Source organism: Vipera ursinii (genome assembly GCF_947247035.1).
Source record: "Vipera ursinii genome assembly, chromosome: 3".
Taxonomy (NCBI): Eukaryota; Metazoa; Chordata; class Lepidosauria; order Squamata; family Viperidae; genus Vipera; species Vipera ursinii.
In genome coordinates, this window is record NC_139516.1 from 69,743,375 (window position 1) to 69,814,418 (window position 71,044).

General features: G+C 38.7%; 1 protein-coding gene across 1 annotated transcript; it reads right to left on the reverse strand.

Annotated features, from left to right (window-relative positions):
- Positions 1 to 355: 355 nt before the first annotated feature.
- SLC35D1 (solute carrier family 35 member D1) lies at positions 356 to 29,875 on the reverse strand (the record flags this gene model as incomplete). Its single annotated transcript, XM_083361128.1, has 12 exons — positions 356 to 6,249; positions 8,158 to 8,240; positions 8,848 to 8,926; positions 11,292 to 11,359; positions 19,575 to 19,667; positions 21,063 to 21,165; positions 22,092 to 22,160; positions 22,685 to 22,756; positions 26,895 to 26,962; positions 28,057 to 28,143; positions 28,234 to 28,267; positions 29,658 to 29,875. 12 exons carry the CDS (start codon positions 29,873 to 29,875, stop codon positions 6,141 to 6,143), a joined length of 1,083 nt encoding a protein of 360 aa, XP_083217254.1. The 3' UTR covers positions 356 to 6,140.
- Between the last annotated feature and the right edge of the window lie 41,169 nt (positions 29,876 to 71,044).

Genomic DNA, 71,044 nt, shown 5'->3' on the forward strand with positions numbered 1-71,044 from the left:
GCAAGGTTGGATAAATTGGCAGAAAACTAATTATTTTAGGTAGAATCTAGTACTTTCCACCCTCAAAAGTACTCTTTAATTTATTCCCAAGGGTTGTCACAGGTACCTACAAATCTAAACATTCAATAAGGATGGAATAATGGAATATTATTATTATTGTGATTAAGATACTTAGATATATCATTTTCAGATAGTCATATGATATAAATGTCAAAATTACCTACCCTGTGATGGTTAATAATTAAAAACATTAATACCATAATGTGAATGGGAGAACCAGTATAGTAATATTGACCAAAGAAACTTCATCTTGGTTAAGAGAAGAAATAATACTCAGATATAAGGGGAGGCGGGAATAGTTTTTATTCCTTTTTTCATTTCTGATTATAATTAGATGATGCAATCAAGACTCCTCCATTGTTCAAGCTTGTTGTCTTGAAATAAAATATGAGTTAGCTAAATATTTTTGCTGATGTGCAAAGAAACAGTAATATAGACCTGGAAAAGTTTAAATCATTAAAGTATTAAAATTTCCACATACATACGGAAATAGGGACATTATTTTTTAAAATAACTTATATCACCCTTGAGTCAATCCTGAGTTCATGGAGACATCTATAGTTTCCTTGGCAACAGAGTTTGGCCTTTTTAAATGCATTTATTCATTTGTTAAATATGTAGCCTCATTCTTCCCCCAGAAGTTTAAGGTAGTAAATTTATACTGAGTGATGTTTTATTGAAACGAGTCTTATGAGGTAGTTTGGACAGAATGATTGTTTAATAACACACTGAAGGTCAGCCTGAACAGATTTCTTTGGGCCAGCTCAATGACTGCATCGTAATTCCTAATATGTGACGAAGAGATGCTTTTATTCACATGTCCTAGCAATATTTTCTCAATATTAAAAAACATATCTATTTTTTTCAGGAGTAGAGATAAAGTCTTTGAAGTGGCAAATACCAACTTAGTATGGGGGATATATAGGTATCGGGAAGACAAAGTTTTCTCACATATTGTTCATCATATTTCAGTGCACCCAACTTGCCTCTCTCAGCCCAACTCACCGCACGGGGTTGTTGTGGAGAAAATGGGAGGAAGATGTGCTGAATATGTTTGCTACTTTGTTATTTGTAAAAAAAAATGCTAAATACAGATAATGACTGGTTTTACAAAGGAGGCAACTACTATTGAATTTGTCACACCATTAGAGTTCACTAAAAAGTGGTGTCAAAGCCTAAGATAATTAACAGTACATTTAAAGTATAGTATAACTACATCTATTGTCACTAAAATATTGAACTTTTATAAAAGCCAGAACAAAAAAATGTAAATGGAGACATTCTTGATTTATTTAAGCCAGTACAAAAATACATAGCACATAAAAGTTATACAATAAAAATGTTTATTCCTAATGCTGGATTGCTCTATATAGGAAAAATAGTAACAAGAAGTTTTAACAGTGTAGAAAATAAAACTATTAAGACTTGCTTACCTAGGCAGTATATATATATATATATTTTCTAAAACTTGGCACTAAAAATGTGTATATTACAAAAAAGCAAATCAACTGAGAACTATTTTATATGGCAGTAAATCTATCCAGTAGATTAACATTTTCTCTAACAGGTACCTGAGAGCAACTGCCTCAGTAGAGCAAGTTAACAAAAATACAATAATTTGACTGAATTATGAGAATTTCAGTCTAACAGCATCTCTTACTCTACATGTTTATTTGTATAAATTGTCCATAAGCATTTTATGAGAAATTTGGTGCACAGTATAATTAAGGTAACAGTAGACCAAGGTAGCTGTGGGCTAAGTGATCCATTTTTTAGCCTGTATTACCTAAATGCTACCATTATCTACTTAACAAGCCAGCATAAGTAGACAAGAAAATATATTCTACTGTAATAGATCCCTTTAATCTACTTTCAAAGTCAAGACAATTCATTCTTCTAAATAGCTGGCAGGTGCAAAATCTAGAGTTAATATTTTGATTAAAATATTGGTTCTTGATAACTGATTTACAGTTGGAGAAACTACACATCTCTTTATGTAGAACTGACTCTTCTGTGAACTCCAGAACCACCTACAATCATAGGGTTTAAATTCAGTGGCAAAGCAATAATAAATGAAGGAATAATCTTCCATGATTTAGAATTGAAAACAAAAAAAATGTAAAGGCAAAGGATGATTTAACACCTTAGGCAAAGAAAAAAAATCTGCACATCCAAATTCCACTATTTCCTTCCTCTCCCCTCCCAATTGTTGCTGGCTAAGGCATCATTTACCCAAAAGAAAAACATGGAGCCTGTGACATTTAAAAAGTTGCTGCTTCTTGCTTGAACCAATTTACTCTCTTAAACGGACAATATTCTAGTGACCAAAGGTTTCAAAGCTATTAGCTATTGCTAATGGCTGGGTTTCTCCTTATGGGGAGAACAGGGCTTTCAAATCACAGTAAATCTACTGTAAAACTATTGTTTTTGCACATGTAGTTCATACCTCAAAGCAGCAATAAATCTGCAACTTTACGAAAGAGTATTTCTGAGCCTGCAAAAGGCTCAAGACCATCACGTGGCTGTGAAGCTCCAGGATTCTCTTCTCTGTTTTTATGTTAGGCTAGACCAGAGGTAGGCAACCTTGGCTCCTTTATGACTTGTGGACTTCAACTCCCAGAATTCCTGAGCCAGCATGGCTCAGCTTGGAAACCTCTCCCTTTTCCCTCAGCATGGCTGGCTCAGGAATTCTGGGAGTTGGGGTCCAGAAGTCATAAAAGCCAAGGTTGCCTGCCTCTGGGCTAGACTATTCCAGAAAAAACTATTCGAGTTAGCCGCTCTGCATACTGCAAGTACGCACTCTGAAATTCTGTGTTTACTTTCAACAGTTTTAAGGTTAAAAGAATGTATTTTAAAGTGTGCCAAACAATCTGTGCGATCTTAGAGAGCAACTTACTGCTGCAATAGGATTTCTTGTTGGTGTTGTTGCAATGTCCAGCATAGTTCTTTGTCCCTCCTCTAACAGTCAAATATACAAAACAATAATTACATGCTAAATAATGTCTCCAGTACACATAATTTGGATTTTTGATGCCAGATCGTAAATAACTGCATATTTATATTTAACACAGAATATATAAAAAATTTACCTGCTTCACAGACTTCATTTTAGAGTTAAATTTAACTAGCAAAGCAATTAAGGGCATAACTGTATCTTACATGCAAGATCATGGAGATAGGGAAAAACAGGCAGGACAATCCAAGGCCGACTGAGTGGGGCAGGATAAAATTACTTCATTTTTGTTAGCGTCGTATGATAATTTTGGTACCCACACTTCCTCAGGCTTGACAATCCTGAACCAGGATTTGTCCTGACAACAGAACAATAAGGTAGAAAGGAAGAAATTCACTTACAACCTCAGCTTCTTGGATGAAAAATCTTTTACATTCTGATAATTTTAGGATTTAACTTTATTTCCTTTTAAAATACAGAAAAAATGTAATGCTTTAGAACTTTTTAATAATTAAAAGGTGTGTAAGTTTTATTAAAAGGCATAAGCTTTTATGAATTGTAGCTCACTTCATTGGATGCATGAAGTGGATAAACAGATGAAGCATTTGAAAAGAAAATGCAGCAAGTGGAGGAGAATGAGTAGTTATGCACATGCAGGTTACATGTGGGACAGTATCAATTAGTAATAGCAATGTATTAAAATCACTTGTGTTTGTTAAACCTTAGATAGTTGAAGATTTTTTATGTAAGATGATCCTGGTGTAGTTTTGTTTTAAAATTGCAAATATGAGCTACAATTCATGAAAGCTTGTGCCTTTTAATAAAGTCTTGTTAGTCAAAAAAAAAAGTCCTACCAACTACTATAGATTTTTGGCTGCCAAACTTAAGAGTTTTCCTTTACAATGTCTTTAATGTTTAAAAGAGATTATATTTTGCAGTCTCACTATGTACAAGGCCAGGAATTTGTGTGGTTCACTGAGTCAAATAAACTGAAGCTAGGTTTTCTTTAGAAAAAAGCAAACGATTTCATTCAGCAGAATATTTTGCTTTTAGCCATTTTTCAACATGGTCTGAATTTGAAAGATAGCTCCTTCAAATTCAGAATTTTCTGGATAAACACTATCTAGATATTACAGTTCTCATGTTTCAGCGTAAGTGGGTGAGAGGCATACAATAGGGCAACTGATAATAGAATATACTGTCATTTCTTTTAAAGACTTGTGTTAGAGACATTGTAAATCTGATTTGCTTTGCAACAATATGAAGACCTCAAACAGATAGAAAAGATTCATTTGCAAGTCTGGTGAGGCTCCTTTGAAAACAGCTTCTACCACATCAATATAAACACCCAGGACTTCACTTTCCTCAAAATGGAAGGGACCTGTTGAATGATTTAGCACAGGGCTTTTCAACCAGTGGTACGGGTACCACCTGTGGTACATTGGCACCTGGTAGGTGGTACGCAACCATCCTAGAAACGTAGCGGGGGAGGGGAATGAGCTGAACCAGTGGAAGCACCACACAAGCCTCAGTGAGAGATGGCGGGAGCTGCAGGGCAGTCAGGGCTCAGTGGAAGCACCAGGATCAGCGCCAGGCTCCAACTGGAGCTCGGCGCTGATCCTGGTGCTTCTGAGCCCAGAAGAAGCACCGATCAGCTGGAATGTTGCAGCATCTCCAGGGTCTTGTGATTTACATTCAGATGCTTGGCAACTGATTCATATTTATGCCGGTCAGGGTCATGTGAAGTGTCCAAAACCTGCTGCAACTACCCAGCAGACGGGGGGGAATAAAAACCAAACACCCCCCACCCACCCCCACTGCCAATCCTCAACAGAAATGCTCACAACAATGAAAACCTCAGACAGGAGGAAGAGCGCCGCCGGGGAGGGCAGGCAGGTGTCTTGCTCGGCTGTGGCTTGGGGGGCACTTTTTTCAGTGCCATTGTAACTTCGAACAGTCACTAAGCGAACTGTTGTAAGTCGAGGACTACCTGTACTTCACTTTTTTCCTTTTTTTTTTTTGGTCAAGTTTTTGACACCTTGCTAGGTGACTGGTGGTACTCAGATGTTGCCATATCCTAAAAGTAGTACAATGGGTGAAAAGGTTGAAGAGCCCTGATTTAGCATAATATGTGAACCCATTTCAAAAAGCATAAGAAAGAATAACTTCCAATAGCATGCTTTTCTATGTCCAATAAAAGTTTGCAAAAAAATTTTTTTCCAGAAATTTGCATTTAAAAACACTTAAATCACAGAAGGACAAACTCATTTATAACAGTCTTTTAAAAAAAGCTATAACCTTAAAAAACAAGTGATGAGATTTTTCTTTAAAAAAGCACACTGATTGCATAGAAAAAAGCTAAGTAAATAAAAGAAAACCTTTTACTTGGGGAAAAAAAATCCACATTTTAGCACTGTAGTTTGCTTTCCTCATTTCTTCAGGAGAAATCGCATTTAAAACCTTACTCTTTAGAACATTTATCTATTTCTTATCTGTAACAGGTACCCATAAAGTCTATAAAAGTTTAAAAATAATTCTGGCCAAGAGACCCAAACAATGTGTGACACACACTTAAAAGTGCTTCACTAGGTTAAGGAAAAAAATTGGGACATTGAGAAGTCCCAAATTTGTATGGGTAACATTTCTCTTGATTGTGAATACAAATCTACCTTCCCCAAAAACTGTAGCTCAGAATATCTTATCATCATCATTTATACACAGCTTCATGCAGCGAGATGTAGGAAATACATTTCATTCATACAGATTGCATGACCTCAAGGAAAAGGCAGTTAGAAGTTGGAGAGTTCAAGCCAAAGCCATGAGAGTTTGAACAATAGGCTTGTTTGATTTCAATGATGCATTTTCTTGCTGCGCCCAATCCTGACCAGCAACACTTCTGCTGCATTTGATATTATTAATTCTGTTTCACTACATATATAATTCTTTGCAGACTAAATGCAATCTATACATCGTAGGCGCAGTCCAGTATAAATAAATGATTCCAAAGGTGGCAATCTTCAGATTGTGCAAATACAAAGTAGCCATTTCTATTCAGACACTGCAGACTACACTGATTTGTCAACACATCTTGTTAAAAAGAGAGTCACTCTGGTACGTATGCCTTTTGTCATACAGAGCTTTTCCCTTTAATGTCCATCTTGATGCTAGTTTCAGATTGTTTACTTATTTGCTCTTCTGTAAAAGTGATGTAGGAATATACGAGGCTTCCAGCAATACTGCAAAACATTAGCATTTAGAATTAACAAAGAAAAAAACTTCTTCATGAAACATTAAATTGGTGGTCAGTACTGTCACAGCCATGGACACCCACAAGGCCCTCACTAAATTCTTTATGTCCCCCTGCTAGGTATCTTGTCTCTTCACCCACACACCATCCACAGTCCAGTTTGCATTTCTTCCTACAGAGAAACTGCACATATGTACCGTGTTTTATTTCAGCCCTAGTAACAAAGGTGGAATTATTTTAATTCCTCCTATATTGTGGATATAGTGAAGGATAGAAAGTTTTGAATGTGAGGACATGTTGTAAGTATGTGTGAGAGGTACGTTGGGAGATTACCTGTTTGCTCAAGGATCTGCTGCTGGATACCTGATAGCTGAAAATAGCTGGATTTTAAACCCAAAGGTCTCTACCTATATTAAATACTCTTACCTAAAATCACTGGCATCTTCAGGGGATCACATGACAACATGTATGACATGATAGGTCGTCCTCTACTTACAACCACAATTGAGCCAAAGAATTTTGTTGCTAAGTGAGACAGTTGCTAAGTGAGTTTTGCCCCATTTTACGACCTTTCTTGCCACATTTGTTAAGTGAATCCCTGTGATTGTTAAGTTAGTAACACAGCTGTACATCTGGCTTCGCCATTGACTGCTTGCCAGAAGGTGGCAAAAGGTGTTCACATTACCCCAAGACACTTAAGTTGTCATAAATATGGATCAGTTGCAAACATCTGAATTTTGATCACATGACCATGGGGATACTGCAACAGTCCTAAATGCCACAAAACGGTCATAAGTCACTTTTTTCAGTGCCATTATAACTTCCAACAGTCACTAAATAAACTGTTGTAAGTCGAGGACTACCTGTATATATTTTGGGTAGAAGCTGTGATGCAAGTAAATAATTGCGTCATTTGCCTGACGCATGTAATATTTTTTTACCCTTTCATAGCTCATTATGTGTACTTATGCCTTTGCTTTATTCCTACTAGTACTCTTATAGAAGTGGCTTTAAGGCCCTAGTGAATACTAGAAGGAAATGGTAACAGCCATCTATAAATAGCCAATGAAAAAAAAAATAAAAACTCCATATTTTAATACTTGTACTTGTGATTACTTAGAAAATACAATTTTATCAGAATTGTTGATTTAAAGTTAACCTTCCTAAATCCAGTCTTCCAATTTCTATTGTAATATATTTTAATTTCTTAGTCATGTTTTGATACAGAAATAAATTAGTAAATAGGCTGATCTTATAAGGCTTTTTTTCTAACCAACATAAGGCAAGACTGAGTAATTTAAACAATGTCAACAATAGTACTCAAATGAGTTATGTAATTGTTTTTCAATATTTATTAAATTTATTTGCCACCTATTGCACCATGAGTCTACATCCTTGAATTATATCATTATAAACAGATACCCTTCTTGAGGTAAGAAAAATCCACAGCAGAAAAAAGATTCCCATGTGAACAAACTTAAATCTCATATACCAATAAAAAACAGTTAACTACCAGTCCATATGATTAAATAATCCCAGAAGCCAAGCAAAGCCTACAACTGTCATTCAGACACAGTTCTCCAACATATTCTTTAGTATTATGCAGCACAGTAGTATATTGGAATTCATTTCATTTTTTGTTATGTAAATGTGATTTCTTTAATTTTCCCTATCTTTTCATCTGCAGCTCCCAAAATGTGTACCAATTTATGAAAAGTACCATAATATTAATCTTAACAGTTCCTTAAATGTAATATATTTCCAAGTTCTATAGAACTTATTTCCAGGCTATCTGCTACAGCCAAGCTACTATAAGCACCTTTTCATAAACTCCACAATTAACTTGCATAATTTGCCCATTTATTTCTTCAAAAGGTAGACACTTTATTCTACTTACCTAATATTTAATCCTACAAAATTTGTCCATGTGAAAATATAATCTCCTCCAAAGAACATTCCTATGTAAGTTATTAGTATATTCTGGAAGTAAAGAAATAAATGGAATTTAAGCTTTTAAACAGAGTGTTTAAGTAGACTTCTCAGAAAGAAGGATATTATGTTCATAAATTGCCATAATACTTTAAAATATTTATAAAAGAATGGGAAAAAAATCACAGATGCTGCTCCAGCATTAAAAAACAAATGCAATCTGATTACCTTAAAGATTAGATTTAAGCAATTAGAATTTCTGTAAGAAATTACATGAAATCCCACATCTTTACTACATCACCTCCATCTGTCAGGCTTAGCTTTTCCCATACATACTGCATAGAATGAAGGCTACTGCTAAGCTTGTAAGCCACCCTGAGTCTTCGGAGAAGGGCGGGATATAAATGGAATTAAAATAAAATAAATAAATAAATTTGTTAAACAAAAATTACCATTTCACATAAATAAAAGCCAATTCAGGTCACAATCTTTTCTATATCAGGCTAATACAATATTGTCCATGATTTTCTTTTCAACCCAAGAAGGAGAGAGAGAGAGAGAGAGAGAAGTATTGCTGAATTATGTCTATTTTTCCAAGAAAACTTGCAAGCTGGGAGAATACAATTATTTATTGGTTCTACAAATTTAAAGAGCTTACCTTAATACAACCAACGATTGTAGTTGTAAGGGCAGAGTTATACTGAGTGCAAAGTACTGTTGAATACATCAGAACAAACCTATGTAAGATACACAACATTTTGACAATCAATTTAATATAATTCAGACATGGACCGAAGACAGATGAGTAGTCAGTTTCAGGGAAACCAGAAACTTCCTAATTCCTGAAATTTTGGCAAGAATGTTTAACAATACTGGGTTAGTCTCTCTTTTGAGGTGCCGTAGAAACCCCAAAATCATTAGATGTGATTTGATGCAGGAGCAAAACTCCCAATTGTGATTATCTATACTTTTATTATGAAATAAGATCCAAACTGTTCCTAAACTTTTAACCACTCACTGTCCCCACCCTGCAACATATATCATTTCTGTCTCTCAGTGATGTCCCTGGAGAAAGTTGTGTTCCTGAAGGAGGGGAAAAAAAATATCCACTTTTGAATTTGAGGAAGCAAGTCATTTAGATTTGTAAAATAGGCATATTTAGTTCATGGAACACAAATTCATTGAGGAGGAGGAAGGAATTTTTCAGCTTTAACATCTCACTGTATATTTAGTCCAGAAGAATTATAATTAAAAACAATCCAGAATATATTCCAAAATATATTTTTGCTATTATAAAAGCGTTTTGGAGGTTAAAGCTACTGAAATGTGCTTAAGATACAGTATATCAACAACAACTGTTTTCTGATGCTGTACCTGTCTGCTGTATTTGATTATATCAGAAAACCTTATACAGTCATGGCCGAAATTGTTGGCACCCCAGAAATTTTTCCAGAAAATCAAGTATTTCTCACAGAAAAGTATTGCAGGAACACATGTTTTGCTATACACAGGTTTATTCCCTTTGTGTGTATTGGAACACAACAAAAAAGGGAGGAAAAAAAGCAAATTGGACATAATGTCAAACAAAACTCCAAAAATGGGCCATTGGCACCCTTTCAAAATTGTGGGTAAACAAGATTGTTTCAACCATGTGATGCTCCTTTAAACTCACCTGGGGCAAGTAACAGGTGTGGGCAATATAAAAATCACACCTGAAAGCAGATAAAAAGGAGAGAAGTTCACTTAGTCTTTGCATTGTGTGTCTGTGTGTGCCATGCTAAGCATGGACAACAGAAAGAGGAGAAGAGAACTGTCTGAGGACTTGAGAACCAAAATTGTGGACAAATATCAACAATCTCAAGGTTACAAGTCCATCTCCAGAGATCTAGATTTGCCTTTGTCCACAGTGCGCAACATTATCAAGAAGTTTGCAACCCATGGCACTGTAGTGAATCTCCCTGGTCGTGGACAGAAGAGAAAAATTGATGAAAGGTTGCAACGCAGGATAGTCCGGATGGTGGATAAGCAGCCCCAAACAAGTTCCAAAGGAATGCAAGCTGTCCTGCAGGCTCAGGGAGCATCAGTGTCAGTGCAAACTATCCGTCGACATTTAAATGAAATGAACCGCTATTGCAGGAGACCCAGGAGGACCCCACTGCTGACACAGAGACATAAAAAAGCAAGATTAGAGTTTGCCAAAATGTACTTGAGTAAGCCAAAATCCTTCTGGGAAAACGTCTTGTGGACAGATGAGACCAAGATAGAGCTTTTTGGTAAAGCACATCATTCTACTGTTTACCGAAACGAAATGAGGCCTACAAAGAAAAGAACACAGTACCTACAGTGAAATGTGGTGGAGGTTCAATGATGTTTTAGGGTTGTTTTGCTGCCTCTGGCACTGGGTGCCTTGAATGTGTGCAAGGCATCATAAAATCTGAGGATTACCAAAGGATTTTGGGTCACACTGTAGAGCCCAGTGTCAGAAAGCTGGGTTTGCGTCCGAGATCTTGGGTCTTCCAGCAGGACAATGACCCCAAAGATACATCAAAAAGCACCCAGAAATGAATGGCAAGAAAGCGCTGGAGAGTTCTGAATTGGCCAGTAATGAGTCCAGATCTGAATCCCATTGAACACCTGTGGAGATATGTTAAAATTGCTGTTGGGAAAAGGCGCCCTTCCAATAAGAGAGACCTGGAGCAGTTTGCAAAGGAAGAGTGGTCCAAAATTCCGGGTGAGAGGTGTAAGAAGCTTATTGATGGTTATAGGAAGCGACTGATTTCAGTTATTTTTTCCAAAGGGTGTGCAACCAAATATTAAGTTAAGGGTGCCAATAATTTTGCCCGGCCCATTTTTGGAGTTTTGTTTGACATTATGTCCAATTTGCTTTTTTTCCTCCCTTTTTTGTTGTGTTCCAATACACACAAAGGGAATAAACCTGTGTATAGCAAAACATGTGTTCCTGCAATACTTTTCTGTGAGAAATACTTGATTTTCTGGAAAAATTTCTGGGGTGCCAACAATTTCGGCCATGACTGTATATTAAAATTAAGTTACCAGAAAGGCTTTAATGCATTGGGGAAGCCAAAAATAAAATATTCTTACCCCATCACACAGGAGAGTGTAAATTGTGCAAGGAAAAGGGTATCTGCCCAACCTTTATATTCCATTGCCTGAAAACAAATTGTATATATATTAATAGAAAGACAAATACTCAGGAATATTTTTCATACTAGTTCATCCAAGTAAGATTTTAAAAAAAAGTGTCAGAATTCATAGACCAAAACCTAAATGCCTTTTGTATGGAATCTTATACAGTGAAAAATTGTTCATCTCAACAGGAACTAATATTTAAAAATAAAATCCAATCCTGTATTACTCTGTTAAGTAGAAGTACCAGATAAAAGAGACAATAGCAATTATAAATTACAGCAGATTTGTTTAATAATGTGTATTATAATACCATAAGGTCTGGCAAACATTTTGCCTAACATATAGTACTTTTTTTTTCAATCTTTTTTTTAATATTGTACCATTAGTGGTAGAGGACAGGAAGGCCTGGAGGAACATTGTCCATCAGGTTGCAATGGGTCAGACACGACTTCGCAACTAACAACAACACCCTTATTAAGCTTAAGGAAAAATATAAATAGATAAAATTTATTTACCGTACTTATTAAATTTTTATGTCATCCATCTCCCTATAAGGGGATTATTGGTGGTTAAAATGAAAAAAATAAATAAATCAAAATATGTTTTATCATAGTCCTTTTTAGAGTTTATCTAGCCGTCTCTATTATACAATATTCAAGTTTACTTTTTTTTTCGAGCTGCCTCTGTTTTGGAGCTCTATGTTGAACATGCCAAATCGCAGCAAAGATCAAAACAAATTATCCAAAGATCTGTGAATTTCAATGGTCTATAATGAAACTATGACAGGAGGTCCTACCCATAAATTAAAATGTCTTATGTCTTGTTTGCAAAAGATTTCCTTAGATGTTAGAAGTAATTTCTGGATAAGCTTTTGAGGAGTAGCTGGACTTTGAATAGTCTCTTTTGTTAAAAAAAAGTCATAGAACTACAAGCAGCGATGACTGAAAAGTGATGCTACAATCTGCAGCAAAAGCCAGTTCAGAGCGCTTGGGATTTTGCACAAAAGTGCAAAGGGAATGCATACCTTAGGATACACAAAGAAAGCTTTAATACAGAAAGAGGATTGTGTCTAAGGAATGCATGTCAATAAACTCATACAGTTCCACTCAATACACCTTGGCAAATTTTACTCACAAAACAAGATTATCTCCTCCTACTCGTGAATGCAAGTTCTGATTAGGAAAGTAAATACCTTTTTATTGATGTATATCTCCACAACAGGAAAGAAACTTTAATGCTTCTTCAAACAAGGGTCTTATTTCAAGTGAACAATTACTTTGAGTGTCTGTTGTGTCTTTTAAAATCTTCCCTTTCATATTCCATTGCAATACAACCTAATACCTTCCTATTGAAAGATAATGGAACAGAGCCTGGCTGGCAGAGACTTGTTTATGTCAACAATGTAGTATAATGCAGTGTTGTTGATTTACTTAAATTTATTTATGTATTAAATTTGCTTGCTGCCCATCTCGCTGCAAGGCAAAGCAACCCCGCACATATCTTACACTATCTGTGTAAGTAGCCCCCTCGGCCTTTCCTAAGGGTACATTTGGAGCAAATAGAAGAGCAGCGATGACCTTGGCCTCCCCAACCGGGCACTTCACCAATGCCCAAAATCTCAAGCCAGGTTTAATTGTAGGAAGGAGAGCCTAGAGCTCTGGCTAGTTGACCAATGGGAATAGGAGGAATGTTGCAAAGACGCGTAGATGTTGGCTAACGGTGTTAGCCACTGCAAAATGTTTCACTGCGTTTAGCTTTAAAATATTTTCCAATACGTCAGCGGACGGAGACTCATTCTCTTTTCCCACCCAGGTTTTTAATGTCACAAGCCACCTAGAGCCTTGGTGGAACAGTGGGCTAATGCCTCCTTAAGTAACACCAGCTGCCTGCAATTAGTGCAGGTTCGCATCCCACCAGGCTCAAGGTTGACTCAGCCTTCCATCCTTCCGAGGTAGGTAAAATGAGGACCCAGATTGTTGGGGGCAATAAGCTGACTTTGTAATAATGCCGCTTGGGGGGGGGCCGAAAGCCCTAATAAGCAGGCATATACATAGAATGAAGGCTATTGCTAAGCATATTGATTGTGCTTAGATTGTAAGCCGCCCTGAGTCTTCGGAGAAGGGCGGGATATAAATGGGATTAAAAAAAAAATCTTGGGCTAGTCAGGAGGAAGAAGGTATGTTGGGATATGTTTGCCGGCTTGAGTTATTTGTAAAAAAATAAAAAATAAATAGAAAAATAAAAAATGTGGGATGTAAATAAAATGACAGCAGTTTGGATTCCCTCCCTAAAATCCCGCTCCAAAAGACACTTTTCAAGTCACAATCAAGGTCACACTGTGTAAACTGCTTCTCACAAGCTTTTTCAAACCTAGCCTAAATCTAAATGCACAACCTAAATGTCTTGTACATAAAAGCTTTGTGTCTACTGATCTGCAATAGTTTTACTTACAAATAAAACAGTTCAGAAATGGAGTACAGATTCCTGCCTTTGCTCCCTTTATATTTGGGGGAAGAGGGATATTTTCTCCACTCGCTTTCTATGTGCAGCATTCATTCACAGAGAGCAGAATGGAGAACTGAATCCCACCCTAATGCATATTTAGGAAACTTCATGAAGTAACATGAAAAGCTCATTATAGAAGCAATTCTAACCCAAACATTTGCTTGCGGTGTAGGTTTCTATCGCAGAAAAGATGACCTTACAGTCTGAAAAGGCTTAATTTAATTAGCATTTTGCTTTGCCACGTCTACCATCATAAGAGGCAGGCAGAAGAAAAATTCAAAGTGCTTTAGAATGGAAAATTTATTCCACAAGTTCAAGTTTATTACAGTCAATGATCCAATATTTTACACAAATCCAGAATTATAAAGTATCAAAAAAAAATTAGGACCCACAGGAAAAGATAAAATAGATATGTAAAGTGTGTGAAGAGTTGAAGTGTAATTCCTAAGGTAGTGGAATGAGAATAAAATATTAAAAAGAAATAATAAAAACCTACCAATAAAATATATGTACTTGGGTATTAAGCACTACATTTATAAAAAAGACAAATCTTAGACTGTTAAGAAAAACTTTATTAAGCATAATTTCCCAGTGAGCTTTAGTAAAATCAAAAGAAACAATTGGGGGAGGAATAAGTGCTATAATGCTTTTACAATCTAAACATTCACACAGAAGAACACTGGAGAGAAAAGTAAATATAAATAATATAACATAATTTATTTGCATAGCTGCCTTCAAAATAAAAGCAATGCAGTTAAATTGCATGCATGACTTGCACTTATTTACATTTGATTTCTAATTTCCAATTGATCTTACGCAGGCCAACAGGAACAGCCAAAGGGCTGGATATGGCCCAAGGGCTATAAAATGCCCAAATCTGTTATAGCCCATGCTGATCATATTTGTGAATGAACAAAATCTTCTAGTAACCATTTGGAGAGAATGATGATCCTAAAATTTCACCAGCCTAAAAAAAAGGGGGGGTTCCCACAAGAGAATTTTGTGTGCCTTCTATCTTCATCTTAGTTGACAATCACTTAATATGAGCCAGCAGTATGCTGCAGCTGCCAAAAAAGCCAACACAGTGCTAGGCTGCATTAACAGAGGGATAGAATCAAGATCACGTGAAGTGTTAATACCACTTTACAATGCCTTGGTAAGGGCACACTTGGAATACTGCATCCAGTTTTGGTCACCATGGTGTAAAAAAGATGTTGAGACTCTAGAAAGAGTACAGAGAAGAACAACAAAGATGATCAGGGGACTAGAGGCTAAAACATATAAAGAACGGTTGCTGGAATTGGGTATGTCTAGTTTAATGAAGAGAAGGACTAGGGGTGACCTGATAGCAATGTTCCAATATCTCAATGGTTGCCAGAAAGAAGAGGGAGCCAAGCTATTCTCCAGAGCACCTAAGGGCAAGACAAGAAGCAATGGATGGAAACTAGTCAAGGAGAGAAGCAACCTAGAACTAAGGAGAAACTTCCTGACAGTTAGAGCAATCAAACAGTGGAATAACCTGTTTCCAGAAGCTGTGAATGCCCCAACACTGGAAGTTTTAAAGAAGAGACTGGACAGCCATTTGTCTGAAATGGTATAGGATTTCCTGCCTGAGCAGGGGTTTGGACTAGATGACCTCCAAGGTCCCTTCCAACATCATCATCATCATCATCATCTTATTATTATTATTATTATTATTATTATTATTATTATTATTATTATTATTATTATTTATTATTATTATTTATTATTATTATTATTTCTTAGTATCAAAAGAAAAAGCCACAGAAAAACGTTTGACCCATAAGCACAGATGAGCTGGGAAATAGGATTTTTAAAAAGTATAACTGAAACATGCCTATCATCAGTTTTATAATCATAGCAATAATTAGATTTTATGCCACAAAATATTTTCAGTTCGCTGGAACCACTGATATAACTAATGTATCACATAATTTTTCATGGCTGATACATAGCCTGCTAATTTCACTGACAAATATTTTCCTTGTTAAAACTTCACCAACAAAAAATACAACAATCCACTCTTTTCACAGGTTATAATTTGCATTTACATGTCAGTGCATAATAAGCTAACACATGTCAGCTCTAAATATAATTTTATTATGAACAACCCTGTGATTTCCCAGGCCTCTGAATATGTACTTATTAAAACAAATTCTAGATTACAGCACAATGCTCACATTCTTCTTCTAATATACAAATCTCCCAACACAAACAGCAAGAATGTAAAAAAGTGGATCCTATGTGCAACATTTAAGTCACTGAAAACAAATTCACTATTTTTTCTTGAAAAACACATTCCAATGTTTTTATAATATCCTTTTTACCAGATAGTACCATCAACATCTTAATTTCCATTTTCAAATAAATGATTAATAATCAATGCTCATTTAAATCCTAAAAAGTCTTAGTCATGGAGTTATTAGGGCTCGTATGTCTGTTCTGCATCCTCTTCCTCACTCTTATCGCTTTTCCTCTTACCCTATCACTAGCCAAAGCCAATGACAGTAGCAGTAGTGTGTGTGCAACACAGGACTGAATTATCCATTTGTGGTGAGAAAAGAACCTCGAGTTTAATTTGGATTGTCCTTTTAACCCTAATACTTAGCCTTTGAAATCCCATTTCTATGTAGCAAAGGATATGATCCTGGGATTCTTTATTGACAGTTGCCTGACTACTGTTCTGTCCACCAGATTTTTTTCTAGCAACCTCAGGAGTCATAGATAGGAGCCCCGTCAAAAAAATTCTAGGATTGGAAACTGGCCTGTTGAAAAAAAAACCATCCCACAAATGCCGTAGGAAACCATTTCCACAATGCTGCCAAGAAAACGGCAGGAAGGCAGTGCCAGAGGTCAAGTTCAATGTATGTTTTACCTTTAGTTGTTGAATATTGATTTTTTGATCCTAAACCTCTTTTGAAGGGTGACTTCTGTCAGCCCCACAGATAGACCAGACCATGTAATCAACCTAACAGAAAGACTACAATTACTTTTATTGAGACTGGTTCTCAATATCTTGCAAGTCTGACTGTATTGTATCTCCACCTCTTTCAATGAATTAGGGAAGAATTTGAGCCATTTCCAAACGTTATCTGGCCATTCTAGACTAAAAATGCTTGAACTCTTTTTCCCTCGGAAACGATTTGTGCATATCTCAATCAAAGCCATCTTCCTTATTCTCTATTACTTCTAGCTGAGCTTTTACATACACAAATTCGTGAGGCAGATACATTTATTCATTTGGGGATGAGGAATCTCAAGGACTGGATTCTGCTAGAACTGAGAAGTGTTGCCAAGATTGGGAAGCTGGCAATCTGTGAGAATAATATGTGTATTTTTTTTCTATCTGCTATTCCTTTGTGAGTCGAAATTCAGGATTATCTTCATTTTGGGTAAATACACTACCTGCAACACTTCCCTTAGATTTCTTCAATTAAAAACAACTATAAACAATTAGGCATTGTCTGTATTCTGGCTGGCTGCCATTCAGAACTTGCTAGGCCTTGCTAGCACTAAGTGTCTTCCTGCTTCTCTTGGAGCAGAAAAGATTCTTTTACTAGGATGAGGAAAGCCAAATTATACATATTCATTTACAAAAGGCCGCTTTGGTTAAACTTCTACGTAACACTACACTCTTTATTTTGTTGTTTGACAAAGTGAGTGCAAATCCAGTTGGAAAAACATGCCAGATTTAATATTTCATGTAATGTTTTATTTTTTAAAAATAAACCTAACTCAAAGCTAAGTGAAGAATAATGTATTTGAGTTATATTCTAGGGCACACCTTATTAACAGCAACATAGAGACACAAAGTAAGCCCTGCAGTTGGAGTTGTTACATACATACAGTTACATCCTTGCCTTTTCTCCTAAAATGATGAAGTATTTGGGGAGGAATATACGTAAATGCAGGGAAACGGAGAGATGAACTGAAATTCTAACAAAGGAAATATATTCCTGCAATCCTAAGAAATGCAGGCAGTTAATAAAGTATTTGCTCTAAGATGTGTATTGACAAAATTAGAGACACTACTTCACAATAACCTAAAAATAATTGACTTGTTATACAGAAATTCATGTTTTGTATCTTTGTAGGAAGTGTGAGATACCAAAAATAAATATGTGTATTAGCATAAGGAGAAGCTTATTTATCATACTGACATAGGCAAAGCCACCATTGAAGTATCATTGCACCAATATGCTGTATGTTAATTCCCCTAACTTGGTGGCCACCAAAGCTGTGTAACAATCTATCCCATAATTCTCAACCAGCATGGTCTCATAATTCTCCAACCACTAAGCTGGAGAAGCTGCACTGCGAGACCCGGTAGAAGCAAGCATTGCTCTTTTCGGGTGCATGTACAATATCACAAAAACAGCAGTTATTTTACTTCTCTCATTTGTATGTTAGTTGCATATAATAATAATAATAATAATAATAATAATAATAATAATAATAATAATAATAATAATAATAATAATAAGTTGGAAGGGACCTTGGAGGTCATCTAGTCCAACCCCCTGCTCAGGCAGGAAACCCTATACCATTTCAGGCAAATGGCTGTCCAGTCTCTTCTTAAAAACCTCCAGTGTTGGAGCATTCACCACCTCTGGAGGCAGGTTGTTCCACTGGTTAATTGTTCTGTCAGGAAGTTTCTCCTTAGTTCTAGGTTGCTTCTCTCCTTGACTAAGTTTCCATCCGTTGCTTCTTGTCCTGCTTTCAGGTGCTTTGGAGAATAGCTTGACTCCCTCTTCTTTGTGGCAGCCCCTGAGATATTGGAACACTGCTATCATGTCACCCCTCACCCTTCTCTTCATTAAACTACACATACCCAATTCCAGCAACCGTTCCCTATATGTTTTAGCCTCCAGTCCCCTAATCATCTTTGTTGCTCTTCTCTGTACTCTTTCTAGAGTCTCGACATCTTTTTTACATCGTGGTGACCAAAACTGGATGCAGTATTCCAGGTGTGGCCTTACCAAGGCATTGTAAAGTGGTATTAGTACTTCACGTGATCTTGATTCTATCCCTCTGTTAATGCAGCCTAGCACTGTGTTGGCTTTTTTGGCAGCTGCAGCACACTGCTGGCTCATATTGAAGTGATTGTCTACTAGGACTCCGAGATCTCTCTCACAGTTGCTACTATTGAGCAAGGTACCTCCTATACTATACCTGTGCATTTGATTTTTCCTGCCTAAATGTAGAACCTTACTTTTTTCACAACTGAATTTCATTTTGTTAGATAGCACCCAGTGTTCGAGTCTGTCCAGATCCGATATCGAGATCTGATATCTAATGGATCAACTGGAGTTACTCTATTCATTCTTAATGTTATTAGTGTTTATTATTAATTCTTAATGTTATTAGTGTTCAGCTACTTCCAAAGTTCAGGATTTTATATAATTTCTTTTTTATTACTGCAACCATGATAAATAGTTGGTAAATGCTTTCTTTCCTTCTATTTTGATATATACATTTTTGAAATGTAAGTCACTTTGGAAAGATGCACATAAGTTAAAAAAAAATAGGACCCCAAAGGAAGAGAATCAAAGTCTGCCACATTTAGACATATTGGCAAGCAATACTGACAAGCTGTATTCTATGTCCTAAATTTCCAAATGATATATAGAAGTATATTTCATAAAATGGAATTATTTATATAGTTTTGGTGTAAAACTTGCATTCTGGATTTTTTTTAAAAAAAGTTACCTTTTGTGCATCTCCTGTAAAGTAGGCAATGCCCAAAGTAGGAAGAATCATGAATAGTGCATTGTAATAAAGGAGACCATATTTTCCCAGCTCCTGGGAATGGGACAAAAAAAACCAGAAATGTATCTTAAATGAAAAATACGTTACATAGAAAGCTATACAAACAAGACTGTAGGTATCCCATCCAAATAATGTAATTTTTTTATCATATCCTTAAACACATACCAGTTTCATACTCATGGCACAAAGAATATAACAGAAAATGTTGTACAGCAACATAATTGATATCTTCTGCAGATTGGTGCCTACTTTAAAAATACATTAAATTGACATTTACGGTAAGTGAAATACGCATCACATTTTATTCTTCATTCTGCCAATCTCTAACAGGGATAAATATTCAGAGGAAACTGTATTTTTTACCCACAGAAATTCAGCCTGTAAACTGGATGAGTTTTTACTTAGTAGTTTTCTGATAAATATGGAGAATAAACTTAAATCTGCCCTTAGACTACATATTTGCTTGAAATAACTTGTATCCTCTCTGCAAGAAATCTATCCCAATTAACCACAGCAAGCTGTTAACTCAGTTAATCTACAATTTGAAAGCATATGATCTAATCGACCCTTATCTACTTTCACAGCTAGCAAGCTAGCTCTCAATTCACTCTGCTTAGAAAGCAACCAGTTACACTGGTTACTTAAACTGGTGATAGTCACTAAACCATCTTATAATTATATAACAGTTCCTTAAATATGTGTAAATAACCAAATCATCTTATAATAGCTAGGTAACACTACTATACCACTGCATTTTAGGAACATCATCTTAGTTGCTTATCCTGTAAGAGTTACCCAATACTGTTTCACCTAACCTTAAAAACCACAGGTTTTCAAGATTTTCTGCAGCTAAATACGCGGTCTACTGTGAATAATGTCACAGTAAAAAATAGTTGGGTACTATTGTGCCGCAGAATGTGTTCATGCTTCTGGTGTTATGACTATGGTATTGAACCCAAGGACACCAACAGTATTGTAGTTGTCCTTTGGTAGAAACAGAGTGCTGATTGAGAGCTGCAGTGGGGAAGATATTACTCTTCAGATATAGCTAAATTACATCTCCCTCAACAAGGAATTGAAGAATACTTTGACAAATTACAAATGGAAGCCTTTAAAATGTTTCAAGCATCAAATTTCACAAGATGCCCCATCTCAAGCCTGAAGCGCAAAAAAAAATCTCTTTCAAGGTTGATAAAAAATGTTTCAAACAATATTAGAACAAACCATTTGAATGTTGGGGCAGGGTGTTTCATGAAATTTTGTGCTTGCAATATTTCAAAATGAAATGTTTTGCACATCCCTAGACACAGAACAGATCAACCTGAGGAACAGCTTGTCCCACAGCCACAAACAAAACATGTACCGGTACATTTTTATTTATATTTTATTGATCAGCATAGCAATGTGAAGCAGAGAGGGGAACCCTACCTTTGAATCTAGCTTCTGTTTCACATAAGCACCATTTGCAGCTGTCAAGACATCATTGGTCAAGATAAAAATATAACCTTCTAGATCAAATGCCAAATCAGAACTATGGAGAAGAGATAACATTTAAATTGCAGAAAATTCGTAACATTTACAAATACAGAACTAACGTAATTTATAACAATCCTGCAAGTGGGACATGTTTTTGTAAACAGCATTCCACAAAAGGCTAGGCATCTGATGAACCCTGATATAGATACAGATATAGATATATAGATATATAAAGATATAGATGCTCTAACTTAATATAAATATGATCAATGCTGCACTTGAATATATAACTGATCTCCTGTAAGAGAATGGGAGAAGGAAGGGTATAGCCAGACTTTTTTTGTGTACAGTCTGTTCTTCCTTAATGGGTGTGTCACACCACTCAACAAAAGGTAAATATATCTAACTGAGCACTGCTCTAAGTTTAAAATAATTCAAAGTGGATTTAAAGATTTCTATTAATCCCACCTGCAAGTTAAAATAAATACCGTAGAATGAGACAATCACAGATTTGTTATGGAACATGAAAACTATAACAGTGGCTGAAAGCAGCAGAAGACAATGGCCAACTTCCTTAGCCAACATAAGTGGCTATTAACCCTTGAGATATTAAGGAACTACAACTTTCTGCTTTGTCTTGCTAACTCAACCTGCTGATGAAATACTCAACAAAATACAAAAAGCTACAAAAAGCCCTACCGCTAGACTACAGAGAATTTTTTAAAAAATATTTCAGACAATACACTCCTTCAATACTTTCTAACTCTATCACTTATTCTTTACATGGGAATTTATATATTAGAGAAACAAACTTTCCATTTTTGTTTTAATTCAGCAGTACACCTGCTTTATTATTTTAGTTCTACAATAACAGGAAATAACTTACATTTGCACTCTCTTTTCACCATTCAACAGATAGGAAACTATTTAACATTTTGGTATGAAAATAGGAAAAAAGCATTAGTAAAAATCAAACCATACCTTGCAGCTACAAACGCACCAATTATCATTGCAAATACTGTCATCCGAATTCCCCAAGAAAATTTTTTCCTAAAAAGAAAGCTTAATCATTACTGCAGCAAATTTTCAGAAATTCTCAGTACTTTTCTGATTGAAAACAGATAACTTTCAAGAAATCAAGGTAGAGTCATGCTGTTGATGTGCTTCCCATCAGGTCCTGTGTATGTTACCATAGCAACAACAGGGAAGATTACTATCTGCTTCCTTAGGTTCTATGCACTTAGCTCAAAGATGATCCAGACTTTGCAAGCAACCTGGCCATGTTTACAAACAGCACATTCAAGTTTTTAACCTCTGAACTACACATAAAAAAGTATGGTTATCTACAAAGAACAAACAAAATTACTAAAATTCAGCAGAATTAAAAGAATTTGCTGGACTTCCAAATACACTACACATCCATGCTGCTCATTGAAAAGGCAGAAATGGTTCCACATGGCTTTACAGTTCTCTTGCTTCCTACAGTATGACCGTGAAGCATAATAAATTTGGCAGAACTGTGCCCAACACAGACACATGAAACAATATATAGTATTTTTTTAAAAAAAACTCACTTGAGTAAGATTCCTTCTGCAAACATTGTAAACAGAATGGAAAACCGTCTCAGGACTGTAAACATTGGCAGACTAAGAAAGAAAATAAAAAAGAATGTTTTGAATAAGCTAATCATTTTGAGATGCCCTAAACCAGTAATTCTCATACCAAGCTAATCTAGATAAACTGTTATAAGCACTAAATAAGAAAAGTACAAGCAGGAAAGATTGCCTCCATCCCTGCCAGAAAGAATAAGAAGAAAAAAGACAATCTGCCAAGTCTGCACTAGCATAACCCCAAAAGTGAAAAAAGTTTTATAAATAAATATGAAACTCAAAAACATAGACAAAGTAGCACATTTCTATTTAAACTGAATATAGACAGATTATTAAGGAATACATGTATTTCGAAATCTTATTCCCTTGAAATAAGTTAAACTCCAAAGTTCTGAGTTTACACTTATATTTAACAATATTCCATAACCACTTGATAAAGGTCACATGTATGTCCCTGTATCTTTCTGTACACTGCAATGTATTGTATTTCTGAGATAACATAGTAGAACAGCAGCTTCTCAACTGGGTAAAAAGTAACTTCTCAGAACCGAATACTTTTAAATGCTTCTTTTAAAGGCTTCATTAATATATATAATTAAATACAGGAATATGGTATGAGACTTTAAGATATCTTTGTTTTAACAAAGTAGCCCAATTAAATACTACATAATATTTCAAGAACTTTACAAAAGTCTCCTGACAATATTATTATTTTCTGCTTTAGGCCTTTTGTCAGTACCTTCCTAAATTTTGTTTTCTACCTAGTAAAATGTCTCTAACAAGGCATTCAGATGGAGTATAGGCAGGAATGGCTGTGTCATGGAAACAACAGTCACAGTTATGCCGATGTGCTGGGGAAGCTACAGTAGTGGCCAAAATTGTGGAAAGCTTTTGGGAAAAGTGTACAGTAGAAATGCCACCTTTGGCTAAATTTCCACCAATTTTTCTTATAACTGTAGCCTTGTTCACTTAATAATACTATTTTACATCACTTTCTGGGAAACCAGTCAACTTTTTGCACCATTACTTTAATTTTATTACGTTTTACAAGCTCACTAAATGAAAGAACCCAAAAACACCCAACCAACTTGATAGCGATCATATAACACAGTGACAAATGTCCTCCTCTCAGCTTCAATACATGACATCAATAACTGAATCCTACTGTGATCTGATTGGCTCATTGTCAAAATAAGATGACACCTGATTGGCTCTCTAAACACTCATGCTCATTGGCTACAATCAGATGAAGGAAAGCTACCTGATGTCAACCTAGGCAAGTTGTATTTCCTTTTTCTGGTTATTTGGCTATACCTTTTCATAGAATACAGTACAGATAATTGAAGAAACTTTGTTGCACTACATTCTTGATTACTTTTCCATTGATATCTAATTTTATGGTACTACTCCAAAAAAAGCGGTGTTATTAGCCATCAAATCTCAAAAATACACTTTTGCCAAAAGGTTTCTACAATTCTGGCCACTACTGTACAGTCAAGCTTACTTCTGTTGCACATAGAATTGGACTACTCTAACAATCATTGTGTGCTTTTGAAGTATGTCATGCACTTCAATTACACCCTAAAAAAACAGACTCAGAAAAGTAGGAAGAAACTGCAGATCAGTACTCCACTATGAAGCCTACCCAGAAAATAAAAAGGTAAACTGGAGGATGAAATATCTAAGTTAAGGTAGTAGTAAAAAGTGACACTTTGCTATCATGTATTTATTTTATTTATCTATTTTTTTAATCCTGGCTTAAAACGTCGGGAGATGTACTGTATAACAAAAATAATAAAAAAAACAAATATTAAAAAATAAACAATGTAAAACAGTGTTATGAGTGCAAAGAGCGGTGCCCATAACAACCAACTGGAGCCAGTGTCTTGTTGGAATAGGAAGGTTTTAATGGTCTTATTAAACAGAAGGGAAAGAACCATTTCATTTCCCATACACATTTATGTTTTTATATTATACGTGGCACTTTGCCATTTCAATCAGAAAATAAATTGATGTTGCTTAAGAAAACCATGTTCTTTAATACTGGACAGCACACAAGAGACAAAATGCCACGGACCACAGAAGTGACAGGGACAGAAGTAACTGGTAACATGGTACTTAATTCAACCTGGTCTGTGCTGTTCGGGGCTTCATAAATGATAACAACATTCTGAGATGGGCCCATAAGCTAACAGAAAACCCCTGTAGGGATTTTAGAATTGGTATTGCTTTCTAATGGTGGGATTGTCTGATTGGCAGTTGACCTGCTGCTTTCTAGGTTATCTCCAAAGGCAGCACCACATGGAATGTCTTCAATACGTTCAACCACATGTTGTTTTTTAGGCCATGAGTTTCTAATGTTAGGACATCCTGGTCAAGATAGTCATAACTGGCATACAAGCCAGAACTGGGCAAAATCTTCCATCGGTTATTTGAATAGGAGTTCTAAATCCAGGGGGACCCAATCTACAGACTAACTTCTTCAGGTGGAGCACAGCCCCATCCAGGATGATTACCAGGTCCACTGTTAATGGATCAACTTGATGTTTACAAATGCAACTTTGTCTTTGTACTTGTATAACTGAATTTTAGTTTGTTCTGCTTCACCCAGATTATAATGAGCTTCAGATATTAATTCAGGCAGTTTACACACAGCACCACTAGTTCAATACAGGGTAATAATGTAGAAGTGAGTGTTATCAGCATACTGATGTTATTCAGTCCTGAAATGACACAATATTGACCATGACTTTATAGAGATGTTGAATAACACAAAGGAAAGCACTAAGCCGCGTAACACTCCACAATGGAATGGCTGCAAGCTTGAGTGCTGCTCTCCTATTATTACTGACTTGGACCAACCACTTGGTAAAATTAAACTCACCATAAAACAGTACTCCCAATAAGAAACCTTTGTAAGTGTCTAGCAAGATGCCATGGTCAATGGAATCAATCCCCACCAAAAGATTTTAAAGCACCAAAGGAATCTTCCCCTTATCAAAGTCACAGCTGATCGTCAATCAGCATGATCAATGTCCATGACTGGGCATGAAACCTAACTGATATTTATCCAGATAAAGTATTCTTCTAGGATCCTCTATAACTGAACATCCACCACCTTCTTTTTGCTAAAGGTAGTCAGATCTATGGCTGGCCTCATCAAGAAAGGGCACGTTATACCTCCCTCAACGCAGGCATTCCTGTTTACTTCAGAAAGGCATTGACAGTGTCCCAGTTCCAGTCACTCACAATTGACCAGAGAAGTTCAAGTGAACTGGGAAAGAGACAAAACACACATACAGATGGTAGGGCTCAAATAGCACAGTGCTACCTTTTATTTGTAATAATGCCTCAGCAGGCAGCAGTGACTAAGCAGGATGACTTAGTCCCCTACGTCAAGACTTAGGTAGGGGATTTCAGAGGCAAAGTAAGGCCAACTGATACCCTAAAAACAGCTCAACAATGGTGGTCTTCAAGCCCTCCATTGCCCAACTGACAAGCCATGAAGACTCGGTAAGGATTGATAACTAGAGTCAAGTGTGGCAGTAAAAAAATTAAAGGCACAATAGGATAAGGGGAAAACTCTGTGTTGCCCCCCTTAATCCGGGCTGGATTAAGCCAGGATATTCCAGGATGGCTAGCTAGGCACAGATGCAAAAAATATATAACTTGGAAGAAGTACTGGCAAACCACTTTCAGTAACATTGCTAAGCTAACGGCATGGATGTAGTAACAGATGGCCCAATTTGAGAAAGTATTTATTATTGAAGAATATGCATTTTCTATTGTAATTTTTCCACTTTTATGTTCCGGACTACACATACAAGATTGCAGAGTAATATGTGTGTCTTGCCAGACAAACACTCCTACACATTCTTACTTGAAAATCCTAGTAAATATTAACAGGATTTATTCTGAGTTCAATACATGACTGAGATGCAAGAGAATAATCTATATAGAAATCTAGCTGTTATCACCCCTTTCATTATTCTTCAGGTTTATCAAGCACTCTTCCATTCGTTAAAAACACACTCCACCTTAATATTCCAAGAGAAACTAGTATTTTGAAGTAATCAGAAGAAATATCTGTAGAGCTGAGCTCCTACTATACAGATAATTTTAATAAAAGCATAATAAAATTATAACCTCACAGATGTATAAAAGTTATCCATACTTCAATTTCTTTGTGCTGAACAGTCCTGTGATTTGGTTCCCAAAATAGAGAAGAGGTAGTGGAAAAGTCTAGAAAATTATAAAATGGGATAAAATAGCACTCAATGAACAGATAACGTCATCTTAAGATCTAGCATTCTAAACAATAACAGTTTTGTAATGAACAGCTTTCATCATGCACACCACAAGGGAAGCCTCAGAGGGGGAAAAAAGTCCAGTGCTGTTTAAGTGTGGCTTAACGGCTTTAGCACATCAGATAAATATAATTTTGAAATCCAAATTACAACACAAGCACATACATCCTTCTTTTCAAGACTTTATTTATGAAGCCATTAACAGAACATCTATTATTTCAACTTACGTTGGGCATGTAAAGGCAAAGTATTCATAAACTGAGGTCACATTTAAATCTAGTCACTTGTTCATATGTGTACGTTAGTAGCACACTAAGAATCTATGGCGTGACAGCTGTATAAATACAGAAAACAGCCACTCTTAATACTGTTCCATGGTCTGCTAAACAAGTTTTTAATTTGTAAATTATGTAAATGGACTCAAGATTCATAACTGGGGAGTTCTGACACAAATAAATTTCAGTTACGGTATGTGAAACAAAATCTTACCAAAGTTTACTCAGAAATAGGATCATTCATTTATTTATTCCAGCATACAGAGGACTGTATTTTAAGAGAATATTAATTGGAAATAAGTCCTTTTACATTTAAGTGATTATATTTCTAAAGGGAAAATTTTACATCACTTCAGGAAGAGGCAATAGAAGCCAGTGTGGAAACTTTCCTGACCCTCTTTTAAAAGGGAAAAAAGAATTTAAAAACACACACAGGGAAGCAGCAAAGCATTTCTTTTCAAAGAATATTTCTACTCCTCCACAAACTCCATAGGCTTTTTTTAGAAGTACAGAAAATGCGTCACCGAGGCTTAGTCCTCTCTTAGGAAGGCTGCCAAAATATACATTTAGTATTTATCCATCTATTAGCAGAATAATCCTATACAAAATAAAGGCTAGCACTTTTATGCATTTTAAAGTGTGTTCTGTCATATACAACAATATTTATCTTAATGAAAGGATTATTCATTACTTCCATCCCAATAATTATTAGTTTTAGGAGAGAGGAAGGAGAGAGACAAGAAACACGCCGTACCTTTCGAGGTATATGTCTATCAAAATCTGGAAACTTGACTACCCTGAGTGCCTTTCCCACCCAAAGGACAACTACGGTAGCCAGCATCTGTAAGAGAAGGAAGAGAAATCACTAGGGTGTCTCCAATTCTCCCTGCCCGCCTATTAGAGAATTTCTGAAATGCAGACTTCAACGAACCTGGCCTAGTCCCACACAGAGCGAGGAAGGAAATCTGTAACAAACCACAAACATGTTAAAAACCGTACTAGACAGTCGAAACTTTGACAAATCATGCACAATGGAGAATGCTAGCCGGTGGCAGGAGAAATGGCCTGCCTTAACCTTTACCCTCATTTAAAACAATTCTATAAGGGATGCACTTCATGTTCTTTGCCCTTGCAAACATAGCCCTAACATGTTCAGCACAAATGCACTTCCTATAGTACACCTATTCCAGAAGCACGTCAAGATGCAAGGACACAGAACAATTAACAAGATAAACTGCAGGGCATCTACAGCGGCAAATTAAAACCATGTAACGTCGTGGAAGGAAGATTTCCAAAGAATCTTTAAAGCAAGGAGGGGAATGGAAGGGCAAGTGCAACCCCAAACTACTCCAGTTGGTCAGTCAGTTCTCTGGAAAAGCATGGCGCTGTGGACCCCAAGCAGTCCCTCCGAATTCAACCCACAGAAATCAGCGAAACTCATTTCAGCCCCAGAGGTAATCCTCGACTTACAATCACAACTGAGCCCAACATTTCAGTTCAAGCGAGACATCTGTTGAGTGAGTTCTGCCCCATTTTACAACCTGTCTTGCCCCAACCGTTAAGCCAATCATTGCAGTTGTCAGCACAATAACACTGTTGTCAAGCGAGTCTGGCTTCCCCCGTTGACTTGTGCTTGTCACAAGGACGCAAAAAGGTGAGATCGCACACGAGACCTCGGGACACTGCACCAATCCTAAGTTTGAACCAGTTGCCAAGCATCTGAATTCTGATCACATGATCCGGGGGGGGGGAAAGGGGGGGCAGAATGCTGCCAAGGTCGTAAGTGTGAAAAACGGACATCAGTCACTTTTCCCAGTGCCGTTGTAACTCTGAACGGTCACTAACTGAACTGTTGTAAGTCGAGGATTACCTGTCCTCGAGAAGCAAAGGCAACGGGGCAACTCCTCAGCGGAGAGACCTACAAGTGGGTTGGTTTTTTGGGTTTGTTTTTTTTTTTAGGAGAGGCTAAAGGAGACGGCAAAACCTCCTGCCGGGCATCGCTGCCCTGCCCTTCCCCGTTAACAGGGAGGCGGCTTTCTGCGAGAGCAACGGTCCGGGACTTTGCAGAAGCCTCCGAGGCGGGTGAAAGCAGCTTCCCCGCTCAGCGGTTCATGCAAGAAGGAGCCGCCACCGGCTTCACCGGTCTCCCTCCCGGTTGCCGCACGCCTCGTTCTGCAACAACATGGGGTCTTCAAACTTGGCCCTTTTATGACTTGTGGACTTCAACTCCCAGAATTCCTCAGCCAGCTTTGCTGAAGTCCACAAGTCATAAAAGGGCCAAGTTTGAAGACCCCTGCCCTAAAACTTCCACCGGGGCTAAGCGCCGAAGAACTTCACCCGGGCTCGCCTCCTTACCCGTAGCTGGTGAGGACGCTCTTGTTCACCACCACGATGAGGAAAGAGCTGAAGCCGTAGAAGGCAGCGGCCAGCAGCTTGAGGCAGGCGGAGAGGCTCGAGGCCGCCGCCATGCCCAGCTCCACATCTCCGCGAGCTGGGGCGGCTACTACGGCGACCGAGGGAGCTGCCTCTCCTTTCACGCCAGCTGCTTGACGTCTGCGCACGCCCGCCGACATGGTTGCAAGCGGGACGTCAGAAGGGGGCGGAGCCCGCGGAGGAGTAAACCCCGGGAGAGCGCGAGCTCGGAGCGAATTTGCAGCCGGAGCGGGAAGGGGGTGGAGGGGGAAATAATAATAATAATAATAATAATTTTATTTATATACCGCCCTTCTCCCGAAGGACTCAGAAAGGCCGGGCCTGGCCTGGCCTGGCCTGGCCTGGGTTGGGTTATCGGGGAGAGAAACTGCTGACGGAGAGATCCTGTTACTTTTAGGAGGGCTTTCCTCGGTGTAGTAGCCTCCAGAAACGCTGGGCCAATCACGTCATCTTCATTTGTGGAGCAGAACGTACTTAAGCTAGCAACCAAATCAATTTGCAGGGCAGTCCTCGACTTACGACAGTTCATTTAGTGACTGTTCAAAGTTACAGTGGTACTGAAAAAAAGTGACTTATGACTGTTTTTTTTCACACTTAGGGCTTTTGTAGCATCCCCAGGATCGTCTGATAAAAATTCAAACGCTTGGCAGCTGGTTCGTACTTATAACCCTTGCTGTGTGTTGGGGTCGTGTGATTACCTATTGCAGGGGTGTCAAACCGCCGGCCTGCAGGCTGGATGTGTCATCCAGAAGCCACTCCCACCCCATTGCCGCAATGGCAAAATCCTCCCGATTATGTTGTGTGATGTTGCAAGTTTGACATGTCTGACCTTTTGCAACCTTCTGACAAGCAAAACCAATGGGGAGGCCAGATTCACTTAACTGTGTTACTAACTTATCAACTGCAGTGATTCACCTAACTCTGGCAAATAAGGTGGTGTAACGGGGCAAAATTCATTTAAAAAATGTCTCACTTAGCAACATAAATTCTGGGCTCAATTGTAAGTCGAGGACAACCTGTACCTTTTTCTTATCATCCTCTTGAGCAGGGGTCTTCAAACTTGGCCCTTTTATGACTTGTGGACTTCAACTCCCAGAATTCCTCAGCCAGTGTGCCTGGCTGAGGAATTCTGGGAGTTGAAGTCCACAAGTCATAAAAGGGCCATGTTTGAAGACCCCTGCTCTTGAGGTTCCGTAGAATGTTTAAGCGATACACAATGGTGACCCAATCTTTCATTAAATTGAGAACTGTGGTAGTGTCCGTGTAAGCAAGATTTAGATTCACAGCAGCAGAAAAAGTTGGTTTGGAAGATGATGTATAAAAGCAATCCTTTGACCCAGATTTTTTGTTTTAATCCAGTCAATGGAAGAACACAAATCACTTTACAAGGAAAAATGAATTCAGGCAAGCAGCTAGAAGATCAAAAGTGCAAAGGAAAAGAAAAATAACCCGCACACCTAAACTTTCTTTGAGTTGAAATTTCACTGATCCAGCTCAGAGCAGACCCAACTCCCATTGCACAACAGAGGTGAGTACAACGATGTATGCAAAGCATTATACATTAAAAGCCCAGATACATTTTTAATTGAATGTGCCATTCTAAAACCCCAGATGTGGAGAAAAAAAACAGTGACTCAACTATTCATAAGGCCTGTAGTGCAATGTTCTGTGCTGGCAAAACAGAAACATTTACACCTCTCAACAAACAATCCACTGAATGTCTGGAGATTCTCAGCCATCCAGGTCGTAGTTGTCTGAAAGGTGCTTTTTCCCTTCAAAAGGCAGCTGGACTTTTTTTTTCTTGAAGAAGAAAATGTTTCGCTTCTCATCCAAGAAGCTTCTTAGATGAGATGCAAAACATTTTCTTCTTTCTCAAAAAAAAAAACAGTCCAGCTGCCTTTTGAAAAAAAAAAGCACCTTTGAAAGAATCCACTGAATGGAAATTTTCTCTATCCCATCATCCAGCTGCCAGAAAAGTTAAAAAAAGGATAAAGGGAAGGAAATGCAATGCAGAAGATTGGAGCCACGTTCTTACAATACACATTTTTTTCTTGTTTGTTATTCTCAACATATCTTGATTTTCTCTCTACTACAATTCCAATGCCCTACCTGTATTTCAATTATTGCAGCAAATGACAGGATGTAACATGACAATAAATCTAATCAACCATGTGGTGTGTACATATTTATTGTCAGTCCAAAAAACTTTTGACACAACAAGAGGTGACTTTCAGAGGTTGGAGCTATGTTGTTTTGCCACTGTAGCTGTTACTTGTCCCAGGCCTTGAAAGGCATGGAGATTGTGAGGTATCGGATGGTGCTGTGGGTATACTTATCACAGTAGAAGAGTCTTCAGGGCTCTCATCTTTTGAATATACGGATGCATTTTCTGATTTCTCAGACTCCGGCCTTTCGTTCAGTAAGTCTAGCAGGAAGGATGAACTGGTCATCCCACCTGATGTCTCTCTACTTTTTCTCATTGAAGACTCCAGATGCTGGGCTCCGAGTTCCACCTCAGTGGTTGTAGTTTCATTTAAGAAAGGATCCTGGTCAGAGCTGCTTCTATCAGCTGATAGTTTGTCACTGGGCTTTCTCGAGGAACAATCCACTAAAAGGGGCAGTTTATGGCCAACCAAGCCTTGTGGAGCCTCACAAACTGGAATTGGTTTTGGGAAGGGTATATAATCCACAAACGCATTACTTTTTTGGAGTCTTTCTTTACTTTTAGTCATTGGTTTTTTCAAAAACCCTGCAAGGGAGGATTTTATTCTCGAGACAGTTGAGAGAAAGGGTTCCATATTACTTATAAGGTTTTTTTCGTCGGCCATAAGAATGTCTTTGTTACGCTGGGACATATTTTGAAGAATATTTTTTTCGGTTACAACATGCCTGGTAATTGTTTTGGTGAAATGGCCATGGTTTTTCTGAACCAAAGATGTCCCTTTCTGAGAATTTACAGAAAGATTGCTTAGCTGCCTTTCCAAAGATAAAATCTGAATGGTGATGCGCTTTGGTTTCCTAGTAAAAGTGGGTTTTTTCTTCCTCTTTGCTCTTAGATTAGAATGAGGACATTTTCTACTTTGGATGATTGCAATGGAGTCATCATAATTATTTTGTAGAACTGGATTTAGGTCCATACATGCTTCATTATCCTGATTCAAATAATCAAGCGTCTTCTTTCCATATAACAAAAGCCATTGATTCCAAGCAAACTTCCATCTGCTTCTTTCATGACAAAAGATGGGTAATGATTCACTCATTTTCTACAAAAGAAAGAGATAGTGAAACTTTTATACCAACTGGTGGGACACAACTGTAACACGTAATGGACACCACCAATGGATTCGGATCCTATAGGAATGGTTAGGGGGGAACATACTTTTCCAGCCGGCCTTATCTGCATTTCCTGGTGAAAAACGTAGGAAAATCCCTTTGGCAGTTAAACCCATGTCCGTGAATTCGTAGAGCGAAATGGACACCACGGGTTTTGGAGCCCATGGGAACGGTTAGAAGAGTGCTTTTTAATTAAGACTGCCTTATCTATGTTTGTGGTGAAATACATGGGAAAATCCCATTGGTGGAAAAACCCACTTAGTGAATTCAAACAGCAAAATGGACACCACCAACGGATTTGGAGCACAGTGGTATGGTTAGGAGGTTGCAAAATTTCCGAGTCTGCCTTATTTACATTTTCTGGTGAAATACATGGGAAAATCCCATTGGTGGGAACACCCACTTAGGGTTAGAGTTAGGTCTCTGTGAATTCGAAAAGTGAAATGGAGAGCTCATACTGATACCTGGATCTCTTGAGATTATTTGAAACTATCTGTTGCCCATTTCCTAAATTTGAGAAACCACATTCATATAACTTTCAAGAAGTTCACATTTATATCCGGACTCAACAGCGCCTACTTGAATTTTTCACATGTAAATCCAGAAAAGCCCTAGTACTGTATTAGTTGGATGTTTTGAATATTTTCTTTTCAGAAGCAAAGTAAGTTAGTCATTTGTGGTATGTAGCTGATTTATAATCTTACTTAATTACAGTACCTGGAGAGTAGGAAAAAAAGCAAAATCTGATTTAAAGACAAATATCCATTACTGGGATGTGCAAATTTTCAGTGGAGCTTGGCAAGAAGAAGACTTGAGAAAGATCCTCCCGCCTTGAAGTTGTATTACAAAGGCCTGCTATCTCTCACTGTGTATGAGGACAAAGTAATAATGCTTCACTATGCCTCTTATCTATGTAAAACCACTTTGATACAAAGCCTTTTCCAGCTATGGAAACTGCCAGTTGATGCTCAGTAACAATGTGTATTTCAAGAATTCCATTGTCTCCATCGTGGGCAGTGCCAGGCTGATGCAAAGCCAAGCCATCACAAGCCTATTTATCACCTTTTTTCCACTGTAAATACCTTCTAATACTCTCAGGTAAATTTGCTCCTGAGGTTGGGTTTACCAATCATAAATTGGTAGAAATTCTCATACATATTTATTCTGAATCTGAAGTCCAATTGATTTCTGGGCAGGGTTTAAAGTGACCCCATTAATTCATTTACTAGTCAATTTAATCCTCTAATTTTACCAAAGATTTCCAACTGTATAATTTTCATAATGCCAACCCACAATCTCCAGCTTGATTTCTTGCGCCAATATAAGTAGCATGCATCTTTCAGTAGTAGCATAATACAAATAAAACCGATCATGCTTTAGGTTTGAGACACACCTTCTGTATTAGATTCCTGAAAGTTATTTCCCCCCCCCCAAAGAAAGAGCTATCATAAATTCAAGGAAATTTGGATTTTTGTGATGTTATCAGCTTACAAAATCTTAACAAGAACAATAATGATTAAAGAGCAAAAGGTAAGAAAGTAACACGTACCATTTGATTTTGTGATTCTTCTTTTACACAACCAGCACTGATAATTTTGGCATTTGGATTTTTTAGTTCATCCATAATGTCCAGAGGTATAGGTATTGCCTTCTTTTTTAAACCACTTTTGTTGTCATAGATAAAGCCAGCCTGAATGATTTGTCCATCATTAATTAAATAATCTTTGGGAAGATTAGCTTTCCTTTAAACAAGAAGATTAATAATCACTAGACAATCAACATTTAAATGAATAATACTGTACTGCTAGTAGTTCCTGCTTAATAGTAGATGAAAACTGTAGCCAGAAGAGCTTTTACTCTTCTCCAGCTAGGGTTTCAGTTGCAACCCTATTTGGGCTAATATGCTATGGTCACCGCTCAGTTGGGTTATTGCAAAATACTGTACATGGGTTGGAGACAAACCAAATTCCATAGCTAGCAGAATACATAGTGGAAGACACTGTTAACTCATCAAGGTAGAATAAGAACCTATTTTAAGTAACTAATTGTTACCTGTTGGCTTTTGAGCCCACTACAGAAAAACAAAACTTTAAATCCCTAGCGTGAAAAAACATCTGGATATATTACACAACACCTTGCACGTTCCTAATCTGTTGGCCTCTCCCAGTTACCAAGGGAGGACCTGTTTCAAATTCCTTGACCAGAGGACAGTTCCTGAACTATACTGTATCCTCAATCAGCAAGGAGTAGGTCAGGATGCTGAAGATACATCCATTTGCCTCTCAGTTTTTCTTTTCTCTTCAAAAGAAGTTTGCCACATTGAATTCATTATGGCATATGTAGGGAGCATGTCATCTATAATAAAATAATAATCAAAAGGAACTTTTGTCTGCATGTTTAATAGACCGCTTCCACTGTACCAATAATATGAGAAACAGGAATACTTTGTCATGTTTGTACAAATCAGGAGAAAAGCGTACAATTAAATGAGGTCTTGGGGTTTCAGGTTGACAGCTCATTAGAGAGAGAATGGAGTTGTTTCAGTGAGATACTGTTTCAGATTTCTCCTTTACAGACTATAGGGAAAAAATGTTTTTAATCACCAATAATTTTCAAGAATCTGGCCAAACAGCAATTTTCCTTCCATAAAGGTGAATCCAGAAAACTACTATACCATCTTCAAGTATTCTCTGGTAACCCTCTACAGTTTTGTGGTGAATGGCGAGCAGTGACAGTCAGCTAAGGTGCATTTCCAGTTTTAATTAAAGTGTCCATTTATTTTATTTTTCTTTCATTATATCTCATTTGAACTTCTCTCTTTGATTTTGAGATTTATGAGTGCATGTTTTCTGTGATCTGAAAACTGTAATTAACTTTTCGAGCTGACTCTTTAGGTTTATTGTTTTTTTCCTTCTGACTGTTCAGTTGTTTAAACAGATTTGTGTAACAGCTTTAGAAGTACATTTCCTTATAAGAGGGATTAGGACTGTTGTGAGTTACATAAGGGATTTTATGAGAGGAAGGTAGTATTCTTTGGTTATGTTTTACCAGTTTTCCTGTGAGAAGGCCAGAGAGACATGGATTTAAAAAAAAAAACACCTACATCTATACACTATTAAAACTGTCATGGGCGTTTATCTGTGTCTTTTTGTACCTTCAAATTAGCCCAAATGGTACATTACAGCGCAATAATGTTTGAATCAAGGTACCTAAAACCTACTAACCTAAAGACTGTATACAAAATAGAGGACCTTTAACTTCTGTGGAATTGAAATTTCCATGATATTCAGACCAATTTTATACATGAAGTTGATGGCTGTTGCTCTTACAATATTCCCTGTCAATTTCACAAGCAAAGTGGACCAGAGGAATGCTGTAGATATAATTTACTTGGACTTCAGTAAGGCATTTGATAAAGTAGATCACAACCTACTACTTGATAAGATAGAAAAATGTGGGTTAGATAGCATCACCACCAGATGGATTCGTAGCTGGCTGACAGGCCGTACTCAGCATGTGGTCCTCAATGGAACTGCATCTACATGGAAGGAAGTGTGTAGTGGGGTGCCCCAGGGCTCTGTTCTGGGCCCAGTGCTCTTCAACATCTTCATCAACGATTTGGATGAGGGGATAGATGGGGAACTCATCAAATTTGCAGATGACACCAAGCTGGCAGGAATAGACAATACTCCAGAAGATAGGCTTAAGATACAGGAGGATCTGGACAGACTCGAACACTGGGCACTATCTAACAAAATGAAATTCAATTGTGAAAAAAGTAAGGTTCTACATTTAGGCAGGAAAAATCAAATGCACAGGTATAGTATAGGTGGTACCTTGCTCAATAGTAGTAACTGTGAGAGAGATCTCGGAGTCCTAGTGGACAATCACTTAAATATGAGCCAGCAGTGTGCTGCAGCTGCCAAAAAAGACAACACAGTGCAAGGCTGCATTAATAGAGGGATAGAATCAAGATCAAGTGAAGTACTAATACCACTTTGCAATGCCTTGATAAGGCCACACCTGGAATACTGCATCCAGTTTTGGTCACCACGATGTAAAAAAGATGTCGAGACTCTAGAAAGAGTACAGAGAAGAGCAACAAAGATGATTAGAGGTCTGGAGGCTAAAACATATAAGGAACGGCTGCTGGAATTGGGTATGTGTAGTTTAAGGAAGAGAAGGGTGACATGATAGCAGTGTTCCAATATCTCAGGGGCCGCCACAAAGAAGAGGGAGCCAAGCTATTCTCCAAAGCATCTGAAAGCAGGACAAGAAGCAACGGATGGAAACTAGTCAAGGAAAGAAGCAACCTAGAACTAAGGAGAAACTTCCTGACAGTTAGAACAACTAACCAGTGGAACAACCTGCCTCCAGAAGTGGTGAATGCTCCAACACTGGAAGTTTTTAAGAAGAGACTGGACAGCCATTTGTCTGAAATGGTATAGGGTTTCCTGCCTGAGCAGGGGGTTGGACTAGATGACCTCCAAGGACCCTTCCAACTTATTATTATTATTATTATTATTATTATTATTATTATTATTATTATTATTATTATTATTATTATTATGTCAATGGGAAAACCAGCAGGAAATAGGAAATCGTTCCCACGTACACTGGTCATTCTGTTTAAGTAAGTAAATACTGACATTATTGACATTACATTATTTTTATTTATAATATATGCTCTTCTTAAATTATCTTAGATCTTCTTAGATGATTATGGGACCACCCAGCATTGGGATAAATATATATATATAATCAGCCTAAATGTTAATGTATATTCCGAACACATCCTATTGCTTTTCTCTCAGCGGGTTATCTAGTGGTTATCTAGGGTTCCCTATCATTATACCAATGAGAATTTTACCAATCTATATTTTGGTTATGACTTTCTTTGCCTTGTTTGGATTTACTTTCCTCCAACCATCAACCCTGCTGCTGTCTGTCTGCTGACAGCCTCTTTGTCTTTCTTTTTTTAACTGCAAGAGGGAGCTCCAACATGAAGAATGTCTACTTCTGATTTTCAACATTGAACCAAAGGACTTTTTAATGCTAGAAATGATATAAAGAATGCCAGTTTTTGAGGCAAAGAATGACAGTATTTTAAAAGTTTATTTTAAGAGTTTAACGGGTATAGCTAGGGTGTAGCCTTAAGACCTGAAATTCCTTCAAGGGTTTTCTTTTTGCTTCCAAGGTCCCTTCCAAACCTATTATTCTCTGTTCTTTTATAGTATCTAGATGTTATATAGAACCTATATCTCAGTTCTAACTGGATAATTTGTTCCTGTCTTTTATAATGAAAAGATTTGGGTAGAAAATGACACACTAAGAAGAAAACAACATAATGAGAGGAGTCCAAACACAATCATTAACTGATTTCTCTGCTGGTTTACCACAAATTAAAGATCTTCTTAAAGGTAGATTAGGTATAGTAGAAGGTAATGTAATTAAATTAATTCAATAAAAACTGAAATCTGAAAATTTAACAAACAATTCCAAATTAGAACATCAAGATGAAGAAATTAAAGATTTGCAAACAGTACCCAAGGGGCTGTTTTCAGTTCAGAGAAATTTTGTGACAAAGTTAAACAAGTCAGAAGCTGAACCAGAAAGCGGTTAAACAGAATTACAAAAATAATTTGAAGCTTATTGGGATATCTGAAGATTTAGGAAAGATGTTAATAGGGAAATGAAAAAAAAATTACTTAAAACTCGTCTTGATCTGGATATGAATGAAATTTTGGAAATTCAAGAAATTTAAAGAATAAATTCATAGCATGTAGGAGAAAATTGGTACATTATATATATATATATATACATACATACATACATACATATATATATATATATATATATATATATATATATATATATATATATATATATATTTGTTTTCGTAGATTCAGAACACACCCCACCCAATCAGAAGACAGCCACGCCTCCACCCAATCAGAAGACAACCACACATCCACCCAATCAGAAGACAGCCACGCCTCCACTCAATCAGAAGACAACCACGCCTCCACCCAGTCGGAGGACACCCCCACCCAATCAGAAAGCAGCCACGCCTCCACCCAGTCGGAACACAGCCCCACTGGCAGTTGGAAGGAAAGGAACAGACAGACCACGCATTGCTCCTGAAAGCAGCAGGAGGAACACTCCGGCCTGATGATGACGGATGGGATTTCGTCGAAACGTTGCCACAACTTTCTGAAGATGAAAGGAACGCGGGAAGAAACCCGAGACTCTAGACCTACATATATATATATATATATATATATATATATATATATATATATATATAGTGGGAGGGGATGTTGTTAGAAGGGTTGCACAGAGAACACCAGCAGTGTATGCCAAGTATATATTCCCATCAGGGTCGCCCAAGGATTGAAGGTCATTCCAGCTTCCCAGCTAAAGCAAATGGATACCCATATTGGACAATAATGACATAGGAAGATACTGAAGGCAGATACTTGTTTAGTGACAGTGGCAAAAGCATCTCTGTACTCCACAGGAGAAGGCAATGTTAAACCACTCCTGTATTTTTACCAAGAAACGACATGGATATATTATTGACAATTATAATGCCAGATGATGGGCCTCTCAGACTGAATGGTGCTCAACAGGTGATACACTATCAAAGCTGACAACAACCAGTGCATAGGAAAAACTCAAGTAGTGGAAGATTGGAAAATGTGGAGTGACCTGTTCCATAGAATCGCCAAGAGTCAGACACAACTAAATGGATAACATCATCATCAACATGCTTTGGAGGATTTGTCAGAGTGTATAAGTTTAATACGACAATTATCCAGGTTTATGCTACAATCACTGTGAGTTTTATGATCAGTTAAAAATTAGAAATCAATAGAACCTGCAAGCAAGCTGTGCTGCTTCTGGTTGGAAACTGAAATGCCAACATTGGAAATATTAAGAAGGAAAATGTAGTTCAACTCTATGATCTAGGAAACTGAAAGAAAGCATGAGAAAGACTTAGCAGTTTAACCCAACTTGGAGACAATTGTTGGGATATAATTCTATTATGGGCTTGTACCACATCTAAAATTTATATTTCTCTTCTGGAAGAATAACGAAATCCCCACAGTGGATGGATCAATTTTGAAAATGTCAGAATTCACAAAAATGGCAAAACTGACCTGTTGGATCAGAGAGAAAAAAACAGAAACTGTTTTTGGAAGATTTAAAATCTTCTTGCTGAAAGAAGAAAGAAATGACATGATGATCTATTTCTCCAAATCATCTGAGAGCAAGACAAGAAGTAATGGAGTAGAACAGGCATGTCAAACTCGCGACGTCACGTGACGCCGCGCGACGTATCGGAACTTTTTCCCATTGCCGAAAATGGGATGGGCGGGGTTTCTCTGTGACGCTCCGGCCCGCGGGCCGGCAGTTTGACACCCCTGGAGTAGAAGCTTAACAAAGAGAGAAGCAACCCAGGATTAAAGAGAAATTTCCTACCAGTGAAAACAATTAATCACTGGAACGGCTTGCCTCCAGAAGTTGTGGGTACTCTGGAGGTTTTTAAGAAGAGATTGGATAGCCATTTGTCCAGAATGGTATAGGGCAGGGGTAGGCAACCTTGGCTCTTTTATGACTCATGGACTTCAACTCTCAGAATTCAGCTATTCCCAAAATAGCTGACTCAGGAATTCTGGGAGTTGAAGTCCATGAGTCATAAAAGAACCAAGGTTGCCTACCCTTCGTATAGGGTCTCCTGCTTGAACAGAGGTTGAACTAGAAGACCTCCAGAGTCTTTTTCCAATTGTGTTATTCTGTATTCTGGAATTGAAGATTAAGATGTAGATTAAATGAGGAGCTAACGGGATCTGTTTAATATCTAACAAAGGAAGGACAATAAGATTGTAATTATCTGTTGAAAAAGTCAGAAATCACTTATATATTTCTTAACTTTAATCTCCTTTCCAAGTCCTGCACTTTTTTGTTCATTTCCTTTTTTGATTTGTCTTTTATTCTATGGAAAAAATATTAACAACATGTGATTTTTCTCTTAACACTAAGTCTTAATGTTCTAGCTTTCAATGCTGTGTTAAATAAGAATAGATATTCAATAGGTAGGAGGAAATTGTTAGAATTCTTCATTTTATTTTATGATTGAGACTGCTGATTGAAGGGAAGGGAAGGGAAGGGAAGGGCTTTCTTCACATAACTGATGGAGAGAAGATGACGCCACAGGCTTTCCTATTTTTTACTCTATCTTTATTATTATTATTTATTGGATTTATATACCGCCCCTCTCCGAAGGGACTCGGGGCGGTGTACAGGGCAATTAAAACACTATAAATAACACATAAGGTATAAAAATTAAAACAGAATTAAATCAAAGCCCTAAACAATACACAGTTTAAAATAAAAAAAAATTAAAATTAAAACTAAAACCCCAATCCCTCAGTCCAGGCCGGCAAGTTCAAATAGCCAGGTGTTCAGGTCGCGGTGAAACGAGCAAAGGTCGGGAGCCATCCGGAGCTCAACCAGAAGCTGATTCCAGAGGGCAGGCGCGCCCACAGACAATGCTCTCCCCCTGGGGGCCGCCAGTCGACATTCCCTGACCGATGGCACCCTGAGGAGGCCTTCTCTGTGGGAGCGCACAGGACGATGGGAGGTTAACGCTGGCAAAAGGTGCTCCCGTAAATAACCCGGACCCATGCCATTTAGGGCTTTATAGGTCATCACCAGCACCTTGAATCTTACCCGGAAGACAACTGGAAGCCAATGCAGCTCGCGGAGCAGAGGTGTTACATGGGAGTATCGGGAGACCCCCATCACAACTCGCGCGGCCGCATTCTGCACCAGCTGGAGCCTCCGAGTGGTACTCAAGGGCAGCCCCATGTAGAGAGCCTTGCAGTAGTCTATCCGAGAGGTCATGAGCGCATGAGTGACTGTGCGCAGGGCATCCTGGTCCAAATAGGGCCGCAACTGGCGCACCAGGCAAACCTGGGCAAAAGCCCCCCTGTCACAGCTCCTATATGATCTTTAAAATTGAGCTGTGAATCAAGGAGGACACCCAAGTTGCGAGCCCTATCTACAGGGGGTAACACCTCACCCCCTATAGATAAAGATGGAATAGAATGGACAACCCGAGATGCCAGTATGCACAGCCACTCAGTCTTGTCGGGATTTAGACGAAGCCTGTTCCTCCCCATCCAGACCCTCACCGCCTCCAGGCAACGGGACATCACGGAGAGGGCATCACTGAGTTGATCTGGGGTGGAAATAAAAAGCTGGGTATCATCAGCGTACACGAATGATCTCACCCAACGGCTTCATATAGATGTTGAACAGGAGAGGCGAGAGGACCGACCTCTGCCCTCCTGCCAACACCAACTGCGAACGACCCAGAAGGTAGGAGGAGAACCACTGTAAAACAGTGCCACCCACTCCCAACCCCCTGAGGCGCCGCAGTAAGATACCATGGTTGATGGTATCAAAAGCCGCTGAGAGGTCTAATAGAACTAGGACAGAGGAGCAACCCCTGTCCCGAGCCCGCCAGAGATCATTCACCAGTGCGACCAATGCCGTCTCCATGCTGTACCCGGGCCTAAAGCCCGATTGGTAGGGGTCCAGATAATCCGCTTCCTCCAGGAACAGAGGAAGCTGATGAGCCACCACACTCTCAACAACCTTCGCTAAAAAGCAAAGGTTGGAGACCGGATGGTAGTTATTCAAAATGGCCGGGTCCAGAGCAGGCTTCTTGAGGAGGGGCCTCACCACCGCCTCCTTCAAGGCAGCGGGGAAGCTACCCTCTCTCAAAGAAGCAGTTATTACTGCCTGGAGCCAGCCTCGTGTCCCCTCCCGAGCCGCATAAACCAGCCAGGAGGAGCACGGGTCCAGTAAACAAGTGGTGGAACTCAGCTTCCCCATGATCCTGTCCACTTCTTCCGGAGTCACAGGATCGAATTCTTCCCAAGTAATATTCCCAAGACCGCTCGATTCCCCATCGTCAGACTCTGCCCAGTCGGAGTCCAAGCCGGCCCGAATCTGAGCGATTTTATCCGCCAGATATTGGCTAAATTCCTCGGCACGACCCTGCAGGGGCTTCTCCCTCACCTCCTGATTCAGGAGGGAGCAAGTCACCCCAAAAAGGGCGGCCGGGTGATTATCTGCGGACGCGATGAGGGCAGCAAAGTAGTTAGACTTCGCTGCCTCCATCGCTGCGAGATAAGACCTCGTGAAGGTTCTTAGTCGCAATCGATCAGACTCAGACCGGCTGGACCTCCAACAGCTCTCTAGGCTCCGTCTCTGACGCTTCATCTCCCGGAGCTTGTCAGTACATAAGGTCTAGTATGATTTATATTTTTATTTAGAATTGTCTCTAAATTTTATTTGCTATAATAAACCTTAGTTTTGCCTTGAAAGAAGTACATCATAAACTACACCTGAATTCAGCGTGCAGCTAATTAGTCCCAGAGCTATTGCTTGCTCAGATTATGAAGCTAAATCTGGCATTGCAGCTTTCTGCTGTAAGAAAGCTGATGTTTAAAGTATGAGAGTTTTAGGATTTACTTATTTATTTATTATGAGATGCCATGCCTAAAGGTGATTCTAGGTGGCTTACAATCCTAAATGTACATTTATATGTGTAAGTAAATTGGGGGCTTACAAGGTTGTTGTGTATTTGTATTTGTTTTTTTGGAAAGGGGAAATTTAAAGGAACTCTCATTTTAGGGAATGTGTCTCATTGACTTTATATCATATCCTTGCCAATTCCATCCCTCTGATGTGGGATAAGGAGCAACAATCAAGTATTTCCCCCAGTAAATATATAAAAATGAAAAAATGATCTACGGCTGTCATTTTAAAGAAAGAAAATAACTTTTCTAATTATGGTTAATTACCTTTCATCCTGGCCAGTTGATGGCAAATGATCACTTGTACCAACTATGAATTTATTTTCCATTATCGGATCTTGAGTAGGTTCCCTTCTGGCCTCAGCACAAATAGCAGATTGATTTATTATGTCATCTGAAATAGCAAGGGAGGGTTATTTAAGCCATTTGTCTCTCACACACACAAAAAAAATGCCTACTGTAATCATTTCAGTTAGACATTCTCATCCGGGTGCCTTTTAGATATTTTGGACTAAATTTGCAGCCAGCACAACTCTTGGTTGAGAATTAAAGGGCCTGAATTCTAGTCTACCCAGATGAAACTAAGTTAGGGAAAATTGGCTTATACTTGGATGGACTTGGAAAAAAGAAAAGATATAACTAAAGGGAAACAAAACTATGATTAAGAGATTGACCTGGGAGTTGATTCACATGCTAGAGCAACGTCCAAACTACAAGTTGCTTACCCTGTGGAGCTGATGAGTCACAAAGACAGTTTCAGGCCTTTGGTGCATTTGTTTGCACTTTAAGATTAGGCTAATTCACACCTGTGAATGTTCAAACATGTTATCATCCAGAATTAAACCTGTCACTTTGGGGGAATGTGTTTGGATTGGCATCTTGTTTACTCTAATGTTTGAATTAGTCACTAGGAAATATTCAACATTATCAGTAACATTTGAGCTGAAGAAAATCTCCAGCATTAGCCTTAGTCTATCTCTATTTGAATTTGAATTTGAATTTTATTGAATTTATATACCGCCCTTTCCTGTAGGACTCAGGGCGGTTTACAGGGTATATAAAACATGAATACAAAAATTAAGAACAATTAAAAAAGATTAAATTAAATCCCTGAAAAATATAAAACCCCAATTAAAACCCCAAATTGTTCACTCACTCACTCACTCACTCACTCATTCATTCTCTTCTCTGGTCCACTTCTTGTGACTGGCTCCTTCACTTCCAAACTTTACAGCCTATTATTGCTTATTCTTGTATCAAAGTTACAAGCAACAAACTTATTTGCATCCATCATGCATATTGAAATAGATGATTGTAACAAAATAGTATGTCTTTACATTTATGTTAAATGCATCAGTCATAGAGAATAAAGTATGTTTAAATAAATAAATCTTAATCCAAATGCTATTTGTTTAGGAATCCAAGCTAATTTTTTGAGCCTTTGAAGTTCAGTCTTAAGATATACAATGCTAAAACAATGTTTTCAACTGTATTTAATATCTGAACCAGTTCTCCTATTCCTGAAATCTATGTGTTATTTAAATGCATTGGTTGTGGTTCATAATGAGTATTTATTTTGTCCAACCTTTTTTCTCTCTGATAGATGTCTCTCCATCCCAATTAATACAGGTTCTTGCAGGCAACAAATTCAGCTGGAAAAGATGTGTAATATAAGTTCAAAACATCACTAGAGATAGAAATGGTGGCTGATGTAAAGTTATTTAGGCAAAGGTGATTTCACACATCATGAATGATCATCTTGCTTGGTGTTATGGACAGGAAAGCCATATCTGTGTGATCCATTGTGATGAACCATTTATGTGATCCAACTCATGACCCACTGTTGGGCTATCTGTAATTCCCTTCCTTCAACTTCCTTTCATGATTGATAGTGGATTTCACTGAAGTCTAGAGACATAGATTTTCATTTCAACTATTATCAAAACAAAACTATTATGCAAAACAAGGCATCGCTTTTTTGATATTCCACTTTTCTTAATGTGGCAAAATTTCTCCAAAAATCTTTTCTAAACAGTTCTGATATCATTGTCGTCATCAGCCATTCAGTTATGCTTGCCTTCAGCCACTCTATGGCTCTGATATAGCAGATTCTTATTTGCACAGATCCAATGCAAATCTGCTATAGATAGCAGATTCTTATTTGCAGGAGCATTTTAAAATGGCATTTTTCCCAGATACAAACTTGAATGTACTCTCTTACATAATTGCATAAACCCACACTGAAATGACAATATTAGAACAGAGGCCCTATACACTGTTGTTTTCTGTTTGCCCACAGGGACTTGCTGAAAGAGTTCATTATCTGTTATTATTCACTTTCTTTGGTTAGTCAACAGATTTTTATCTTTCTCTCTGTCTCCTTGCTGTCTCCAACTAATCTGACCATAGCAAAATTAATGAAAGTTTAACTGCTGGAATTTAAATCAGGTTGTGATCATGTCTTTTTTTTAGTGTTAATTACTCCAGAGTTAAATGGGTAATTTCACCTTAGTTGCTTTCTTATGATAATATACAATCTATGTATTAATTTCAGTTAACAGATACACTTGTTTGCATGAGCTATCTATGCAGGGACATCCATTGGGCATGCTCAGAAAAGTTAAGATGGCGAACATAACTGAGAGCTTTGATCATACCATTACAGCCACCAGCTTGACTTTTTTGACCATACTTTCCCTGAAACTGCATTATCCAATCTTCTATGCCCAAGATATATTTGAATCAAGATTTTTATTTGATGTTATGCTTTTTTCTTGGAAGGGATAGACAGATGCTGAGTAGGATCTCTGAAGAGTTATTAGCAAAAATGTCAACCATTTCCTTGTATGTAAGAAAGATGATGAAAAGGGAGAAATCTTACAGTTATTGCTAATCTGTCATAAGGGGGAAAAAATCTCTTTGCCATTTTGAACATAAATACTTTCTACCATTATCTTTTCTCTTGGGAAAGACATCCAAAATGTGTCCCTTTTACCTCATAGTGTAATACAGGAAAGCCAATTTTGTGTAGAAACCAGGAAATGGTGAGTTTTAGTCCCATCTTAGGCACAAAGCCAGCTGGGTAACTTTGGGCCAGCCACTCTCTTTCAGCCCTACAAAGCAGGCAATGGCATGCCACATCCAAAATTGTTACCAAGAAAATTGTATGACCAGGAATTAAGACCAATGTAAAGGTACAAAAAAGAAGAATGGGGTTATCAGAGGCAAAATTATAGCATTTCAGCAAACAACTAAGCGTAAAACAAAACATTCAAAGGAGAGTAAAGGAATAATTCATATTCCTTTGATTAGAAATATGCTACTGTCGATAATACAAGCTTGAATACTGCAACTAGAGTATGTGAAAATTTGATAGGGAGTTTCAGTTCAAAGGCAGTTGAATCAAATTAATTTTTTGAATGGGATCATTGATCCAGATCAAATTATTGAATTAAACTTCTTGTCCTTGCATTGATTTGAGGGGTGATAGCCTTCACACATGTGTTGAAAGGCTGTTTTCCCTTAAAATAGATTGTCTGAATCAACAATTTAATTCAGAGATTTGAATCAAATCAATCTAGAGATCCAAATCAAATCAATACTTTACATTGGATTTGACAATTCAAGTCTAAACAATGTGAATCACCTCTGAGTTTAAGGAGTTTTTTCCTCCCTCAGAATTTTATTTTCTTTTTCTTTTCTTTTCTTTTCTGTTTTTTTTTGGGGGGGGGGAGTTTCTGCTGATCTGCATTTAAGGCTCCCTCAACTTTTATCCCTGTTAATGCAATACTCCCTTTGAACCACTTTCAGCTGCTTGGTGCCAGTTTTGGGATTCAGTGTATTGTATTCACATTTTGGTTGTTAGCATGTGAACAACATTATGTTCGCTTGCAAGTACTTGCTAGATTAGAGATGCCAATTTATATATACACAATAGTATGATAATGCTTGGAGTAAAACTAAGGTTTTGGATGAATTTGAGGCAACCTGGCCCAAACTGACTGGTACTGACCTCAGTATTAGTATGGACAGTGCTTTTTTTGTAAAAGCAAAAGGTGCCGGAACTCACACATGTCATACAACCCGCCTTGCCTACCCTACAAGGTTCTATCCAAAAAAGGTGCCGGAACTCCGTTCTGAGCGTTCTATGAGGGAAAAAAGCCCTGAGTATGGATAACCTAGGCTATATCTTCTTTATTTTATTATGAATCTTTATGTGGAAGCTTTGATTGAATGAAGCTATGGTGGATGATATTACTTTATATCTATCTGGGAGAAGAGTGACATGGAAAATTACGATTCGGAATGGAAGAAGCAGAAATGGTAGAATGTAAGTGAAATAAAAGAAAAGATGGAGCAAGACTGAGATCATCACAGGTTCCTTTAGGTGAATGGCTATGAAAAAAATGTTTAAAAAGGAATTTTGTTGAATATTTTCCTAAATTGTAGTGGCATCCGATTTCATTTCTTCCTTTATCATTTTTGAGATTGTGTTTTGTAGGTTGATTTGAATGTTTTAAGATTTTCTAAAACACAAAACAAAAATTAAATCGCAACGTAAAAGAGTCAGGGGTGTGTATATATATATTGGCACTGTGGGATAAATTCCCTGGTTTTCAAGAAAAAATGTATGAAATTCTCAATAGTACAACTTACATCTGACAATGTTTCTGGTATGTTCTGGACGTCTGAAGTGGAATAAGCAGCCTTTTGCTTTGACTTTTGTTTCATGATTAAGAAGTTTCCATCTGCAGTCTTCAGGTTCGCTTTTAGAAAAACATTGTGAAAACAAAAGCCAGAATAAAACAGGAATAAATGTCACACAGCCTAAGTGCAGAGCCATATTAGGAAAAAACAAGGCTTGCCTTGCCTTAAAGAGGGCATCTCTACGTGACCTTGGCGACAATCTGAAATGCTTAAATGGATTGTCCAAACAATATACTTAAATGGCTTTAGAGAAATCAGGTATTTACCCTAGAATAGACATTATGGAAAATGAAACCTTATATTTGAAGCTCATAAGTTGGAGAAAGTTGTTCTACAATTAGAAAAGGTATTACTGAAATTAGGGAACATTATAAATGTTAATGCCAGTTACGTGTTTCGTTGTGTGTACCTGAAAGGGTTATGTTACACATTGCAAAGATTTTATCAGCATTGTTTAAAAAATACTATCACATCAAAAGAAATGCTGATGTCAGATGATCGTAAAAAGAAATACATAGAATTAAAGGGTGAAAATTTTATAACAGGAAATGTAAATGAGAAGGCACTTTATTTCAACCACAACCTCCAAATTATATAAAATTTGAATATATTTCTCATACAGCAAACTACTCTTTTCCCAGATACCAACACCAAAAAAATGGGGAAGATAGGTAGGTAAGTAGGTAGAACACAGAGAAGGGGGAGGGGAGGGGAGGGAGGAGTGAGAGGGAGAGAGAGAAATTTAAAATATAGAACCCTTAATTATAAAATAATGGTCTTAGTACATTACAATCTAGATTTGTACTTCATGGTAAACTATTGCTTTATGGCTTAGTGCTCAAACTGTAATTTTATTACTGGGGTCACATAGTTTTTCCTTTTTTTAACCAAATCAATTTTGCACATAAAGATTAGAAGCACAGTCAGAACTTTGCTGGGCTTTGCTTCTTGCTTTGCACAAACTCCTATGATAGGTGCCTTTTAAAAATTAAATTGTATGGCATATTATTTATTTCTTGCCCAAGCCTAATCCCCAAAAGCAATTCACTTCCTTTGGGATATTGGAGCTCGAACAAATTCATTTATTATTTTAGGAACTGCAAAGCTTGAGAATCTCCTGCTTAATGTATTATGTGAACCCAACTACCCTGGTTAGAAAAATATTATTTAAGTTTTAGAGCAGAGGTTCTTAATCTGGGGTTCACGGATCCTCTTGGGGTCTATAAGCAGATTTCAGGGGAGTCACAAACTCAGATGGGGGAAAACTTGCAAATTGATTTTCACTAATTTATTTTAAGCATTTAAATATGTTTTTCTGAAAAGGGGTCCATAGTTTTACCAGATTCTTAAAGGGGTCCATGACCCAAAAAGGTTAAGAACCCTTGACTGAGTGGATTATGTGATCCCAGGCAACTGTGATTTATTGCATAAACGTTGGTTAAGTAAACTGTCGCTGACAATGATTAAAAAGCCAGCCATAGATTCCCAGTTGAAAACTTACTAAATAAATATAACGAATATGTCTTTCAGATCACTTGCCTTACATTTCAGATAGCTTGGAGCACTAGATGGCCTTACATCAGGTTTGCCAGAATAATTATTCCTAGAGAAGTGTGTTGATAACTCAGACCTTGAAGCACTAGAAATATCACAGCTGTAAAATAGAAGATTGGCTTAACATAAATACACTGCAACAGTTCAAGAAAAAAAACACTTTAATATTTTGTGAACGTTTAGGGTAGATTTATACACATATGCATAGAATTACTTTCTAAAGTGCTCACAGGACTCTGCAAATAAATATTTATTTTTTATTTATTATATTAGAAACTGAAGGAGCACAGATAGTTGCTGGCCCAAAGTCATCTGGTGAGCTTTCTTGGCTAAGGTTGTTCTATGTGGATGAATACCTCAAGATTTTTTCTCTTACTTTTGCAATGGACTGCTTACATTATCCATTATTGTACAGCATTGCCTTATATTGTACTGGTTCCTCGGTGAAATCTGTCTGTGTTTACAAACACATCAAATCTGTCAGCTTTCCAGTCCTGCTAACTCCAATCAACCCAAGTTCTCAAAGATCTGCCCTGACTTATCTTCAAGACACATTCAGAGTATTGATACTGCCTGAGACTTGATCAACTACAGAACCACCTTCCCTCTGATGAATTAACTCAGTAGAGAAGGGTGGTTTTTTTGGCCCAGAAGATAGGATGAGTCATTTCATTTCTTAAGCTCCATAACTGTGGGAGATGCTCCCTGGGTAGATGTGCCTGGGACCTCATCCCAGAACTTAGGAAGATGGTGAAAAACATCATTGCTTCCAAACTCTTAATGGTTAATATACTTCTATCAGATTTAAATGTAATATTTAATTTAATTGCAATATTTAATTTAAATTAATGTCATTTTAAATAAATAAATGTTTTAATCATGGAAAGCTGTTGATTGTTGAAGAAAGAGGTAGGTAGGGTTCAGCTTTAATCAATTAATCAATAGCTCTGGTTGGTTTCATCTTCTTTTGTTTGTATTACTGAAGAAGAGCTGCCAAGCCATCAAGTTAGTGTTTCCCTGATAAGGAGAAGGGCTAAAGCAGGGGTCTTCAAACTTGGCCCTTTTATGACTTGTGGACTTCAACTCCCAGAATTCCTCAGCCAGGCACACTAGCTGAGGAATTCTGGGAGTTGAAGTCTACAAGTCATAAAAGGGCCAAGTTTGAAGACCTCTGGGCTAAAGCATGAGTTCCCTCCAATGAGGAAACAGCCATAAATTGTTTATTCATTCACTAAAAAACCTCCTAACTTCACAATGACTACAATTTTTTTTCTACTTAGTAAATTTACACCCCACTTTTCTGCACTGTCTGAGCAATATATTGCAGAAATATATCCACTCAGCTCTCCAGTACAGGTAATCCTCAACTTACGACCACAATTGAGCCCCAATTTTTTTTGCTAAGCAAGGCAATTGCTATGTGAGCTTTGCCTCATTTTATAACCTTTTTTGCCACAGTTGTTAAAGTGAATCGTGCAGCTGTTAAGTAAATCTGGCTTCCCATATTGACTTTGCTTGTGGGGAGTCAGCTGGGAAGGTTACAAATGATCACATGACCCCAGGACAGTGCAACTGTATTAAATACATCCCGGCTGCCTACTCCCAAATTTTGAGCACGTGACCATGGGATTGCTTCTGTGAAAAAACGGCTGTCACTTTTTTCAATGGTGTTGTAACTTCAAACAGTCACTAAATGAATGGTTGTAAGTCGAGGATTAACTGAACTGTTAATATCTTGGAAATGCTGAAAAGTAAATTGCTCCTTACAATACTGTGGGATTCTTGTCAGATCCTAGGCTTTAGGCTCTCCAGCAGGTCTCTCAAGAAGAAACTTTGCAGTTACCTTCATTCAGATGTTAAATTTATTTACACGTGAGCAAAAATATGCACATACTACAAACTGAATAAGTGTATGAGGTGTATGTGCAGAAGCAGTTTGGTTTATATCACTGTTTCATGGAGCGGTAACAAAAGAATCTTTATTTCTTCTTCAGCAGGGTTGAGTGAAGTGGTGATTTTTGGTTCTTTTTATTCAGGTTTGTGATGCTGATGGTAGTGAAGCTGAAAATATGGAGTGGAATTATGGAATTACCCTAAACCAGGGGTCTTCAAACTTGGCCCTTTTATGACTTGTGGACTTCAACTTCCAGAATTCTTCAGCCAGCGTGCCTGCCTGAGGAATTCTGGGAGTTGAAGTCTACAAGTTATAAAAGGGCCAATTTTGAAGACCCCTGCCCTAAGTTGTATAAATGTGTTTGTAGGTTGGAAAAGTGGGTGCCTTATAGATGTTTAGGGCGTCCCTTTACACCCTTTAAACTCTGGAAAAAATTTTCATAAAACCTTCCGCTACTTTTGAAATGTGGCTCTTGACATGCCACTCAACACTCATTGTGGTCTTGACAGAAGTGGACAATACATGGCAAAACTGGAATACCTGCTTAGATCAGACCAAAGAAGTCTCACCTTTCAGGCAGCATAGCTGAACTCTGCTTCTTTTCTCTACTGTATGAATTATGTATAGATGGAATTGCTGGAATATTTGATTTCTTAGTTGTAGGTTCATAAAACAATTTAAAATCAAATGTCAGTGGAGTTCTCTGATAGGGTTTTAATTGTAGTTTCCCAAGATTCTGACACTGGTTTAAAAAAACACACATATATGGAAATCATTAGTATCTAGCTTGTAAACTATTCACTTTTCACTACTATGTAAAGCACCAGGGTAGTTTTTAAATATACTAATATTTACATGAATTGTGTGAGTAATTAGCAACAGTATCGTGTAAGTCCTTTTTAAATAGCCCTATCAGGAAAGAGGCAGCCTGGCATTCAAAAGGTTCATTTTGGGATGATATCTAAAGGCATAAAGACATACAAATGGAGGTAACATTTTAGAGAACACACAGGTAAATAGCAAATTCAGAACATCCAAAGTTGAAATTGCATTCCAATCAGAATGGGGCAAAAGATTCATCCTCTGCTCTGCATTCCCAAATATTCCAGAACAGATTTTGTGGGATGGATGAAGGGATGAAGACAGGAGTGTCCACAGGGTGTGATGAAAAAAATCAAGATGGTGGCCATGGCAGTCTGAATGAAACTCTATCCATTTTTTATGTGATGCACATAAAACAGTTTCAGTTGCACAGCTGTAGTAGCCACCATCTTGGCGTTTTTGACCTTGTGGATCCTGGGGAGGAGGAGACTCTCTCCTTTCTGTTCTGCTGATAGAAGCAGTGCCATTGTTCAAATGGGAAACCACTTATGAAACATTAATTGTCCTCAGTAAAACTGAAAAGTACTTTTTTGCTTCACTCCGCCTTTTATTGTTCACAGGAAGTTTGAATCAGTTCTTAGAATCCTAATGAATCCACGTTCCTGTGGTTTTCTTGAAGCTCATAGGAAAAAACATAGTGTACGTTCTAAAAACTGAATCACAACCATTTCTGCTGTATATTATCTCAAAAGTTACCTCAATCGTGTCATATTTGCTCAGTTTTTTCTTCTCATATCGCTTCAGTACATCTAATTTTACTAGTACTCTCTGAGCCATATTTACTTTTCATTTTCTATAGAGAGGTCAGTCCTTTAATTCTGAAAGGAAAAAAAACAGATAAAACTCAGAATATTGAATAAGAGTCTGATGTGCTAAGGAACAAAAACATTCCCCTTTTAGGGATTATTTTCTATAGCTGATCTAGTTGATGCCCGAACCATAAAACTATGCAAGCAAAGTTGCTAATCTATAATGCTAAACTATGCAATCAAAGTTTAACAGAAAGATTGTAGCTAAAAGGATGTCACTTCTTTAAAAAACGAAAGTCACTGGGCATGCAGAATGTATCTCTTACATCTTCAATCAGAAGGCAGAGGCCAGATTTTGACTCTTAATTGTCATTTGCTGTCCTCTTACCTCAGGGTGGATACTGTCAGATAATTAAGTCTTATTGAATGAGTCCCTTTAAAAGCAAATTGCCGGCATATGCCTTTCTCCACATAAAGTGTTAAAAGGGGACTAGAATCAGGCAACTCCGGTCATTAAACAACATTTTATGGATGTGAGTGCCAAACTGATCTAGGCAGAGCTTCTATACTGTCAATGGAGCAGTGCATAAGGGACCTTCTAAAACCTGCTTCGTACCTCACAAAATAGCCTTTCCCCTGGCAATTGAAGCACCCTCACTTCAGTGGGGCTAGAGGAGAAATATCAAAACAATCCCTTATCCAGAACAGCAGTGCCCCTGTCAGGATGGAGAGACAGGAGCAGCATGTGCTACTTGCTAGGAATTTTATAACCCTGTCTGAAGTTTCTCTATTAGTGGGTTCCCCAGGTCATTTCTGCACATCTTTCTTATGCTCAGGCAACAGCTCCATCATAAAGTAATCTAGGTACATTGGGGGGAGGGGGGGCATATAAGATCAGAAAGATGTTGGTTCCTCCAAAATATCATCAATAACTCCCCCCCACCTTACACTGTTTTTTGTTCCTTTCCTCCTAAGCATCTTTGTAATAAATTTTGTGGAATAGTTATGTTTTTCTCACATGCATGCTTTTTATTGGGTCAGGACTTTTAGAATCACTTTTTTATGAACTGATAGTCTCCTGTTGTATGCATTGCTTGGAATATTTTATAAGGTAATTCTTCATGTATCCATTTTGGCTTCATCCAGGATTAATCTCCCAATTATATATTCTTATAGCTCTGAATTTATACCATTATACTACTTGCTATACTACCCCCAAAGAGAGTTTAAGTTCCAATAAACCAAGATGTATATGTTGTCTCCACTGCACCTTAACATGCGTTCTCTTAACCAGCATCTCCTTAAGACATTTTGTCTATCTTATCAAAAATCACCCCATGTAAAGTATGGCTAGACCAGTCCAAACCACAGCTCCTTCAATCCTGAAATCTTCTAGCACTCAGAAAAGCCTAAGAAGCAACTTGATCCAAAGGGCTCCCACGTTCTTTATTTGTTACAAACATCCTGGGACCCTCATCCTCAAGATAGGATCCCAGATTCAACATCTGTCTGTATCCGCTAGGATACAATTCCTTGTTTAACTTTTCATTTGGTATATTTTCTTGCAATCTCTCCATTTTATTATCTCTGCTACAAGAGACAGGACCTTCATCTGCATTCTAATGTATCTCCAGAGACTGCATGCTATAAATAATACATTTCTTCTCGATTAGAAGAAAATATTATGGAATGATGTGTCAGTGCTTTCTGAACTGTGACATCCCAAATTTCAGAACTATATTTTCACAAGATCAGAATAACAGCACTGGTACTATCACATGTGTCTTCCCATAAACAATTATGTGCTTACATCCTAATGGTTGCAGAGATCATATTGAAAGCAAATTGTAATTTTCTGTAACTGTTCCTAGAAACATCACATATAGCACATCCCAGATAATAATTTTGCACACAGTTTATCACATATTTTGCTTGATTTACTGGCTTATTGTATAGTTTAGACCAGGGGTAGGCAACCTTGGCTCTTTTATGAATCGTGGACTTCAACTACCAGAATTCCTGAACCAGCTGGGTCAGGAATTCTGGGAGTTGAAGTCCACGACTCATAAAAGAGCCAAGGTTGCTTACCCCTGGTAAGCATAGATATAGTTAATATTGTGCAAGAAGAAAACTGTGTACAGTTCAACTCACTAATATCACATTAGGCTAAATAAAGATCTTATTAGGATAAATACAGGTAGTCCTCGACTTACAACAGCTTACTTAGTGACCATTCAAAGTTACAATGGCACTGAAAAAATGACATGACCATTTTTCACACTTATGACCGTTGCATCATCCCCATGATCACATGATTTTCCTTTTGCTGCTTGACAGCTGTCTCACATTTATGACAATTGCAGTATCCCAGGATCATGTGATCACCTTTTGAGAAGCAAAATCAGTGGGGAAGCTAGATTCATTTAACAACCATGTTACTGATTCAACAACTGATTTGATTCACTTAAGAAAAGTAGCAAGAAAAGTCGTAAAACCAGGCAAAACTCACCTAAAAATGTCTCTTAGCAACATAAATTTGGGCTTAATTGTGGTCGTAAGTTGAGGACTACCTGTAATGAATTATTCTTTATTCAAATATTTGATTGCCTTAATTGTGAGAATATGGCAAAATGGCTCAATATAACATGGCGACATTATTACATGACAATTTACCAGTATAATGCACCACTGTTTTTCACCCTGAGTGGGTATATCTTCACCTTCCAGTGTTATACTCCAAGTATTTACTGTACCTTCACATTCAAAAGAAAAGCAGTTGGCAAATACCAAATTTCAAGCCACAAGAAACAACGTGGAGATTTTTCAATACCTACATCATTAGACAGTAGAAAGATTTCAAGAAAGATTTTTCTCCAATCATTGTTCAGGGTTATGAGATTTACAATGCAGATAATCCACTGATTCCAGTTTTAGATATGTTTCTGAAAAGCAAAGATGATTAAAAAGTATTTAATCATACGTACAGTAGGAGGTGTACCATGTCCTGTGAAACAGCCTAGAAACAGCCTTCCAGAAACTCAAGCTGTTCTGAACTATAGGTTTGGGAAGGCTAAAATGTCAAGGACTTGCTCTTGAAAGCAAGTTAAAGAGTTAGAAAAGTAAATACTTGAGGCAAGTTGGAGGAGAGATGTGTGACAGAAGCACCAGAGAATCTTTAATCTGTAATTCATCTGCTTCTGTGACATAGCTTTAGGTGTTCTCTGAAGGTCACAGTCTGATAGAACCTCATTACTTTTATTGTGTCATCATTATTGTCTAAAGCTATGGTGACTAGCTTACTATAATTTGCCAGGCTTAAGACTGCCTTACTAGAATTTTCCAGTGTTGTGAAGAGACCGTGCATTAAGGGATAATCTTTGTGACAAAGGTTGGGCACAGGTCTGTGCAAGCAAGAAAAAAAGTTAATGAGATGAAATTTTAATTCGTTATAACTTATTGAGGTATCAGTATAAATACAGTGTCAGAGAAACCTTCAAACCTATTCGCCGCCACCTAGAGGCCAGGGTAATAAATTGCTGCATTCGCAGCCCTGTTTCTCAGTTCAGTTCCTGCAACCAAATAAACAATTATCCTTGCTGAACTCGCCTCGTCTCGTCAATCAAGCAACGAACCCAGTATCTAACACTGGCGACGAGGGTGGGATTCTGCTCCTCCAACTGAGCTGAAGAGTCACTAGGGGAGAGGCTGAACATGCCTGGCGGGAAAAGCAATTCCCCCCCCATGGTCGGCTTAGCACAGCCACGCTAGCGACCACGCACCCAGAGGACCAGTCCCTGGGCAACGGAGGAGCAGGACAAGAAGACAATGAGCCCCAGCTGCGAAGACCAGCAGAAATGGCAAAGGTCGGAAAGCTGGAAGAATTTGACATAGCTCACCCGGAAAGATGGTCATCGTGGAGAACTTGTTTGCGCCAACACCACTGGAGTCCGTAACGTTCACGGACTTGAAGAAAAGGCTCGGAGACCACTTCCAGCCCAAGCTGTTGGTAATTGCTTGGCATCATGCATTCGAACAAAGAGTTCAGCAACCAGGTGAAACAGCATCTGAATTCATCGCAGTGTTGAGGCAGGCTGCATGCCTGTGCCAGTTCTCCAACGTCGAGGAGAGGCTATGAGACCGGCTTGTCTGCAGTCTCCGGAATTGAGTTACAGCAAAAACTCTTCACCAAAGAGACTGTCATTCCCAGATGCGCTGAAAGAGATCATGGTGGACGAAGCCGCCAACAGGGCTGTATGAGCCATGCAGCCTGCCAAAACAGCACAGCATAAGGAAGCTGTCCACCAAGAGGATGCCGAACACACAGAAGACCCCGAAGACAACACAGAAGTCGACAAGCTACAAAGACACGACGACCAACAGTGTCACAGCGAGAAGCAACAAGGGGCGACTTACAAGGCAGATTCCTTCCTTAGGTGGCCAGGGTGTGGCGGCCACCACCAATGCATGGACTGTAGGTTCTGGACAGCCACGTGCTGGGCCTGCGGAAAGACTGGCCACATTGCGTCTGTCTGCAGAGGTCGCCAGAGGGACCGGCCATTGAATCGCCAGTTGGATATCCCGACTAGGAGAGGTACCGGGGCCCCAGGACAGTATAGCGTGGGGTGTTGCTCCAGCCGCAGAAGTATTTGCCATACGGGAGCTCGCTGTCCTATTAAGCCGAAATTTAGACTGCAAGATGGAGCTGGACACGGGCTCAGCCATATCCATTATTTCACTTGAGACATTTAATTTTGTCTGCAATTGCAGTAAGAGATGGGCCAAGCTGAGGCCATCTGACATTATACTAACTGATTTCCAGAATGTCAGAGTTGCAGTCAAGGGTGAGGCCACCTAGCCGTTAAATTTAAGGGGTTTTCTGGGCACCTGGACGTTGTCGTAGTAGGGGGTCAGCGAACGAGCCTGGTTTGATGCACTAGGCATCCAAGTAACCAGAATAAACCGGACGCAAGTCGCGAGTCTAGCGACAGTATGCAAGGAATTCGCAGATGTGTTTGACTCAGCTCTGGGGACATACACGGGCCCGCCGATAACATTTAAACTAGGACTTGCCAGAGAACAAAGGACTACTAGATCTACTAGACCAAAATATAAATAAATGGAAATGGAGAAAGAAAATGGAATCTTCTCAGTAAACATAAATGGAGTGAATTCCCCAATTAAAAGAAATAAGATTTTTAGGAAATTACGGAAATTGAATTTTGATATAATCTGTTTGCAAGAAATGCATATAAAAGAACAACATAAATTATTGGAATATCCAAAAATTGGGAAACTTTATTATGCATCAGCGCAACAGAAAAAAAGAGGAGTCGCTATATACATTAAAGAGACAATAGATTCTAAAATGGTATATTCAGATGAAGAAGGAAGAATTTTAATGGTAGAAATTTATCTGCATCAAAAGCAAATATTATTAGTGGCAATTTATGCACTGAATAATAATCAAGAAATTTTTTAAAAAACCTACATAGAAAAATAATAGAAATGGAGTATCAAAATATTTGCCTACTAGGAGATTTCAGTGCAATAATAGATGGAAAAATTGACTATAAAAGTAAAAAACAGGGAAAAGTGGAAGAGGAAGATTACCTAAGACATTTTTTTATATGGCGGAGGAAATTGGAATTCAAGATGTTTGGAGGGACGTTAATCCACAAAAATTGCAATATACTTTTTATTCAAATAGCCAAAAATCCTGGTGAAGGATTGATATGATTTGGATGACTGCTGACGTGAGAATGAACGTTCAGGACATTGAAATAGAAACAGACATATGGGCAGATCATAATCCTTTGAAAATGACCTGGAAAAGAATACAAAAAGGGCCAAGATGGACTTTAAATCGCTCCATATTAAAAGAAAAAGAATTTATAGAGTTAACAAAAAAAGAAATGGAATTCTTCTTCAAAGAAAATAAAAAAGAAGATGTTTGGTTCAGGTAGACAATGACTCAGAGTGGTTCACAATGAAAAGAGTTTATTCAATACACATAAGTCAACTGACAACTGTCAAATGTTTCAAGCTTTTATACTAGAACTGTTTAAACTGTAACCAATCATCAAACGCTATTCTCCCGCTTCTTTGCAACTTCAACCAATAGTTGCACCAGAATCTCCCGCCTCAAGAACCTTCTTTTGCAACCTGCTATTTACATGTTTGCAACTATTTACAGACACAACACCCCTTACCCCCCAGTTGTTGTTATTTATGGACATAGTCTCTTAAGTATTTGGGTGGCCTATGGACCCTTGATGGATATCTATTGCTTTGGATACCTAAGTCACCTCTATCAGAATGTCTGCTTGGTTGGCTTACACTGGTGGATCTGGACTCTTGACTAATTGGCTCAGATGCTTCTCTGCTAACAAGTTGTGGTTGTTGTTGTTGTGTTTGATGTTGATGTTCAGCTAATGCTGGTCTGCTCGAAGGGGGCAGCTCCCAGTCAATTTGACTGTGTTGTTGGTTATCTGTGGACGGACTGGTTTGAGTTCCTGCTTCCCCACTAACTGGCAGGTTGTTATCACTAAGCCATGATGCACTGTTCCCCCCGTGTATACTTTGATCCCCTTCAACTGGCATGCAACCAATAGTTCTCTTCCTTAGCTGATCTATATGTCTTTTGCTAACCCTATTCCCTTCCCCCTCAATAGTGTAAGACAAGGGTCCCCTTATCTCAGTGACCACCCCTGGGACCCATTTGTCCCCTTGTGTATAATTCCTGGCCCAGACTAGGTCCCCAATTTTGAATGATCTATTTGGAATGTCCGGTTCCGCACTTGATGGTAGTCTGTCAGGATGTAACCTGTCCAGTTTGGTGGTTAATCTTTTTCCCCACCTCATTTCTGCTGAGCTTTTTCCGGTAGCCGTGCAAGGGGTCGTATGTTGGGTCAGCAAGAATTCTGCCAGTCTTTGGTGCCAATCGCCACGGATGATTCTCTTTAATGCATCTTTAGTAGTCCTCACGTTTCGTTCAGCCAAGCCGTTGGTGGACGGGTGGAAGGGTGCTGATGTTGTGTGTTTAATCAAGTTGGCCCTGAGGAAATCCTGGAATTCAACAGAGGTGAATTGGGGCCCATTATCTGACACAATTACATCAGGTAACCCATGAGTGGCAAAGAGGCCCCTTAAGACTTGTATTGTTTTACCAGAAGTCATTGAACTGACGGGTACTACCTCTAGCCATCTAGAGAAACTGTCCACTACTACAAGAAAGGTTAACCCTTGGAAAGGTCCAGCAAAATCAATATGAATCCTGGACCAAGGATTCCTGGCTAACTCCCACTTATGAGTACGTGTGTGTTGCAGCTCAGGTCTAGAACGCTGACACAAATAACAATTAGAAACACATTCTTCAATGTCCTTGTCAAGTCCTGGCCACCATAAGTGACTCCTAGCCAAGGCCTTCATACGTACCATTCCAGGGTGGCCCTCATGTAGTTCTAGTAAAATTGTAGGTCTGTGGATTTCAGGAATGACAACACGGTTTCCCCACAGAACACATCCCAAATGGGATGATAGTTCATCCTTTCTTCTGAAATAGGGAATGTACTTGGCATCAGGGTTAGTACTTGGCCACCCACTAAGGACCCAGGCCATAATTCTTTTTAGGATATGGTCATTATTTGTTGCCACAGCTATATCTTTAGCGGTTAAGGGGCAATCAGGAATGTCCTGTAAAGACATTATTTGTCCCACAGGAGCAGGGTCTTCCTCAGTGCTATTTAATGGCAGTCTGCTAAGGGCGTCTGCATGTCCCATTTCCTTGCCCGGTCTGTGTTGAAGGGAGAATGAATATGCTGAGAGGAAAATTGACCACCTCAGCATTCTGGGCGACATTATTTGGGGTGTCTGTTTATCAGTTGTAAACAGTCCCAATAAAGGTTTATGATCAGTGAGTATGGTAAAGTTCCTACCATAAAGGTAATCATGGAACTTTTTTACTCCTGCCACGATTGCTAATGCTTCCCTATCAATCTGTGCATAATTCCGCTCTGCTTTGGTAAGCGTCCTGGAATAATATGCGATTGGCTTTTGAACGCCATGACTGTCCAAGTGGCTGATAACAGCCCCCACACCGTAAGGTGAAGCATCGCAAGCTAAATAAATTGGTTTATTTTCAATAAAATGGGTTACTGTTGATTGGCTAGAAAGAATATTTTTTAATGTTTGGAAACTAGCTCTATGTTTGTTAAGCCACTGCCACGGGGTTTTTTTTATCTAAAAGTCTATGAAGAGGTTCTGCTATGGCAGCTTTGTGTGGCACGAATGTGTGGTAAAAATTAACCAATCCAAGGAAGGCTTGTAATTCAGCCTTGTTCCTTGGCTCTGGTGCCAATTTAATTGCCTTGATTTTATCAGGGGTAGGATGAATTCCATTTTTGTCTATCCTAAATCCTAGAAATTCAGTGGACTTAACCCCAATGCAACATTTTTCCTTTTTTAATTTCAGTCCAGCCCTCCTAAACCTTTCCAATACCTGTTCCAGACGCTCTGCTAATATTTCTTCATTTCTTCCAGGTATCAGGACATCATCAAAATAAGGGCATACACCAGGTATGCCCTTTAAGGTCCTCTCCATCACTTCTTGAAAGATGCCTGGAGCTGCTGCAATACCAAATTGCAGTCTGTGGACTCGGAACGCCCCCTTGTGGGTAACTATCGTCTGAGCTTCTGCAGCCTCTTCAGAAACAGTTAATTGCAAGTACGCCTGCGCCAAGTCTAACTTGGCAAATATGGCGCCGTCCTGTATCGTGGCGAGGACCTGCTTCACCGTCGGGACCGGGTAAGCGTGTTTTTTCATTCCAAGGTTCAGGGTGGCTTTGTAGTCAGCGCAGATCCTCACATCCCCGTTAGGTTTAAGGGGTGTGACGATCGGCGTTTCCCACAAACCACCCTCGACTGGTTCTAGGACGCCTTGGCCTACAAGCTTATCGAGCTCGGCCTCGATTTTTTGCTTCAGGGCGAAAGGCACCCTTCGGGCCTTAAGCCTGATGGGTTTAACCGACGGGTCTAAATTAAATTTAATTGGGGGCCCTTTGTATTTACCTAAATACCCATTGAATACGTCTGCGAATTCATTGCAGACTGATTCGAGGGTCTTATTTTTACTAACTGTATTTATTCCCCCTATCCAAATGCCCAGGGCAGGGAACCAGTTAAGGCCTATTAGACTAGTCCTATGGCCTTCAGTAACTATTAAATCTAAGGCTCCCTTAAACCCCTTAAATTTAACACTAAGGGTAATTTTTCCTTTTATTTTTATTGGGGTTTTTTGGAAGTCGGTTAATTGGATTTTGGTTGAACTAAGTGGAATTTTTCTGCCACTTATCTGTTCAATCCTTTCCAAGGTTTCACTAGATATTATGGACACTGAGGCCCCTGAATCTATTTCCATTTTGCAAGGAACCCCTTGCAATTGGACTATGATTTTTAATTTTCCTTCCGGAAAATTATTAATCTTTCCCTTCCTACTATGATTAACTCGCGCCACCTCCCCACGGTTCAGAAATTTAGCCCACGGTCTAGGGGTCTCTTTGCCACTATAGTAAGGGGTTACCTTACCTTCGGGTCAAACATCGACTTCATGTAGGCGATTGTCGCGTGCACGACCCCTGCAGATGGCTTGGATGTGGCCGGTCTTCCCACACGATCTACATCTGGCGGTACGAAATCTGCAAGTTGCGTGGGGATGGTTGCCCCCGCAGCTGCCACATCGGTTGTCGTTGTCGCGCGGTCTCGTTGCGGTGTCTTTCCATTGTCGTTGGGTTGCTGTTGCTTGTCGTTGTGGTGTTGTGGTTTGGAATCGGCGGTTCGGTTCAGGCCCGTCGCTTCGGGATGGTTTTGGCGCCATTTTTCCAAACCGTCTGGTGACTTCGGCGATGTCATCTTCCCATTGCTGGTCCACCTCCCCGCAGTCCACAAGGCCTTCTTGATTGATTTCGGCAGACGCAGCCATGCTACTACGGGGGGGGGTCGCGATACCCGGTGGATTCATACGTTAATAGTTCATCCAGTACTTCTTGCAAATCGCCGGTGGGCTTGGCGATTATTCTATTTTGTAGATGCTCGTCTCGCAAGCCCAGTACCACTCGGTCTCGAATTCTGATTTCCAAGTTGTCATACTTGCATCGTACTGCGGCTTCTCTGACTGCAGCAACGAATTTTTGAATCGATTCGCCCGGCCTCTGGTTTCTTTTTTCGAAAATACGACGCCAAAAGAGTTCGGATCTCCTTGGCGTGAAATGTACTTTCAGTTTAGCTAACAGATCGGCATACGGAACACTTGAGACCGGCTGTGGTTGACAAAGTCCTACAGCGATCCGATATACTGGTGTGCCGCAAATTGTCAGTAACGCTGCCGCCTTTTTTCGGTCATCCGTTATCCCGTTAACAAGCAGGAATCCTTCAACCTGTCCTACATATTCTTCCCAGTCCTCTGGGAAGCTTGGGTCGAATTCTTTTAAGGACCCGATTTGCGCCATTCGGAGAATTGTTGATTCCGCCGCGGCCGCTTGTGGTTGACTGTGACTTCTTTTCAAAATTGCCGCCTTTGCGCAGCTGTTCCGCCGAACCTTCTCTGGTCTTCCGTCTATCCCACCTTCGTCGCCAGTTGTTTGGTTCAGGTAGACAATGACTCAGAGTGGTTCACAATGAAAAGAGTTTATTCAATACACATAAGTCAACTGACAACTGTCAAATGTTTCAAGCTTTTATACTAGAACTGTTTAAACTGTAACCAATCATCAAACGCTATTCTCCCGCTTCTTTGCAACTTCAACCAATAGTTGCACCAGAATCTCCCGCCTCAAGAACCTTCTTTTGCAACCTGCTATTTACATGTTTGCAACTATTTACAGACACAACAGAAGATACAACAGCACAAAATGTATGGGATACAGCTAAAGCGTACTTTAGAGGTATAGGTATAACGTATATGGCAAGGAAAAATAAACACAGAAAACAGCAATATGTATTATTAAAAGAAGAATTTGGAAAGTTAGAATTAGAACTGCAAAGAAATCCACAAAAAATACTTTAAAAAGAGAAATGGACATAATAAAACATAAATCTGTTAGACTCAGAAAAAGTGGCAGAACAGATAAAAGGAGCGAAACAATTTTTTTAAAAAAATGCCAAAAAGCCGGGAAGATGGTTAGCTTATAAACTTAAAAAACAGAAAGAAAAAAAACATACATAATTTACTCGATAGGAAAGGTTATTTACAATATAAAAATGAAGAAATAAAAAAGATAGTTAAAGAATTCTATAAGGAACTGTATGATAAGGAGGAGACTTCAAGAGAGAAAACTGTAAAATATCTGGAAGAAAGTAATCTTCCAAAGATTTCAGAGACATTTAAAAATATGCTAGATGAAGGGGTTACAATGATGGAAATAACAGAGGCCATAAAGAGACAAAAAAATGGGAAAACACCAGGTCCAGATGGACTTCCGGCGGAGTTATATAAGAACTTGCAAGAGATATTAAGCGAACCGTTGAAAGAAGTTTGTAATGGACTTTTATTAGAAGCTAAAATGCCAATGACGTGGATTGAAGCAAATATTACTTTAATACCAAAAGAAGATTCAGATTTGACCCAGATTAAGAACTATAGACAGATCTCATTGCTCAATGTGGATTATAAAATTTTTACTTCAATAATGGCGGAGAGATTGAAAAAATATTTAGTTGAATTTATACACCCAGATCAAAATGGCGTTTTACCAAAGAGACAAATTAAAAATAACTTAAGAGTGATAATAGATGTATTAGAATACTATGAGCTACATCCAGGGAAACAAATGGCATTAATATTCTTAGATGCTCAAAAGGCATTTGATAATCTTTCATGGCAATTTATGATTCATCAATTACAAATAATGGACTTTGGACAGAATTTTATGAATATGGTAAAAACAATATATAACAAACAAACAGCCAAAGTGATTGTGAATGGAGATTGTACTGAGAGCTTTGAAATAAGGAAAGGCACAAGGCAAGGTTGCCCTCTATCCCCTCTGTTATTCATTTTCACTTTGGAAGTTTTAAATCGAAATATAAGACAAGATACATAAATTAGAGGGTTAGGGATAAAGGGTGAAACATATAAGTTACAAGCATTTGCTGATGATTTAGTATTTATTTTGGAAGAACCCTTGGAGATGATCCCAAAATTGTGGGGGAAGATAGAACCACATGGAGAAATGTTGTTGTTAGCTGCGAAGTCGTGTCCGACCCATCGTGACCCTATGGACAATGTTCCTCCAGGCCTTCCTGTCCTCTACCATCTTCTGGAGTCCATTTAAGCTCACACCTACTGCTTCAGTGACTCCATCCAGCCACCTCATTCTCTGTCATCCCCTTCTTCTATTGCCCTCAATCTTTCCCAGCATTGTGCTCTTCTCCAGTGAGTCCTTCCTGAAATAGCAGGACTAAAAATAAATAAAGAAAAAACTAAGATAATAGTTAAGAATCTAGTGGATAAGCAAAAAAGCTGATTGTCAGAAGCAACAGAGGTACAGATAGTGAAAAAGGTTAAATATTTGGGCATATATTTATCAGCCAAATGCTCAACAATAAAAGAAGACAATTATACAAGGCTATTGAAACAAATAAAGCTAGACTTGGAAAGTGGAAGAATTTACAATTGTCATTACTAGGAAGAATTGCTACAGTTAAAATGAATATATTGCCTAAGATTTTATTTTTATTTCAAACAATTCCGATAAAACTTGGGAAAAAATTCTTCCAAGAGTTGAATTCATTAATTTTGAAGTTTGTATGGCAAGGAAAGAAAGCTAGAATAAAGACGAAAGCGTTGCAAGATGCTAAGGAAAATGGAGGCTTTGGCCTACCAGAGTGGGCTTTGTATTATCAAGCATCTGTATTAACATGGGTGAAAGAATGGAAAATGCTTAGGAATAAAAGGTTGTTATATTTGGAGGGACATGACTTACAATTGGGGTGGCACGCTTTTTTGTGGTACGGGAAAAACAAAATTCATAAGTATTTTCAAAATCACTGTATTAGAAATGCTTTGATAACAGTATGGGAAAAAATTAAAACTAAACTTGTAAATGCTATAATCATTCCGTTGCCTGGAGGCGGTTCGGGTCTGGATGGGGAGGAACAGACTTCAACTCAACCCTGACAAGACTGAGTGGCTGTACATTCCGGCATCCCGGGACATTCAAAATGTTCCATCTCTCTTTATGGGGGGTGAGTCTTTACCCCCCATGGATAGGGCGCGCAACTTGGGAGTCCTCCTAGATTCGCGGCTTACCTTAGAAGATCATACAGTAGCCGTGACTAGGGGGGCTTTCGCTCAGGTTCACCTGGTGCGTCAGTTGCGGCCCTATCTAGACCGGGATGCCCTGTGTACGGTCACTCATGCGCTTGTGACCTCTCGTCTTGACTATTGCAATGCTCTCTACATGGGGCTTCCCTTGAAGACCACTCGGAGGCTCCAACTGGTACAGAATGCGGCCGCGAGAGTTGTCTTGGGAGTTTCCCGGTACTCCCATGTTACACCTTTGCTCCGCGAGCTGCATTGGTTACCAGTTGTCTTCCGGGTGAGGTTCAAGGTCTTAGTGATGGTTTTTAAGTCCTTACATGGCATGGGTCCGGAATACCTCGGGGACCACCTGCTGCCGGCGTCAACTCCCCTCCGCCCTGTGCGTTCCCACAGAGAGGGCCTCCTCAGGGTGCCGGCTGGTGGCCCCCAGGGGGAGGGCCTTCTCTGTGGGCGCCCCGGCTCTGTGGAATCAACTGCCGGTTGAGCTCCGGATGGCACCGCCAGCGCCACCATTGGCTGCCTCTAGGGCGGCAATATGTTGCTTCAAACCTATTGGCCACCGCCTAGAGGCCATGGTATAGATTGCTGCATTCACAGCCCTGTTTCTCAGTTCAGTGCCTGCAACTAAATAAACAATGATCCTTGCTGAACTCACTTGCCTCGTCTCGTCAATCAAGCAACGAACCCAGTATTTAACACTAAACTTGAGCAGGGGTTTGGACTAGACTAGAAGATCTCCAAGGTCCCTTCCAACTCTGTTATTCTGTATCAAGCAAGCTTGAGCATACACATGCACAGAATTATGCTCATATTAAAAAAAATCTATATCTCTTCACACATGATAAAAGTTCAAAGGCATATGCATCTAATAATACCAAAATGGTAAAATATAAGAGTACTTGTTACGTACCATAAGTATTAAATGTTTTGATAATCAAGTTTTTCTTTTCAGCTCCCTATTTCACAATCACAATTAGGCTTCTACTATTCCCTTTATGTGTCAGCTCTTCCAGGAAACTGAATCCACAAGTTTAAAAACTGGAACTATGTTTAACGATACAAGCTATGGTGAAAGAATCCTGAAAGCCTGGCTGTGCTTTCTTTCCTCCCCTCTTATATCCCAGGGAAGCCATTCTATCTTCCTCCCAAAGTTTTCTTTGTTCCCTGAGCTTAAAAGCATGTTTTTGTATATGTTGTTGTAACCCTTTCTGTATAATTTTTCTGAGGTAACTTCTGAGACTATATTATGGAGTAGATTTTGCCGCATTGACTGTATTTTCTAATAGCAATAACATTTAGACTTATGCACTGCTTCACAGTGCTTTACAGCCAGTGGCGTAGCGTGGGTTGTCAGCACCCGGGGCAAGGCAACCGGAAGCGGAAATAGAGGGGCAGGCGGGCGGTGACGTCACGGCACTGCTGAAAAGACGCACCCCGCAGCAGCGTAGACTTTCCAAGAAGAGTTGCGCGCATGCGGGATGCTTCTGGGTCCCTCTCGAGGGCGGCTGGGCGGGGCTCCGACCTGCAAGAGCCGCTGCATTCAAGCTCGCACGTGAGCCCCACTAAATAAAGCCACGCATGCACACGAAGCTAGGCCGGCCGGCCAGCGGGTCCGTCTTCGCTCGGCCAAACCTGCCAGGGCGCCTGCGGGGCGCTTGCGGTTAGCCTGAGCCTGGGCGGAGAGTTGGCCGCTTCTATTTATTTTATTCAGTTTATGTGGCCGCCCATCTCACCTGCCGGACTCATTTCGCTTTGCAAGAAAGAGCAGCTCGAGAGCGGAGCCAAGCCAACTCTGTGCAGCCCTTGGGGCTCCCTGAGCAGCTCAGTGCGAGCGCGCCCCCCCCAAATGTTGCGCCCGGTGCGGCCGGCCCCCCCTGCACCCCCCACGCTACGCCACTGTTTACAGCCCTCTCTGAGTGGTTTACAGAGTCAGCATGTTGCCCACAACAATCTGGATCCTCATTTTACTGACCGTGGAAGGATGGAAAGCTGAGTCAACCTTGAGCAGGTGAGAATCGAACTGCTGAACTGCTGGCAGCCGGCAGTCAGCAGAAGCAGCCTGCAGCGCTGCATTCTAACCACTGCACCACCACAGCTCATATGTAATAGGTCACATGTATTCCACACAGATCCGGCCTGCAAATGTGCACAATTGTTCTCCATGTGGATCAGCTATTGCCACTTGGTCCATGTTTAGGCTAAAACATGCATGTTTGATTTCAGGCATGGAGCAAAACTCGCATGTTCCACTGAGCTGTTTTGGAGAGGAGCAAGACAAAAAACCCAAGGACATTGGCACTGGCAGGAGTAAGCAGAGACAGGAAAAGAAAATGCTGGAGAGATTGGAGAACAAATTGGCAGAGAAGAATGAGAAAGAGATAAAAAGCACACCAGCTTGCTGACTCTATAAGAATCTTCTAGATCAGTGTTTCCCAAACTTGGGCACTTGAAGACCTGTGGACTTCAACTCCCAGAATTCCCCAGCCAGCATTGTTCGCTGGGGAACTCTGGGAGGTGAAGTCCACACATCCTCAAGTGCCCAAGATTGGGAAACATTGCTCTAGATTTTGGGCAAAACCTGGAATAACCAAAATATATTAGAACTTGGTTTGGCTGAACTGTATCTCACCTACATGGTAGAACTTTTAGAATATAGTGTGTATATTTCAGTTTTGAAAGAAAATATAATTTTTATGTTACACATAGGTCTAATTTCCTTCCTTCCTTCCTTCCTTCCTTCCTTCCTACCTACCTACCTACCTACTTACCTGACTGAAGATAATTTTAACCTGGAATTTCATAGACTGAGTTCAGCATTGTAAGAACTACAATTAGGTCACACTTTTGTGCATTATAAATCCTGCCACCAACCAAATCTTAAACACTCAAAAATGGGTTAATTCATTACCTGTTGAACTTAACAAGTTCTTTTAAATCAAAACAACCATCCAGCCTCAGAAAATAAATCAATAAAGCATAGACACACTATCACTATGACACCCTATGATCCTTTGAGAAATTCTATGTAACTCTGAAGTATATAAAACAACTTCTTATATACCCATAAAATACCATATGGCAGTGTTTCCACACTAAACATTTACTGTGGAGTTTCTGTTCCTCTTGTGTATGCAAATTTGTCATGTGCAGTATTTTTTTTCCACTCTTAAGATATCAACAGAAGTGCTCTGAAGTTAATGTACCACATTCCATAGAATATAGCACAGTTTTTAGTGTCTTTGCTGTTCCTCAAGATGCAAGAGAAAAATAATGATATATCCTTTGATATACTTATTTAAAATATTTAAAATCACAGAATTGTTTTTATATATTACAACTAAAGTGAGACTATTATATGCTCAAAAATAGAAAGGCTTGACCTAACCTACAACAGAGGAATGATTGATGAAGATAATGGAACTTGCAGAGAGGGCTAAATTAACCTCTTCGAGAAAAAAAAAATCTACATTTATGTTTGACTAGAAAATCTTCTATAGATCTTTTATGTGAAGCAAATGATGATTAGAAAAAAAAAGTTAGATAATAAAAAAGTGAGCTGGTTTTTCCCCGCTATAATCATAGAGTAAGAGAGAACTTTGTAAATGTACTTACTTTTGCTGCAAAGGAAATAGCTTATTCTTTCTATTTTTTCCTTTAGATTCTTTCTATACATTTGCTTATATTTTTTCCTTTCTTTACTGCTTCTGCTCTGTTAGTTTATGTTCATTTTTAGGTGTTTTGTAACACACACACACACACACACACACACACACAATGCAAAAAGCTGGCCTTATTGCTGTTTGGAAGTAGCCTTGACAATTATTTTGTGCCAATGTTAGCTATTTTGCTACTAACAAAAATTGCAAAGAAAAAGATACTATACAGTAATTCTGATCAAACAAATAGACCAAATCCTTCTTTTCAAGTTCTCAGAAATGAAATTTTAGCTCTGTACTATAAATACAGAACTAACTTTGTTCAGAGTGAACTGATAGGATCTGGAGGACAGGAGAGCAGTGGGGAGAAAGCAGTAGAACTTTGAGAACTGTGGGTTTCCCCACAGAGTGACTCACAAAATGAACATTTCTTAAGCAAGAAACACTAAAGTCTTAAAAGGTTCTTACTCAAGTAGGTCATGACTAAGAAGCTGCTTTTTTCTCCTCTGTTTCTATTGGTGCCCCTAGTAGTGAATTTTAAAGGACATGCAGTAAGAAATAAGACTTTCATTCGGCACCTGCTAGTAGTGAAATCAAGTTCAAACA